The sequence below is a fragment of the Cervus canadensis genome, chromosome 7 (genome assembly GCF_019320065.1).
Source record: "Cervus canadensis isolate Bull #8, Minnesota chromosome 7, ASM1932006v1, whole genome shotgun sequence".
Taxonomy (NCBI): domain Eukaryota; kingdom Metazoa; phylum Chordata; class Mammalia; order Artiodactyla; family Cervidae; genus Cervus; species Cervus canadensis.
The window spans coordinates 41,776,129-41,848,217 of NC_057392.1; the positions used below are offsets into that span (position 1 = coordinate 41,776,129).

The 72,089-nt window shown below is 43.3% G+C and overlaps 1 protein-coding gene across 2 annotated transcripts; it reads right to left on the reverse strand.

The window, feature by feature from the left end:
- Positions 1–3,426: 3,426 nt before the first annotated feature.
- On the reverse strand, positions 3,427–60,273 carry FSTL1 (follistatin like 1). 2 transcript variants are annotated; one of them, XM_043475012.1, is made up of 11 exons: positions 60,122–60,273; positions 59,904–59,960; positions 21,156–21,260; positions 18,858–18,987; positions 17,989–18,021; positions 16,567–16,697; positions 12,878–12,996; positions 10,840–10,952; positions 10,425–10,535; positions 9,309–9,385; positions 3,427–6,064 (listed from the first exon to the last, which is right to left on the reverse strand). In XM_043475012.1, exons 1-11 carry the CDS (start codon positions 60,122–60,124, stop codon positions 6,020–6,022), a joined length of 924 nt encoding a protein of 307 aa, XP_043330947.1. In that variant the 5' UTR covers positions 60,125–60,273; the 3' UTR covers positions 3,427–6,019. The 2 variants fall into 2 exon arrangements, with proteins under 2 accessions (XP_043330947.1, XP_043330949.1); XM_043475014.1 differs by having other exon boundaries at positions 60,111–60,209.
- Between the last annotated feature and the right edge of the window lie 11,816 nt (positions 60,274–72,089).

Below are 72,089 nucleotides of genomic sequence, written 5' to 3' on the forward strand. Positions count from 1 at the left end.
CCGGTCCATCACCAACTCCCAGAGCCCACCCAAACTCATGTCCGTTGAATCGGTGATGCCATCCAGCCATCTCATCCTCTGTCGTCCCCTTCTCCTCCTCCTTTCAATCTTTCCTAGCATCAGGGCCTTTTTCAAATGAATCGGCTCTTCATATCAGGTGGCCAAAGTACTGGAGTTTCAGCTTCAACATCAGTCCTTCCAATGAACACCCAGGACTGATCTGCTTTAGGATGGACTGGTTGGATATCTTTGCAGTCCAAGGGACTCTCAAGAGTCTTCTCCAACACCACAGTTCAAATGCATCAATTCTCTGGTGCTCAGCTTTCTTTATAGTCCAACTCTCACATCCATACATGACCACTGCAAAAACCATAGCCTTGACTAGACGGACCTTTGTCGGCAAAGTAATGTCTCTGCTTTTTAATATGCTATCTAGGTTGGTCATAACTTTCCTTTCAAGGAGTAAGCATCTTTTTATTTCATGGCTGCAATCACCATCTGCAGTGATTTTGGAGCCCCCCCGACCCAAAATAAAGTCTCTCACTGTTTCCATTGTTTCCCCATCTACTTGCCACGAAGTAATGGGACCAAATGCCATGACCTTAGTTTTCTGAATGTTGAGCTTTAAGCCAACTTTTTCCCTCTCCTCCTTCACTTTCATCAAGACGCTCTTTAGTTCTTCTTCTCTTTCTGTCATAAGGTTGGTGTCATCTGCATATCTGAGGTTATTGATATTTCTCCTGGCAATCTTGATTCCAGCTTGTGCTTCCTCCAGCCCAGCGTTTCTCATGATGTACTCTGCATATAAGTTAAATAAGCAGGGGACAATATACAGCCTTGACATACTCCTTTTCCTATTTGGAACCAGCCTGTTGTTCCATGTCCAGTTCTAACTGTTGCTTCCTGACCTGCATACAGGTTTCTCAAGAGGCAGATCGGGTGGTCTGGTATTCCTATCTGTTTCAGAATTTTCCAGTTTACTGTGATCCACACAGTCAAAGGCTTTGGCATAGTCAATAAAGCAGAAATAGATGTTTTTCTGGAACTCTCTTGCTTTTTCGATGATCCAGCAGATGTTGGCAACTTGATCTCTGGTTCCTATGCCTTTTCTAAAACCAGCTTGAACATCTGGAAGTTCATGGTTCACATATTTGCTGAAGCCTGCCTTGGAGAATTTTGAGCATTACTTTACTAGCATGTGAGATGAGTGCAATTGTGCGTTAGTTTGAGCGTTCTTTGACATTGCCTTTCTTTGGGATTGGAATGAAAACTGACCTTTTCCAGTCCTGTGGCCACTGCTGAGTTTTCCAAATTTGCTGGCATATTGAGTGCAGCACTTTCACAGTATCTTCTTTCAGGATTTGAAATAGCTCAACTGGAATTCCATCACCTCCACTAGCTTATAAGTGATGCTTCCTAAGGCCCACTTCACTTCACATTCCAGGATGTCTGGCTCTAAGTGAGTGATCACACCATCGTGATTAACTGGGTCGTGAAGATCGTTTTTGTACAGTTCTTCTGTGTATTCTTGCCACCTCTTCTTAATATCTTCTGCTTCTGTTAAGTCCATACCATTTCTGTCCTTTATTGAGCCTATCTTTGCATGAAATGTTCGCTTGGTATCTCTAATTTTCTTGAAGAGATCTCTAGTCTTTCCCATTCTGTTGCTTTCCTCTATTTCTTTGCATTGATTGCTGAGAAAGGCTTTCTTATCTCTCCTTGCTATTCTTTGGAACTCTACATTCAAACGGGTATATCTTTCCTTTTCTCCTTTGCTTTTTGCTTCTCTTCTTTTCACAGCTGTTTGTAAGGCCCTCCTCAGCCATTTTGCCTTTTTGCATTTGTTTTTCCTGGGGATTGTCTTGATCCCTGTCTCCTGTACAGTGTCACAAACCTCTGTCCATAATTCATCAGGCACTCTATCAGATCTAGCCCCTTAAATCTATTTGCCACTTGCACTGTATAATCATAAGGGATTTGATTTAGGTCATACCTGAATGGTCTAGTGGTTTTCCCCACTTTCTTCAATTTAAGTCTAAATTTGGCAATAAGGAGTTCATGATCTGAGCCACAGTCGGCTCCCGGTCTTGTTTTTGCTGACTGTATAGAGCTTCTCCATCTTTGGCTGCAAAGAAAACTAGCCAATCTGATCACATGGACCACAGTCTTGTCTAACTCAATAACTTTAAGCTGTTAAGACAGCTTAAACCTCACCAACTGTAATGTGCTCTTCTGGAAGACAGAATTAATGGTCATGGGAATGATACCTCTAAGAATCATTTGGACAGGCAGTTGGAAAACAAGTATTGGTCATGTGTCTCCAAGATGGTATTGATCGGACAACATGCAGTCCACTTGGAAATGTTTACTCCATGGGATCATGTGTATCAGGTAAATAGCCACTAAGGTTAGTCAACCAGATCTTCATAAGCTTCCTGTGCCACCTTCCCAGGTTTGACTTCTCATACAAGTTAACCTGTAATCAGCTTTGTCTCATCAGATTCTTGGCAGCTTTAGGAGTCATTTAGTTTAACCTCTTGCCAATACAGGAATGTTCCCAGACTTCTCATCACTTCTTATCCAGACCCACCATCAGTGCTTATTTTAAAAAAATAAAGAACATTACAGCATACTAACACATATATATGGAATTTAGAAAGATGGTAACGACAATCCTATATGCAAAACAGAAAAAGAGACACAGAAGTACAGAACAGACTTTTGAACTCTGTGGGAGAAGGTGAGGGTGGGATGTTGCGAAAGAACAGCATGTATATTATCTATGGTGAAACAGGTCACCAGCCCAGGTGGGATGCATGAGACAAGTGCTCGAGCCTAGTGCACTGGGAAGACCCAGAGGAATCGGGTGGAGAGGGAGGGGGGAGGGGGGATCGGGATGGGGAATACGTGTAAATCTATTGCTGATTCATGTCAATGTATGACAAAACCCACTGAAAAAATAAATAAATTATTAAAAAAAAAAAAAGAAAAATAAAAAAATAAACTTGTTTTATCAGTCCATGAGCAAACCTTCCCCCCTACAGCTTCAGTCCCAAGATTAGGATAAACTTTTCAGGCCTCTTTTAAGCCTCTTGAAACTCAAATTAACTTTTATAAGGTAAATGGTTAATGTTCTTATAACTCTCTCTCTTGCTCCATGCTCAATCATGTCTGACTCTTTGCGATGCTTTGGACTATAGCCCACCAGACTCCTCTGTCCATGGAATTTCTCAGGCAAGAATACTGGAGTGGGTTCTCAGGCAAGAATACTGGAGTGGGTTATCATTTCCTATGTCAGGGGATCTTCCCAACCCAGGGATTGAACTTGCATCTCCTGCACTGCAGATGATTCTTTACCACTGAGCCATTGGGAAGCCCTCTCACAACTTTATTTGGCCTTAATTGAGGGGAGGGAAAATGACACAATTATTGTTTTAATTTCTTTATTTATCAATAGTATCCAAAAAAAGAATCAAGAGTTACAAAACCAAGTTAAATGCAATATGGAAGCCTACTAAATACAAATACATTTCACAAACACACAGGCAACAGAAACCTGTCCAAATTTGCTTCTTGAAGTTTGACTATTTAAAAACATAAATGTAAAGGAAAGACATTCAGACTGGTCCAAATGGGCTTATTAGCAGGTGGAGGAGCCCTGCTTTCCAAAAACAGTGATGGAGTCCAGAGCCATGGCATATGAGAAGGTTTCCATGGACACTGAATCTTAACAGATGCTATAATATGTTTATAAAGACCATAGACACACAGAGAAAGCCCAAGGAAGCTTGCAGTCTAAGCCCTGTGCTTTTAGACAGCTGGAGGAACTGAACCTGATTTAATTGTTTATTTGCTCCATGCAAAGCTCTATGCAAGACTCCCCAAACTAGGCTATTTAGCAGCTTTCTGTGAATGATCATCATCACGTGACTCTATGGTGCCGACAGTAGCTTCCCTATTTACAGGAGGAATGCAGGTTAGGTCTTGGGACTTCAACGTTGCAGGGTAGGGTCATCTTGGATGGCAGCCACTGACCTAAAGGTAACTGGTGAGAAGACATTCTACCTTCTTGCTTTAAACAGACTGGTACTCCCGCCCTCTCTTGTGGTGTCCAAAGCCTGGCAAAACTTGGTCAAGATGTGCTGTTGGGAGCTCTCCAAGGCACTTTGACAGGGAGGTGCATTTCAAACTGTATAAGTTGGGTTGGAAGACAGCTTTTAAGTGGGATGATTTACAAAAACTCAGAATTCTAAACAAAGTGGAATGTTCTTCTTTCAAAGGAAAAAAAGGAAACCTGGTTAGAAGGAATTCCATTTTCAGCATAACTTTCTCAGAGTTGCCTGTGCAATACAGCCCTCATGATTTTCCTCTGGTGGTCTGTAATCTGCTTTCTGAAAATGAGATCTTATGTCAAGTTTTTAATTTTGTTATTCCAAATGAATCTTAAACATGGTATTGAGTGGGGTTAATTATCACAGGGGTCAAAAGACACAGAAATGACTGACTTCTCCCCAATCACACTTTTAGGATTTGATTCCACTTTTTTCCCTGTCTTAAAATGTAAACCTTCTTTTTCCCTCATCTCTAAAGGGAGAGTCATTTCTTTTCCCAAGAAGGTTAAAGATGAACTGCAAAAGTGAAGACAAAGAAGTGGTTCTCTTTCTCACTCTCTTCCTGGGTAGGCTTTACCTGAGGGCTCGACATCATACCACGACCCGTGGGGCCATTCAGTCCGAGGTCAAATTTGGTCATTCTGTTTTTGGTCATCTGATTCTTACATAAAAACAAGGTTTCATCTATCCTAAGGAGGAGAAAAATCACATTTTCTCCTTCTGGACCTATTACCAGAACCACAGAATTTACAGTTCCTCAAATCAATAGTTTAATGCATTCCTACCTGCTCAGTGAGGAAACTAAGGCCCAGAAATAGGAAGAGACGGGCCAGAGTCACTCTCCCACTTAGTGCAGGATCAATGAGCATACTGATAGGCTGGGAACATCTAAGTCTTGCTTAGCTGCGCGTGTCTCCATCCTTTGGAATACTGATTTGCATGATCTATCAGAATAAATGAAAACAAGTTAGCTTTTTAGATCTTAAGGCTTTGTGTGGGGACACTTCTCATGGCTTCTGTCTGAGGCATCCCCTGCTCCTCTGGCAGACCACAGGAGAATTCCAGGCTGCATGTGGCAGGTGAGGGGATGTCTGGGTGATAGCAGTCTCTGCACAAGGAAGAACCCCAAACTCCCCATCTCTGAAATGTAGGACTAATGAAAAATAATTACAAAAGCTTAATTTCTAGTTAAGAAAATAAAATATTAAACAACAACAATAATATAATGATAATAACTGAAGAATGAAATCAACTTGCCAAAAAAAGTTTACAGAAAAATAGCACCTTTGGTAAAAAGTATTTTAAAAATTTGGTTAGGTCCCTAAGGGGCTCAAAGTCTACAAGTATCTGCATCATTTGGGGGCACCCTCTCTCAGACACTGGGGAACTAGCAGGATGGCCGTGTATCTATAGCCAGTGGCTGGGGCCTTGAGGAGAAGCACAGATGTTAGAGGTCTGTTATGATGATGGCGGCACGAAGGGCTGGAAGCAGAATGCAGTCTTCTTCGCCGAGTTTCCCAATTCCCTCCTCTGGGGACAGCCTGCTAAGCTCTCTCTCATTGCCTGCACTCCCTGCAGCATGTTCACAGCTGTGCTATTCTCAGAAGGGTTCCAGATCTGGGTCCACTCTCCCAGCCTGATGCACTTTCCTTACTTGCCTCCGGCCCCTGAGCACCACTGACAGCTTCTCCCAAACACTCCTAGAAATGAAGGCTCTGGCCTTGCCCCTCCTAGCCAGCCACCCCCATTTCCTCTATTGCAAAACAAATAGACAAAATAAAACTCATTGCTATATAAGCAAATACAGGTGATTTGGCGGTGTAGCAGACACTTGCATATACTGGACTCAGCGCTGAAATTGAAGAGAAGGTGCCAGGCTCCAGACACCATTCCCAGATGCCTCCTCATTAGATCTCTTTGGTGCTCACTCTCTTGGACTTTTCAGCTGTTTCCTTTGAGAGGCAAGAGAAAATAATCATTATGAAATATTTTTTAAAATTATTGGCATTTATCTAGTCTTCAAGACCAGCATTGACAGAAACATGCTCATGCCGAATTTTAGTTCTGTTTACTTGTCTATCTCCTCCACAGATGATGAACAACTTGAGGGCAAGGATCATGTCTTACCATGACACAGTTGCATAGGACTGTGGCTGAATTAAGAGCCGACTCTAAACTCCTATGAAACAATAAGGTCAGACATTATTATATTCATTTGAAAAATGAAAAAAAGGATGCTACATGGAAGTGCTACAAGATGCTTTGAATCCAAGTTTACAGAAGCATTGAGAGCGACAGGCTCTGGAGGCAGATTGCCTGAGCTTGAATCATGGTGGTGCAACTTTCTGGGGGACTTTGGGCACTATTATGAAATCTTCTGTGCCTCAATGTCTTCAGCTACAAAATAAAGAGTAATAAAGTAAATACTACCTCTTCTAACAGTGGCACATATCTCCAGAGAAGACATTCTTACAGCCAAAAAGTATATAAGAAGATGCTCGACATCATTAATCATTAGGGAAATGAAAATCAAAACACAATGAGATGTCATCTCACACCCACTAGGATGTCTAATAAAAAATAACCACAATGACAAATGATGGTTAAGTTTGTGGAGAAATTAGAATATGACTGGTTAGGATATAAAATAGTACAGTCACTTTGGAAAACAGTCTGGCAGTTTATCAAAAGATTAAACACAAAGTTACCCTGTGATCCAGCAATCCCCACTCCTTAGGTACATACCCAAGAGAACTGAAAACATATGTCCACACAGAAACTTGCACAAGAATGCTTACAGCAGTCTCATTCATCATAGTCAAAAGTAGAAGCAACCTAAATATATACCAACTGATGAATGGATATACAAAATGTGGTATATTTATCCATGAAATGTTCTTTAGCCATAAAAAGGAATGAAGTCTTGATTCACGGTACAACAAGGATAAACCTTGAAAACATTACGCTAATGAAAAAAGTCAGACAGAAAATGCCATATATTGTATGATTCCAATTATTTGTGTCCATAATAAGCAAATCTATAGAAACACAAAGTATAATAGTGGTTGCCAGGGGCTGGGAGACGAGAGAATATAAGTGACTTCCAATGGGTTTGGGGTTTCTTTTGGGGATGATGAAAATGATCTGGAAATAGACAGTGGTAATGGCTGACAATCTTGTGAATATATTAAAAACCATCTGATTGTATACTTTTAAAAGGCCGAGTTTTATGGTACGTGAATTACATCTCAATAAAAAATTAAATAGGGAATAAAAAACAACAGTGTCTGGCATCTAGTAGGCACTGTCAGTGCCCCATCCATAGCCCTTGTCTTCAACATTTCAGTACACCGGCCTGGCTTCTTACTGCCAGCACCTGCATCTTTTTGCCTGAGGCTTTCTCTGGCTGCTGAAGCCCACTCTGCCCACACATGCTGACAGGCCAGAAATGCCAGGGAGTTCATGTTTGCTGGTGGCGGCTCTCAGCTAGTGGCTGATGGGAGCTCATGCAGGCATAGCCGGGCTCCCTGCCCGCTGTGTACTGTAACTGTTTCCAGAGTTCTCTAACAGGACTAAGCTCCACTTGCCCCCAGTGGTAATGTGCCGGAATACACACTCACTATCATTTCTTCCCTCCTTGGGCTCACTTCCCAACTCCCCTTCTGGTGTTTGCTGAGGACTTCCTCCCAAATAAACTGCTTGTACTCAAGTTCTCACCTTAGCATCTGCTTCTGAGGAAACTGACATAAAACGGACAGACTAAATAATGTTAGCTATTATAATTCACTCCCCACTGTCTACTCTGATCATTTTTCCACCCTAGATGAAAGGAATTCCTATTAAGTGCTTTTTGCTTTTGTGGGTTTATACTAATTCTGGAAGCTCAAGGCTGCTGAAATGTGAAAAAGCCAAGGACTAGGAGCTTCCGCATTTGTTTAAAAAACTGACACGAGATTTCTACACTATCAGTGACAAAATGCACATGAAAAACCATTAATAAATATGAGCAATTACTATTAATACAAATAATTCTTGATTCTCAAGTCACATATTTCATCTCAATAGTTCCTGTGAGCATTACATTACTTAAAAACTTACATGTCAGGGAGAAGGCTTGTATCACCAGACCCAGTTTACAGACAGATGATTCAAGGAGCAATATCCTTTGTTAGGACTACAGGTAAACCAGTGAAAAGACAGTCCTAGGAGTCTAGCTCATCTAGGTTTTCTCTCTAGGCCCTCAGTAACATATGTCAGTGAATCACTAATCTGCTAAGGATCTTCTGGTCAAGAAGGCCTTCAACTTAATGACACAGAACCTGAACAGAATTCTTATTATCCTTTCAGGTCTCTAGGAAACAGAATCTCTAAATTCTTAGGCTATGTTCCAGCCAGCTTGGCATTTAACAAATCCTTTCTGCTACGGTCTAAATCCACTAATTTCATGCTCACTGAGAGCCAATTATACAACAGTGTTCATAAGTTCATAAGTGAAAGTTACTCAGTCAGACTCTTTGTGACCCCATGGACTATATAGTCCATGGAATTTTCCAGACCAGAATATTGGAGTGGGTAGCCTTTCCCTTCTCCAGGGGATCTTCCCAACCCAGGGATCAAACCCAGGTCTCCCTCATTGCAGGCAGATTCTTTACCAGCTGAGTCACCAGGGAAGCCCAAGAATACTGGAGTGGGTAGCCTATCCCTTCTCCAGCAGATCTTCCCGACCCAAGAACTGAACCAGGGTCTCCTGCATTCTTCATCAACTGAGCTACCAGGGAAGCCCATGATACAGCAGGCCCTGTGCTAAATGCAGGGCTACACTGGTGAGCAGGTCAGAGAGCCTGCTCTCAAGGAGCTCACAGTCTTTGCGTCCAGGCACTGGTCATGACAAGAAATAGGATGCTTCTTTAGACTATGCTTATTTGCAAACCACCACCCACCTGATTCTAACTTAGAAAGCAATTTACCAAGTTGTAATCTACATCTGCTGGGGCATATTGGCTCTACAAGGACTCCATCAGGGAACTATCTGTATCATGATCTGCATGGCACAGGTATATAGGTGTGTTGTTCGGGACCTACTGTATTGGACAGAGCACATGTCCTTGGTCACCTGGGGCATTAGGCAGTGTCTGAGTGGAGGACGGGCCTGGTGGTGACAGGACTACCTGAACCAGCATGGAGGCTGCAACTTACCTGGTGCTTTTGGAGCTCCTGGACATATCTGGTCATTTCCTCCTCTGCCTGGGTCTGGGCCCCCTTCTGATTCTTTCCTATAAGAAGAATCAAGGCTCAGAGCAGTGGTGGCTGGGGGAAGCCAGTTAGAAATCCCTCTAGTACCTACTGTTTAGGCTCTCAATTTCATCTCCTATTTTACTTACGGAAGGAGAAATTAAATACCCACATTTCCCAGGACAATCAATGGACACCTCCAAAGTAACATGCTTGGGTAGTAAGTGACTGGGCCAGGGCTCAAATCTAAGCCAAGTGGGGAGGGTGTGAGCTAGAGTTCTAGAAACCTTTTCTGAAAGATCTCTTGGTAAAACGGTGCTAGTGGTGATGCTGGCTTGGGCACTGTTCCCCCCCGCCCAGAAGTCTGATGTCTCCCAACCCGCCCTGCCCATGTCTCAACTATCTCAACTTTCTCTATTTTGGCTTACCAAAATTCTGTTAAATTGGGCTTACCCAATTCTGTTAATTCAAACATGTTTATGAACATGTCACCTCTTCCTGCTGGGCATGGATGGCAAGAAGTCATTCTGCCTTCCAATCACCTAAGTCTTTGACATAGAGGATTTCCTAAGCTGACATAAGGATTAAGTGGGTTAATATGTAACTTGCTTAGAAGAAATGCATGCATGTGTGTGTGTGTGCTCAGTTGCGTCCCACTCTTTGTGACCGCAAGGACTGTAGCCTACGAGGCTCCTCTGTCCATGGCATTTCCCATGCAAGAAAACCGGAGTGGGTTGCCATTTCCTACTCCAAGAAATGCATGTAATTCTCACTAATATGTGTTTGCTTTCCTTACTACTTTTACACTCTAATCTCTTGCCAACACTTGATCTTGCCCTGGGTCTTGAATCTTTCTTATTCCCAATCTCTGGAGTGACTTTCTAACATAGTGCATCTAGCATAAGTGCTGTGCCCTCAAGGCTGCTCTCTGGGAACCCTGACGTTCCAAGCGTGAGCCGGTCTCTTGCCCTATCGTTTCTTTTCTCCCAGCCAATGCACTCTTCTCCATCATCCCCACCCTGACTTCTCTCATGGTGATTCATGAAGACAGCGCTCTCCCTGCCGTCCCTTCTTTCTCACCATCACAGGTCATGGCTGTGCAGACCCAGTTTCCACAGGCACACACACAGCGGTTACAGTCCACCTCGGTCTCGGCTCCATCAGCATACGTTTCATCCTCCAGGGCACACTCTGCGAGACCAGAAATAAGGGGCAAAGGTTTAGGGTAAGGGTGGAAAAGGACGTCCTGGCTACTGTCTGTGCACCTCACCACCTTCCAGACAAGACCTGCTTGTCCCTCAGAGGCACCATAACTGAACAAATGCCTCTATCAACCCAAAGATTTTCAGACCTGAACCTCAGCATAGAGATGATGGGCTGGGGCCCAGTCTAGAATCATGGAAGGGAATTTTCTTAGTAAGCTCTGGAGAGTTCCACAGCCCCCTCCAAATGCCCCCAATTCCCTACAACCTGCTATTTCTTAGATTAAGCATACTCTTCTCTGGAGGGTTGAAGGATGGGTTGAGGCACTTGAGGAACTCTTGGAAGCTGAGTTTCCAGTCAGCATTTTCATCAGACAGTTCAATGAGAGCATCAACACAGAGTCCTCTATAAAGAAAACACAGGAGAAATGTGTCGGCAAGACCTCAGCTTCCCTCCTGAAGGAATTAAGCATCAGGATTACATATACCTAGGCCTCTGAAGGTGGCCAAAGAAACCATTTAAAGAGAAAGTTTCTACACTGACCTTCTACAACCATCATGCGTCCTGGACTCCAGTAAACATCCAATCTTTAGTTTATTATATGGGATGTCAGATCATTCAAGTTGTTCAAATGATATTCCCAAGATGACTGAAGTTTCCTGGACGGTTTTGTCCACTTGGATTGACAAATGTTTCACCATCTGTATATACCTTCCACTAGCAATTGCCTCCCCCGCCCCAGGTGTAATGTATCAAGTCAACCCAACTGGAAAAATCAAATAGAAGTGGTAGGAACAGATGATATGAAAACAATGTGTGATTTGAAAGAATATGAGTTTGAAACCAGCAGCACCACTATCATCCTTTTATTATACAAAGAGATCGTTTAGAAAAGTTTTCTAGAACTCCAGCTCCCTCCCTCTCCCCTTGGCCTGGGTTTGAGCCCTGGCTCAATCACTTACAACCCAAATGGCCTTGAGCTAGTTATCCAACCTTCCTGCACCTGTTTTCTCATCTGTGAAATGGGGACAAGCATCCCTCCTTCACTGCAGTGTTATAAGGATCAAATGTTGAATTTGTAAAATATTATCTTATTTCAGGTCATCAAAATAAGGATTTACAGATATTATACTTCAAGGCCACAAAAAGTAAAAGTTTAAAGCTCAGTCATGTCCAACTCTTTGTGACCCCATGGATTGCAGCCCGCCAGTCTCCTCCATCCATGGGATTTTCCAGGCAAGAATACTGGAATGGGTTGCCATTTCCTTCTCCAGGGGATCTTTCTGACCCAGGGATCAAACCCGGGTCTCCCACACTGCAGGAAGACTCTTTACCATCTGAACCACCAGGGAAGCCTTAAGGCCATGGGTTATCATTAAAAAAGAACCCTAGAGTCTGGGTTTCATGCTTTGCATTCTTCTGAACAAATAGGTGCTTTCCTTTTTTTCCTCATTTGTGTCCAACTCTTTGCGACCCCATGGACTATACAAACCATGGAATTCTTCAGGCCAGAATACTGGAGTGGATGGCCATTTCCTTCTCCAGGGGAATCTTCCCAACCCAGGGATTGAACCCAGGTCTCCCGCATAGCAGGTAGATTCTTTACCAGCTGAGCCACCAGGGAAGCCCTTCCTATTTTTAATTCTTACCAATATACTGGAACCACAGTTAATTTAGGGATTAATTTTTATTAATTCTTAAGGGTTAATTTTTATTAATATTTACTTAGGGGTTAATTTTTATTAATATTTACTCTGGAATAATACCAGAAAAGGAGAGGAACATGCTCCCATTTGTAATAATTAGGGTTCTCTACATGAAATAGCACTTATTATCTTAATATCAGAACTATGGAGAAGGAAATGGCAACCCACTCCAGTATTCTTGCCTGGTAAATCCCATCTGGACAGAGGAGCCTGGTAGGCTACAATCCATGGGGTCGCAAAAAAAAAAAATAAATAAAATAAAAATCAGAACTAAAGCTATTTTAGACTTATCATTAAATAGAACACTGAAGTAATTCCTTAAGAATATGAACCATTAAAACATCACCCACAACACTAAGAAACAACTTTGCTCTGATGTGATCATTAATTTTAAAACTACTTTCTTCTATTCCTTGCAAGTTCTGGCCAAAAACACCAACTACTTGATCAGATATCAGTGGTGCTCAATATATTAGTTCATAATGTCCACGGAAGAGATCTTTTTACTTTTACTTTACATTGACTTTGACACTGGAGGCTCCTTGGCAGGCAGGAAGGGGTTTAAATCCCTTCTTCTACAGCCTCCCCTTGTGGGCCTCTCCCTGACCCCCTCATTCCACTCACCTGAGAAGCTTGTTGTTCTCCTGGTCTGCATAGGTGGTGATGTTGATGGCGGTTTCATTTTGCTCCACAAATTTCAGAAATTCGCTGGAGTCCAAGCGAGAGTCACCATTATCAAAGTTCTAGAAAGGAGATGAAGAGATCTTTCTGGAATGTTTTGTAAAACCCCAATTCTATCATCCCTCCACTCAGTTTGGCCTGTCTCTGGTTCATCTTGTGCTTAACACAGTCCAAACCTGCTCTGCCCTTTGAGCAACAAAGCCTCGAAGCCCTGGGGCACTCAGAGAAGGCACCTGTGCCCCAAGATGAGGGACAAAGTGTCTGGGCAAAGGCTACTGAGGCCCTTTCAATCCCAGACCCTGCTAAGGAGGGCAGCCTGAACCCAGGCCTGTGCTGTCAAGGAGCCTGGGGGTGCTTTGGAGGTCTCTGGAGCCCCATCGCTGGCACTATCCTCCAGACATTCTTGAATTCACTCCATCATACCATGTTCTCAAACCCTAACGATCATGGAACAACAGACTTGTGAATCAGAATCAGTTTCGGAGCCCAGGATGCATATTTCTAACAAGTTGCTTGTGAACAGTGATGTAGGTGACCCTCAGAGCTCACTCTGGGAACCACAGGATCATTTCCTCCTGCTTGATTTCCAGCCTTCCTGGCCGGCTCTCAGTGCTTACCTCTCACACTGGTACCCTTAGCCAACCTCATTAAGGCAAAGGCCCGTGTACATTATCCACATCAACAACCTGCCTTGTGGAGGTGGCGCAAATCCCCCCAACCTGCCGCCCTGTGCTGTGGGCCCCACTGTAGACAGTGCAGCCTGAACCTGTGATCCAGCTCACGTTCCATGAGCATAAGGCAAGGGTAGAGTGAGCTCAACATTATATTCCCTTTGTCAAGATGCTCAGCTGAGACCGTAGCCATCTGGGACCATTCAGGATGCCCAGGAACTTGCTGCAGGTGGAGGTCAGCAACTTCAAGGCTCTGATCAAATTCTAATTTGGATACTGCTGCTCTCCAAAATATTTCTAGTGGAAATAAAAAATTTTTTTCAAAATACTTTCTCTAGGCTGCCTCATTCTGCTACCCTGGGAAATAATCAGCAACCCACGTTACTTTCAAGGTGGCTCTCCAGATGCTGGAAGAGTTTCTGGAAGAAAAGTCTGCATAGGTTTCCACGTAGAAGAGAAAGATACAGCTACTGACTCTGATGCATGACTATCACACATCATGTGTATTCTACTCTAAGATTGTAAATCTTCTAGTGGTATGTATAACAGGTATGTATAAAACAACTCTGGGGGCCCTTGCTTAATGCCTATTTATTATTCTTGTCCTGATTCCTAGGAAAAGATCTCAGATGCTTTCTCGTCATTATACTTTTACCCTGGCTCTAGTCTCAGTCCCGGTCACCAGGAATTCAGGGTGTGTGTATGCGTGTGTGAGAGACAGAGATACACGGTCATAAAAGGCTCTGTGGCTCTGTGTATGTGTGTGACATGGTCATAAAAGCTCTTTCTACCTGAGGCCTTCCCCTCTTCACTCTGTTGGGCTTTTGTCTAAAAAATAATGACTGAATCACCAGTTCAGATGAGAGTCTGATTTTGGTCTTATCCAAATTCCGATTAGATTTGTTTTGCAACTAATTTTGATGTAAGGAATATCACTTGGGCTGGAGGGCAATTCACTGGTTCAGATACAGTCTCTGTGAGATACAGATCGCTTAGCAACAGGCAGCTGTTTGCCTAGTGGGGAGAAGCCTCCCTTTGAAGATTGCACCATATGGTTCTTTGATAATCATCAAGAAGTAGATTGTGAAACCTTATTTTCTCGGAGGACACTTGGAAGAGCGAGCACTGTGTTTGTCAGTTATGAGCAAGCTTTCTTGGTTAGAATGAGAATGCTCTAGAGAAAAGGTACTTTCTCCAGGGGCCTTGCGGTTTTCAGACAGGCACCTATGAGAGAAAGTTATTGCCAGAGAGGGTGGAGATGTGTGAGGCCCTGGTCCTTAGGAATCAAATTAATAGCAGCTGCCAGTGATGCCCAAGGCATGTTCCATCAAAGGGCCACTATGAATGGTTACAAGGTCCCAAGAAGTCTCCTGGAAAGTGTCCTGGGCCCCACGGCTCCCATGCTGTAATGACCAAGCCAAAGTCACTGCTCACGACAGACCCAGCAGGTGCTGTTCACTTGGCTTTCAAAAAATCACTTTTTTTAGTTTAGTTTCTCCTTCTGTCCAAATCTCCTGGCTCAGCAATACGTGTTTTTCTGTAGACAAGTAACTACCCCTGCCCCCCAAGCTCCCTAATATGGGAGTGATTGAGACAGAAGACAGAGTGAGAGGGCTGTGCTTTCTCTTCTCAAATACTTGGAATCCAGAGAGACTGACTTTCTGCCACAGTGAGAAACTTCTACCTAAAGGAAGTCCTAAATGACCAATATCCTATTTCAGTCCTGTTGGGGTCCTTTAATGGACCGGAACCTGGTGGTACGGAGTCGACGATAAGAAAGTAAAAGAGACAAAGAGACAGAGAGACAAAAAAAGACCCGGGGACCTAAGCTCTGATGGAGCAAAGGTGCTTTAATGATTTTTCTATGAGTATATATAGGCTGTGGTACAAGAAACTTCTTTCGGGAATGATAGAGATCAGAAAACCAAATGTACAGCAACTGTTACCAAGGGAACAAGGGGTAACGTTAGTCACAAGGTCAGGAGACAATCCATATCTCAAGAAAGGGGAACAGACTAAGCAGTTTTGTCCTAAAGAGAATGTTTACTAAAGGAGACCCAAGCCTGCCTCACACAATGACCTCAGTCCCTGGGAGCAGCGTGCTGTTCCGCTTGAAGAGGGACAAAGGACTCATGAGAGACAGCACGTAGGAATCCTCCTGTCAAACATTCCCTGACAAGTCCAACACAGTATTTCTCCATCTCTGGGGAGTCCATGATGTCAGTTAACAAGAGGAATCCAGAGATGAGGCTGGTGTTGACCACACTTAGTAGCTACAGAGCTGCCTGGAGTCCCTCATGTGTGGGGGTTGCTTCTGAGTCTGAGCTGGTCGAGCCTAGGACACACCATGGAGGTATGTGAGGGCATCTGAGGATGAGCCTTGGAGGGCCTCTACCCAGAGATGTGACTGTCTGTAAGTGATGGGGGCTTTTGTGGCTATGTGGGAATGCAGGCACCTGAACGTGTGTGTCTGTGTGTAGGACAGTCTCCGTGTGGCATGCACACCTCCGCATGTGGTGTGTGTGTTTCTGTATGTGGTGTTTATCTGAGTGTGATGTACATACGTGTGTATGTTCTTATCAATCAGCTGGAAGAGTGCCCTTAACTGCTTCTTTTAACAACTGTTTCAAGCTCTCTGAAAGATCTCCATGGCATGGCCGCCCTACTTATTGATAAATACTGTTTCCTCCCTCATTTTCCTTTTGGAAAACAGCATCTCTCCTCCCCACAAGTGGAACAATCTGTTACTTCAACCAAACACGATGGGAACATCAGTATCTAGGTTCATGAAGAATCCTGGACCCATGAAATACCAGTCCATTGACTCTCCTCAAACAAAGAGAAACTCTGTAAGCCATGGAGGGTCAAGTTAAAGACTTAGAGAAAAGCCAAACTGGGTGGGAAACAGGCTGAAGTGGCCTGGGTCTGGGAACAGGCAGCCAGCTCTGCGTGCTGGGTTACCTTAAAGTACTTGTCTAGGATTTCACTGTAGTTGCTGCCTTTGGAGAACCAGCCGTCTGGAATGATCTCCGCTTCCAGCCACTGGATGATGCGACGCCGGAGTTCATCACGGTTGGACTGATAGCAAACGACTGCGGGAAAAGGAGTTGGCTGAGCAGTGAGGACCCCAATGTCACCCAGCATCCCCCCTACTGGTGGGCTCAGTGCCTGGGGATCTGCATGTGTCATCTCATTCGGTTTTCACAGCAACCCAGGGAAACAGGATTATTACACACATTTACAAAGAAGTAAACCCAGGGTATTGGATTGTATCTAACCCAGGATTCAAGCTCATGTCTAAAAAATTTAGGAAGTTTGAGATGGTTGAAACAGAGATTATGCTTAGGTGAGAAAAAAGTAGAAAGAAAAATAAAGTATATTTTCATTAACTTTAGGAAGCTGAGAGGGAAAAAAAATCAATCAATCAATCAATAGAACAACTCTTTTGGTTCACAGATGAGCTGACTTAACAATGAATAAGTGAGAACATTACAATTCTTTACGCCACTGGATTTTTGATTCTTTCTATATAGCTTTTCCCTCTCTCCCACTTAAAAACTTCTCCCATTTAAAATTTTATCCGATATTATAAACAATAGAAAATGAGGTTGGGGAAGGGCATGTTGAAGCCCTGCTCTGGACAGCTGTTTGTTGTAAGCCACATGGCAACAACAGGTGAGGCTGAAAGTCTAGTGGACTGGGAGGCAGAGAAGGAAAAGCTTTGGCAAAAGGAAATTCCCAACACATGTTGGGATGTAAAAGCGGCATTGAGCCAGGGAAATAAAACTGTGGGCACTTTTCCCCACTCTGGCACTTTCTGGCTGTGTGACTCAGGGAAATTCACTTAACCTCTCTGAGTCTCAATTTCCTCATCTATAAGGTAATTACAGTAACTGCTTCACAAGGTTATGCGAGGATCTAAGGAAAAGTATATGCTAAAGGAGTCTGTAACTATAAATCGATGAAATTTTATATTTGTATTCATTGAAAACCATGGAAGAAGATCTGCCATTTCCAATTATCCTCTTTCCAAAACAGTTGTGCCTTCTGATTCTGCCTGTCCCGTGACACCCACAGGTCTCACAGAGCCTTGAAGGAGGGACTCAGTAGCTTTTCCATCCTTGCAGTTCAATCATTACTCAGCAAAAATGAAAAACACAGCCAACACTCTGATCCAATCAACTGCTTTCCACGGCAAGTACCAAAAAATGCAGTATTGCAGCTTTTCTGAGCTATGTTGAGGAGCGACCAGTTCTGGGTCACAAGCTCTGACACATTAAAGATCTTGTGAGCTTTGTGGGGAGGGATTGTGGAACATGGAATTTCCATCATGAAAAAAATTCACTCCCTAAATGCACACTGTAGAAAAAAAGAGGTACTCACCTGGGCTGGCAGAAGGACTTACAGATTTCTTCTCTGTAAGACAAAAGGAGAACATGCAGAACGTAAAGTGAAGAAAAAAGAAAATTCTGTGTATTGCTGGGGTTAAAACTGCCTATAATAAGGGGGCCACTTATATCTCTTCCTCATTTTGTCTTGAATCCTGTCTCCTCTCCTTCCAGGTCCCAAGTATGGGGCTCTTTTCTTTCCTGCTTTGTTTGAATTTTGAGGCCACTGAGTTGCCCTCCTGATATCACATCTCCTTTTGTTATTAGATTGAGGGGTGAGGGGCTGCTGGGACTTTGAGAATTCATACAAAATCATTACGGACAAAGAAATGCAGTGGAGACCAACATGTGGAAAACAGCTTCTTCTTTTTCCAGGGAAGTTCAAGGACAGGCAGGAGGGTGGTGTCTAATTAGCAACAAGCTTGGAACCCCTTCACTCTTACTCTGATAGCAGTGGTTTGAGTGTAAATTAGAGGAACTATATCATCAGGGCTGAAAGGTACCCAAATTTAAAAAGCACAAGATATGTGAAATTTACCTGCTTTCTAAAAAGGTACAGAATTCAGCTAAATACTACTGCATTATTGATTGCTGACGTGGTCCCTATCCACTATTCTTCTCCAGACAGTGCGGGAAGCCACCTGGGGAGTCTGAGGCAGGAAGGGCAGGGTAGAAGCAGGGCCACCCAGGGCAAACCCAGCAGGCTCATGAGCACCAAGGGGATGCCTCTCCAAGCAACTGGGTGGTCCTCACAGCTTTGGGCACTGTGTTCAGGGTAGAAAGAACTCCAGGAAGCCAGGCTGTACTGCTCCTTCTCTGGCTCCCTGGCTAGAGCTGTGACATGGTGATGAGAGCATTACTTACCTTTGCAGTGTCCATCATAATCGACCTGGATTTTGGATCCAGTGAGGCAGGCATCTCTATGCAGCTCACAGTGGTTGAGGTAGGTCTTGCCATTGCTGCCACACACAGGTCTCTTGTGAGGTTTGCATTGCTGAAACAGACCATGGAGGATGCTGGTATAGTCAAGGCTGAGTTTGTGTGTGCGCCACACACACACACACACACACACACACACACAGAGCCATCTTGTGAAGAGTCCTCCCCAGCAGAGATGACTTCTACCCTGCCAGGGCACAGGGAGCCTCAGCTCTGGCATCAGTAACCCTACCCTACTCAGTGTTGGAGGAATTACATCACCTTGCAGTCCCTCATGGTGCTCTGTGCTGATCCTGGCCCTGGGTCATCTCTTTTTTTCAGTGAAAAGAAATACCCACTCCTTGACCCCAATCCTATTAAATCAGCAGGAAGGGCATTTTATCAGAAGTCAGGAATCTGGATTAGCTATCACTTTATCACTTTGTAGAAAGTCATTCAATGTCTGGATATCAAAAACCCCTTAAAATTCCAAAATTTTACGACACAAAACAGCCAGAGCTAGGAATTCGGAAACATTGAAAGGAATGTTTCCACAGCCCCTGACCCCCATCACCCCAATTCTTCAATTATTTCAGGGTCTAGCTATAAGAATCTTTGCTCTGTTGCTTTATTTAGCATTTTGTTTTTCTCCTAATCTCACAACGGTTGTTTTGAGGCAGGGGGAGGGGGTGCCAGGTCTTTGTGAAGTGTGACAGAGGATCATTCTGGACCAGGAAATGGACTAAAGTTCACTTGGCAGCTTGATTCTACTTTGGCTATTAAAGTGCCACAGTGACAGGCAAGCTTAGTTTCTTTACACTTCTGTGGTTTTTGAAAGGGGGGAGGGGTAAGCAAGTTCTGCTTAGACCTAATAAAGACATTAAAGCAAAAAAGAGTAGATGTAAAAGAACACAGGACCCTGGAATTGGAAGGCAGGTCAACCTTTCCAATTTATAGACTGGAAAATCAAAGCCCAGAAAGACAAACTTCACTTAACCAATATTTATCATTGGGTTATTAATATAACTCATTGGGCAAAGCAACTTGGGCCCTGAGCAAAGCCAAACATGGTCGGTCTTCATGGTATCCAGCGGCAATTAATTTGCTTAAAATCACACAATGGTATGTGGCCAAGTTGAGGTTAACCTCCAGGTTTCTGGACCCTAAATGGTCAGAGAGTGGCCAGGTACACCACTAGTGAGGACCTCCCAGAATCCTTAACAGATCTGGTATGCAAGTTTTTGAGCTGAGAGACATCCTTTCTGGGACAATGGGTCGGGATCCTTCAACTGGTTACTAAGGTGGGTGAATTAACTTGCAGCAATATGGATGAATCCAGTCTTGGGTTCTTCTGACAGAAACAAGGGAAAAGGGCATATATCCAAGCTGTTTATGTTCACCAAGTGAGAGAATTCTGCCTACAAAAGAAGTATTTCTCAAAAGCTCACTTTGTTTTTTAAATTTCATTAAAAACAAAACCAAACCTGAAAAATCTGCATTCCAGCTAGTATTTTAAAATGTGCATATCCTTGACCTAGCAAGCCTAGGACTCAACCTAACAAAGGGACTCAATCCTACAGAAATAAAGGCAACAACATGTAAGAATATTTGGCCAAAGACATTACTGTTTACAATGGTAAACAACCTGAATGTTCATCTGTGAGAAAATGATTACATGAATCTGGTTCTTTTATATCACTAAATATAACTGAGCTACTAAAAAATGAGAACTATATGTGCTGACCCATAGAGGGTTGTTGTTACATATTAGAGTACAAGATGCAAGTTGCATCTATCTAGCTCTGTTTACATTATGATCTCATTTTTGCATAAAATAGGGGGAAACTATATATATTTACAGTTGCAGAGAAAAAAAAAAACTATGTGGAACAAATTACACAAACTGTTAACACTGATTACCTCAGACTAAGGGGATTTGAAGATTATGGGGGGAGATTATTAACTTTATGTTTGCATAAATGTCTGTACCACTTATAAAAAGCAATTGTTAATTTTGTAATTTGAAAATCTTTTAAAACTAAAGAATTTTTAAAAGGAAAAAAATCCCTACATTCACATCTGATTTTTAACCCCTGAGATAAAAAGTTCACTTCTTTCAGAGAGTCAAGGTGTGCTTTTATAAAGATGACAAAATCACTGGCTCTGCTCTGTAGACGGGCAGCCCCAGTGAAGTAACCACATGGCCTTGGCCACCGTCCTCTGGCTCTCGCCCGCAGTTCTTACCTCGATGCAGAGGCAGGTAGGCTCTCCTTTCTCTGTGACTGCACATTCCCGGCCAGCTCCACAAAACACATTGGCACAGATCTTGGATTTGCTCCTTACTTGCTCCTGAAACACAAAGCCATCAGGGAAACACTCTCCAGGGGAGGAGCCTGTCTCTGGATGAGTCAATGGTGGTGATTATCTCTCAGGCTTCCGTGTGGTCCAGTCGAGGCTCCTGGTGCTGAAGGGTCCTGCACAGCCAGAAGTTCTCCCTGACAGCTGGCATCCGTCTTGCTAGCACTGCTCCTCCCCAGGCCCAGCTGCCTATGAATCCCTAAGACTGTTTCTCAAAGAGCAAGTGCATCTTTCTAGCAAGCTTCCTTTCTTCTGAAAATGTTTACTGAACACCCATTAAATGCTAGTACTAGGCTAAGGACTGGAGATATAAAGGCATAGTCCCGGTCCTCAAGAAGTTCCACGGCTATCCAAGGAAACACAACAAAGAGACGTCTAGAAAGCAGTGGGGAAGTGTAATAGGAGGGCAAGACTCAAACGAGACTTTCTGAAGATAGGATGCCTTCACTGACTCCTAAAGGATGAGAAGAATAAGCCAGGCACAAGTGGAAATGCTTGAGAGAAAATATGGGTATCTGAAGGACCAAAAATCTCACTGAGTGGTGTTCAAGGCACTGCCATTTCAAAAGGCAAAAGAAGGATGGCTAAGCCATAGGAAACATGCATCTGCTATTATTCACATGGTCTCATGCAGCCCCTGCTCAAGTCTGCCTCCAGCTTTAAGATCAAGAGGGCCAGAGAATCACCTGTCAGAGAGAACTGTTCTCAAACCACTTGTGGTCAAACTTTCATGTTCAGACACATGCAGCAGAATGGACAAGGCAGGGAATGGTCCCAGTCTATGCCACTGAGAATGTGGATGTCCATAGGCACTAACCTGTCAGTGACACAGTCCTCCCCTCACATTAATTGGTGGCAGAAAGCCAGGCCCACCTCGTCTGCCGCTCAGGCCAGGGGTAGTGGAGGCTGAACAAAGAAGTACATGATTTCTCTAGCCCTTTTCCTGACTGGCTGGGCAGGCAGTCATTAGGGCCTCCAGGCTCCTGTTCACTGGGGTAGCACTGGCTGTGGAAGAACCAACAAAGATGGCAGAGGTTGGGATGGGGTTGTGGGGCTGGCTATGGTAAAGGTGGGGGATGGAATCTAAGATTCCATCCTTCAGGAATCCATCTGCCACGTCACGCAGAGAACTCACAACCACAAAGCTTATAACTGTAAAATTCTTAGTTGGTAAATGTTCTATATCCAAAGCAATAAACAAAAGTGGATGATGACAGCAGGGAGGCTATGACTAATACAGCTGGTCTGCTGCCACCTGGAGGCTGCTTTGTAAATTCCAGGTTATTTTCTCTCAGCCAGCTTGCCCGTGATGCAGGGCTCCCATTGGTCTAGAAACTCTTGTCATGCTCTCATTTCATTGGTTCACAGGCTGTTGCTAAACCCATTCTTTTTTGGATGTTGCTAAGGAGAATTCAATAAAGCTGGCAGGGAGCAAAGAAAAGAAGTAATTCCCAGAAGGCTGGGAGTACTGGAGAACTGTTATTTCCTAAATCAGGAGTGGAAAATAAAATTGAGTTTATTTGAGTATATTCGGCTAGGGCCCTCTTGGAAATTGTGCCTGGGAATGGCAAGCAGGTAGAAAAATGAAGAGGAAAAAGGCTATCACTGACCAGTGTGAAAAAAAAAAACACCTCCCCCTCTTCATGAAACAACATGCTAACTGAGGAATACAGACAAATATATACCCCAAATGAGTATGTCACATAAGTAAAAGACACACTAATGCATAAAAAAGCACACTCAGACACATGCCTACACTCAAAGGCACACCAGCAGATAGCCTCACAGGGAAACACCCACAAGACTTTACCACTTACTAGCTGTATGTCTGTAATTAGTCACTTTAATTCTTTGAGCCTTGGTTTCCTCATCTGTAAAACAGGAGTAAATACTAGCCCTGCCTTGTGAAAATGAAGAGAGAGAATGTATTTGGAATCACGTCATAAGCTGAAAAGCAAATTTGCCTGTTAAGTATTATTCACAGAGCTTCCTGCAGAATAATCTGTGGCATTTACAGAGCCTCTTTTTATCTTATGTTTGCTTTTAGTGAGTATAAAAAGTAAAAGCTTTTACTGATAGGTCAAATTCAACCCAAGTCATTTTTCAGAAATAATTATCAAAAGTCTGTTTGAAGAAACAGATACTGTTTACTTAAAATATAATGACTAACATTTGAATGTTGTTGTTTAGTCGCTAAGTTGTGTCCAACTCTTGAGACCCCATTGACTTTAGCCCACCAGGCTACTCTGTCAATGGGATTTCCCAGGCAAGAATACCGGAGTGGGTTGCCATTTCCTTCTTCAAGGGATCATCCCAACCCAGGTACCAAACATACATCTCCTGCTTTGGCAGGCAGATTCTTTACCACTTAGCCACCAGAGAAGCCCAATGTTTGAATAGTACTATTAACATTTACAGTGTTTTCATGCATAAAATTTCATCTTACTGTGGACCACCCTACAATAACATGCATATTATTAACCACATTTTATAGAAGAGGAAACTGAAGATGGGAAGGTCGAGTAACTTGCCAAAGGTCCCACAGCTAAAAATGAGGAGCTAGGATTCCAACCCAGATCATCAAACAATAGATGACTAAGCTCCTATTTATAAACGCCTGGCACCCTGCTAAGTGATTTTCATTATACATGATACATTATGACAACATCATAGACACCATAACTATCGCCATTTTACAGATGAGGGAACTGTGCTTTAAGATGTTAAATAAGTAGAAAGTGACACAGCTAGGATTCTAGCCAACCAAAGAGAAAACCATTCTTTAATATTTGATTTATTTTCATACCTAGAAGATTGAAGGTTAAGGAAATTACGATGGGGAATTGATTTGCATAATTAGCAAATGTCAGGAGAAAGTGCTTAAGAGTATGACAGAGAATTAGATTTTACTTCCAACTCCAATCTCTGCTCCTTACTTGTCAAGGTTGTAGGCAAGGTACTCTCTAAACTTCAGTTTCTAGTATGTAAAATGGGAGCACTAATCTCTGTGAGGACTGGGAGGGTTATACAAGACGTGCTGCATACAGCAAAGTGCCTGCCATACATCAGAAAGCATCCATAATTACAGGGGGCAACTGCTGTTTAAACAGTTTTTTCCACCGAGATGCCATCATCACCTTGGGCTGTCAAGTCTCCACCCATCCTTCCTTACAGTGAGTGATAATACTGAGAACAGCACTGACTGAATGGAAAAAGCCAAGGACCTAACAACCCCATTATCCTGTTTGAAGACCACAGAGAAATGCTAGTTACACAAGCATTTCTCTTTGCAGGTGGCACATCTGTCAATAGGTGGCAATCTCTCTCTTTGTCTTGTGGAGCCCGGCACCACTTGGAGCCGCAATGCAGAAGTGCAGCTTTGGTTTTTGGCTTTAGCAGCTCCTTGCAGCTCTGTCCTCCCATGGAGAAGTAGGGAAGGGGGCTGGGAGAATGGGCAGGTACCCCTTGGGCATCAGGACACCATAAACCAGGAATTTGCTGACTTGGGGAAAAACGTCTGACCTGAAGCCCTCATAGCACCCCTGCCCCCTAATTCTGTCCATTCACAGGCATGCTGTAATGCAAGAATCAGTAAGGAAGAAAAACTTTCTTTACAGAAGGGGTCTCTCTGTTATTAAAAGCCTTTCTCCAAGCCCTATCATCTCTGGGAGTAGGGGTGGCAGGACCACCCTCAAGGCTTCTAGAAAGTTCCTGAGACTGGTAGGTAGTCTTGCTCATCTGCTGATTCTGAGTAGTGGGGTGGGGGGAACACCTTGAGAGGGGATAAACGTGGTACGAACAGGCTCATAGCACAGGACAATGGCTGCCTTGTGTGTGAGTGGAGGAGGGCATGGTGAGGAAGAGATGAGTTGGGGTGGCAGGTGGCAAGGGGCTGGTCTTGCCAAGTAGTCTAGGGGGCTCTCCGCTGGATCTGATGCACAAAGAGGATCTTGGGAGGCTTGGGGCAGGTGTCATGATGAAGGTGGTACTTTCAGATATTATTTCTGGTCCCTTCCAGCTTGGAAATACAGACTCAAAGTGCAGGGTAGCTTCTGCCAGGTCAGTTCAGTTCAGCTCAGTCGCTCAGTCGTGTCTGACTCTTTGTGACCCCATGAATCCCAGCACGTCAGGCCTCCCTGTCCATCACAAACTCCCGGAGTCCACCCTAACCCATGTCCATCGAGTTGGTGATGCCATCCAGCCATCTCATCCTCTGTCGTCCCCTTCTCCTCCTGCCCCCAATCCCTCCCAGCATCAGGGTCTTTTCCAATGAGTCAACTCTTCGCATGAGGTGGCCAAAGTATTGGAGTTTCAGCTTCAGCATCAGTCCTTCCAATGAACACTCAGGACTGATCTGCTTTAGGATGGACTGGTTGGATCTCCTTGTAGTCCAAGGGACTCTCAAGAGTCTTCTCCAACAACACAGTTCAAAAAGCATCAATTTTTCAGTGCTCAGCTTTCTTCACAGTCCAACTCTCACATCCATACATGACCATTGGAAAAACCATAGCCTTGACTAGACGGACCTTTGTTGGCAAAGTAATGTCTCTGCTTTTTAATATGCTATCTAGGTTGGTCATAACTTTCCCTCCAAGCAGTAAGTGTCTTTTAATTTCATGGCTGCAATCACCATCTGCAGTGATTTTGCGGCCCAAAAACATAAAGTCTGACACTGTTTCCACTGTTTCCCCATCTATTTCCCATAAAGTGATGGGACCAGATGCCATGATCTTAAGTTTTCGGAATGTTGAGATTTAAGCCAACGTTTTCACTCTCCTCGTTCACTTTCATCAAGAGGCTCTTTAGTTCCTCTTCACTTTCTGCCATAAGGGTGGTGTCATCTGCATATCTGAGGTTATTGATATTTCTCCCCAATCTTGATTTCAGCTTGTGCTTCTTCCAGCCCAGTGTTTCTCATGATGTACTCTGCATATAAGTTAAATAAGCAGGGTGACAATATACAGCCTTGACATACTCCTTTTCCTATTTGGAACCAGTCTGTTGTTCCATGTCCAGTTCTAACTGTTGCTTCCTGACCTGCATATAAGTTTCTCAAGAGGCAGGTCAGGTGGTCTGGTATTCCCATCTGTTTCAGAATTTTCCACGGTTTATTGTGATCCACACAGCCAAAGACTTTGGCATAGTCAATAAAGCAGAAATAGATTTTTTTTGGAACTCTCTTGGTTTTTCGATGATCCAGCAGATGTTGGCAACTTGATCTCTGGTTCCTCTGCCTTTTCTAAAACCAGTTTGAACATCTGGAAGTTCATGGTTCACGTATTGCTGAAGCCTGCCTTGGAGAATTTTGAGCATTACTTTACTAGCATGTGAGATGAGTGCAATTGTGCGTTAGTTTGAGCATTCTTTGGGATTGCCTTTCTTTGGGATTGTAATGAAAACTGACCTTTTCCAGTCCTGTGGCCACTGCTGAGTTTTCCAAATTTGCTGGCATATTGAGTGCAGCACTTTCACAGTATCATCTTTCAGGATTTGAAATAGCTCAACTGGAATTCCATCACCTCCACTAGCTTTGTTTGTAGTGATGCTTTCTAAGGCCCACTTGACTTCACATTCCAGGATGTCTGGCTCTAGGTGAGTGATCATACCATCGTGATTAATTGGGTCGTGAAGATCTTTTTTGTACAGTTCTTCTGTATATTCTTGCCACCTCTTCTTAATATCTTCTGCTTCTGTTAACTCCATACCATTTCTGTCCTTTATAAAGCTCATCTTTGCATGAAATGTTCGCTTGGTATCTCTAAGTTTCTTGAAGAGATCTCTAGTCTTTCCCATTCTGTTGTTTTCCTCTATTACTTTGCATTGATCGCAGAGGACGGCTTTCTTATCTCTCCTTGCTATTCTTTGGAACTCTGCATTCAAGTGGGAATATCTTTCCCTTTCTCCTTTGCTTTTCGCTTCCCTTCTTTTCACAGCTATTTGTAAGGCCTCCTCAGACAACCATTTTGCCTTTTTGCATTTCTTCTCCATGGGGATGGTCTTGATCCCTGTCTCCTGTGCAATGTCATGAACCTTCATCCATAGTTCACCAGGCACTCTGTCTATCAGATCTAGTCCCTTAAATCTATTTCTCACTTCCACTGTACAGTCATAAGGGATTTGATTTAGGTCATACCTGAATGGTCTAGTGGTTTTCCCTACTTTCTTCAATTTCAGTCTGAATTTGGCAATAAGGAGTTCATGATCTGAGCCACAGTCAGCTCCCAGTCTTGTTTTTGCTGACTGTATAGAGCTTCTCCATCTTTGGCTGCAAAGGATATAATCAATCTGATTTCAGTGTTGACCTGGTGATGTCCATGTGTAGAGTCTTCTCTTGTGTTGTTGGAAAAGGGTGTTTGCTATGATCAGTGCGTTCTCTTGGCAAAACTCTATTAGCCTTTGCCCTGCTTCATTCCTTACTCCAAGGCCAAATTTCCCTGTACTCCAGGTATCTTTTGACTTCCTATTTTTGCATTCCAGTCCCCTATAATGAAAAGGACATCTTTTTTGGGTGTTCCTTCTAAAAGGTCAAAGTTCTATGTAGGTCTTCATAGAACCGTTCAACTTCAGCTTCTTCAGCATTACTGGTTGGGGCATAGGCTTGGATTACCATGATACTGAATGGTTTCCCTTGGAAACGAACAGAGATCATTCTGTCATTTTTGAGATTGCATCCAAGTATTGCATTTCAGACTCTTTTGTTGACCGTAATGGCTACTCCATTTCTTCTAAGGGATTCCTGCCCACAGTAGTAGATATAAAGGTCATCTGAGTTAAATTCACCCATTCCAGTCCACTTTAGTTTGCTGATTCCTAGAATGTCAACGTTCACTCTTGCCATCTCCTGTTTGACCACTTCCAATTTGCCTTGATTCATGGACCTAACATTCCAGGTTCCTATGCAATATTGCTCTTTATAGCATCGGACCTTGCTTCTATCACCAGTCACATCCACAACTGGGTATTGTTTTTGCTTTGGCTCCATTCCTTCATTCTTTCTGGAGTTATTTTTCCACTGATCTCCAGTAGCATGTTGGGCACCTACCGACCTGGGGAGTTCCTCTTTCAGTATCCTATCATTTTGCCTTTTCATATGTTCATGGGATTCTCAAGGCAAGAACACTGAAGTGGTTTGCCATTCCCTTCTCCAGTGGACCACATTCTCTCAGACCTCTCCACCATGACCTGTCCATCTTGGGTGGCCCCATATGGCATGGCTTCGTTTCATCGAGTTAGACAAGACTGTGGTCCGTGTGAAATCTTTTAGGAGTGACCAGGGCCTGAGGCTAGTATTAGTCAGAGCACCTGCAACTGAGTGAGGCTCTTCACAGATCTCTCTGTCCTCACGTCTTGTAGGTTTCCATATTTTTAGTCCCATATAACAGAGAAGGGGCTTTTCTTATGGCTCAAATGGTAAAGAATCTGCCTGCAATGTCAGAGACCCAGGTTCAATCCCTGAGTCGGGAAGATCCAGAGGGGAATTTCATATTCAGACAAGCTCTGTGATGTGCAGAGACCACATTAATTAACGAGAGCTAAGTCAGGATTGGAACACAAGTCAGCCTGACCCCAGAGCCTCGACAGTCCCTTATTGGGAACAGTTGAGGACATGAGGACATTCCACCATTCTAAGTTGTCACAGAGTACTGGGTTGAGCTTCCTATATCACACAGCAAATTCCCACTTGCCATTATTTTACATATGGTAATGTATATGTTTCTATGCTATTCTCTCCATTTGTCCCAACCTCTCCTTCCCCCACTGTGTTCATAAGTCTGTTCTCTACGTCTGCATCTCCACTGCTGCCCTGCAAATAGGTTCATCAGTACCATCTTTCTAGATTCCATATGCATGTGTTAATATACAATATTTGTCTTTCTCTTTCTGACTTACTTCACTCTGTACTATAGCCTTCAGGTTCATCCCACCTCATTAGGACTGACTCAAATGGGTTCTTTTTTTTATAGCTGAGTAATATTCTATTATATATATGTACCCCAATTTCTGTATCCATTCATCTGTTGATGGACATCTAGGTTGCTTCCATGTCCTAACTATTTAAAAAAAAAAAAAAAAACTTTCCAGAAAGTAGGCATAACCCAGGTGGTGCTAATGGTAAAGAACCCGCCTGCCAATGCAGGAGACTTGAGACACAGGTTCAATCTCTGGGTTAGGAAGATCCCCTGGAGAAGGAAATGGCAACCCACTTCAGTATTCTTGCCTGGAGAATCCCATGGACAGAGGAGCCTGGTGGGCTACAGTCCCTGGGGTCACACAGTTGGACACGACTGAAGAAACTCAGCACGGCATGGCACCTCAACATAATAAAGGCCACACACAACAAACCCACAGCAAACATTACCCTCAATGGTGAAAAACTGAAATCATTTCCTCTAAGGTCAGGAAAAAGACAAGGGTGCCCACATTCACAACTACTGTTAACATAGTTTTCGAAGTCCTAGCCACAGCAATCAGAGAAGAGAAAGAAATAAAAGGAATCCAGATCAGAAAAGAAGAAGTAAAACTCTCACTATTTGCAGATGACATGATACTACACAGAGAAAACTCTAAAGATTCTACCAGAATATTACTAGAGCTAATCAGTGAATGTAGTAAAGTCACAGGATATGAAATTAACACACAGAAATCCCTTGCATTCCTACACATTAACAATGAAAAATCAAAAAGAGAAGTTAAGGAAACAATCCCATTTACCACTGCAACAAAAATAATAAAATACCAAGAGATAAACCAACCTAAACAGACAAAAGAGCTGTATGCAGAAAACTACAAGACACTGATGAAAGAAATCAAAGATGACACAAACAGATGGAAAGACATACCAAATCCTTGGACTGGAAGAATCAATATAGTGAAAATGACTATACAACCCCAAGTAATCTACAGATTTGATACTATTTGTACAGCAATTTTAACTAGCTTGTAATTTTTACTATTGCCTTTATTCTCAAAACCTCTTAGGATAGGAAGGAAGGGGTTACCTCTAAGGTCGCTCCAGATGTAACATCCTGTGATAAAGAAGAAATGAAGGCTCACAGCTGTACTGACAGGTCCAAGACCTCATGGGTACAGAACTGTGTCCTGAATCAAGGTCTCCAGACTTTAGTTCCAGCCCTCTTTCCAATAAACCACTTTGACTCTTTATAAATCAGAGTTAGAAAAGCTGCTGTCTTGGATCCAAGGTCTAAAAAAAAATCAGCAATTATTTTTGCAATTGAAAAAGATCCTTTGCAAGCAAAGGGAAAACCAAGTTATTTGCAAAACCACCAGTAGAGGTGATAGTGTGTCTGAGTCTCTGGGTCAAACAGCATTAAGTCTGAACATAAAATATGCTTTGAATGTTTAAAAAAGTCTTCTGAAGTAAAACAATTTCTGGAAGAACAGTGTGCTTTGGCAGGGGTTGGAAGCTTATAAGCAAAGCCATAAAACTGTCAGCTTAATATACCATCATTTCACTAATTTGAACTGGGTAGGCTCTGTCCCTCCATCCCTTTCCTCCTTCCCAACTTTCTTTTTGAAAAAAGAAAAAAAAAGCAGCCCTACATATGCCAAGGTGGAATTTGGCTCCCCTTGCCACTATTCTGTGACAGAGCGGCTTTGTTGACATGAGAAAGACTCTCCCTGCATTGCCAGAATTAGTCATGGAAACTTCACAGGAACACCAGGGCCCCTCAGATATGCAGAGCACCACAGAGTTGGGGACAAAGGAATTCACAGAACCGGGGGGTGGGGGCGAGCAGCAGGAGAGCTGGGTGGGGCACAGGGTCAGAGGGCGGTTCTGGAATGGAACCCAGGAGCACAGGCCTGAGAAAGCCGGGGAAAAAAATAAGCCACTTCAGGACCTTGAAATCTGGCTGGGGCATCATGTGACTTTGCTCAATTCTCTGTGATTCTTCTCTGAAAAGTTGTGTTGCTGCATGCTACATATTCTAGGAAAGAGGAGGAAGGAGTGATTTCTAGCAGTTGTTCTGATGTGCTTGGCAGGAGGCACTTTTGTCTGCAGGGACTGCGCCTCCCTTTGTGTGTATTCACAACCAATCCCTCATCTCAAGGTTTAGGCACCAGAGCCAGACCTTGGTTTTGTGGGGCCTGGAGCTTAAATAATTTGATGGGCCCTGCTTATGAAAAAGGATACACACGTAAAACTGCAAAATTGGGCACAGGGCTTTGGAAGGGGCCTTACAAGTAAAAGGACTGAAACTGAAGCTTAATTAGCTTCTCAGTTGATCTGACTCGCTATATATCCTGTATTATCTTCATAAACAAGAAGGCTTTGAGGCCTTCAATCTATTAGTCAGAGCTCTATTTAATATTTTATGCACATATAGCTTATGTCAAGTAGACTAAACGCCTGCACATTGTGGCTTCCCACAGACTCACCACATTGTCTCGCCAGAGAAAATGCTCAATAAATGCTTTTTTTTTTTTTTTACATTAAATGTCATTTGGGGTTTTTCAGGTTGATGTCAGTGTCAGTGGCTGGTGACAATGCACTTGGATGTTTAGGGGAAAGCATGGCTGAGCTTTATGATATCAAAATAAAGGCTGCGTCACCCCCAAGAGGATTAGCCTTAAGATTAAAAAAAAAAAATCTCTATTATGGATCTGTCACTCAAGAATGACCTAATTTTTCATTATATTCATTTTGTTTTAAAAAAATTTATTTATTTATGGCTGTGCTGGGTCTTTCTTGCTGCGTGCAGGTTTTCTCAAGTTGCAGCGAGCAAGGGCTACTCTTCATTGTGGTGTGCAAGCCTCTCATTGCGGTTGCTTCTCTTACTTCAGAGCATGGGCTCAGTAGTTATGGCTTAGTTGCTACACAGCATGTGGGATCATCCTGGATCAAGGATAGAACCGTATCCTCTGCATTGGCAGGCGGAGTCTTAACCACTGGTTATATTCAGCTTCTATCATAGCTTATGGGATAGCACATTTTCTACTCATGATGTGATAATATATTATGTGCCCGGAAATGACTACTTTCAAATTTCAAATGGGACAAGGCTGTTTACCTTAATCACTGTCTTTATTATTTTACAGATTCTGTCACATTCTCTGAATGTTGGCCCTGTCAGACAAGGATCTATACTGCCACCTTCATATCGAAGCCCTCCCACTTTCCCAGCTGCTCTGCGCCATCTCTGGAATTGCTTCCCCCTCCATATGTTTCTCTTGATGTGGCCCAGATACAGCATGGCCGACTGGATGCTTGGTTTCTATATAAGTTCAGTTTCCTGTAATGGTCTTCTCCAGTCAGAGCACAAGTACACAGCAGCACTGAGTAAGCACTTACAGAATTAGAAATACACCAGGCCCTTTCACGAGAGCTGAAAACAACCTCACAAGGATCTACGAGGTTGGGGGTTTCATCCTTGTTGGCTGTGAGTAGACTGACTCTGAGCCGTGACTGAGGTAAGAGTCAACCCAGGTGGCATTTCTGCTCTCATGCCTTCAGGTCATGGTCCGCGCACTTTCTGGGAGTGCCACGCTGTCTCCCCGACTCAGCACATCCAATGACTCCACTCTGACACACAGGGGCTATTAGGCACCCCACTATCTGCCAACAGTCCTCAGAGTGACCCCTGGGGATTCCCAAGATCACGTGTCAGTCTTGCTAAAGAGTGCTTTTTGTAAGTTCCCTAGTTTCACCATTCCATCCTTCGGTTTCTTCAGAATGCTGAGTGGAAACTTTTAAGCCAGACCACTCTCCACCCTGAATTATTAGTCTGTCAGGCTTGAACATGATATTTCTTTTCTGTTTCCCAACCGTCTGCCTGAGACTTTTCCACTTTAAAGGACAAAGCAGAGGGTATGGATAATCTCCTAGTCTTCTTCAGTGAAGATCAAGGCAAGGAGTTTTAAACTCATCAGAAAGAATATCTGACAATGCCTATAACAACAAACAAGGAGAGTGACCTGTGACCAGCATGGCACATGTCGCATGGCATATACTCTAAAAGTGTATAGGATGTGGCCTTTGCCTTCATAGGAATTTCTAACCTAGCCCAGGAGATGAAATTATCACACAGAGACTAACGCAGTCCTGAAATAAAATGGGGCTGACTTTGGGAGATGGGTATTATGAATGAGACGGGACTTGTGCCAAGCCCTGAAGAATGGTGGGATTGAGACAGAAAAAGTTGTTGAGCAGGAAGGTTTTAAGAACAGTTAGGTGGTGGTATATGGGAAGAACTAGGTAAAGAGGAATTGAAGGCACAAGGAAACCAGCTAGAGAAAGTCTGGGGTGATGAGTCTCATGGAAGGTGGTGACATAGACTTAGAGAAAGAAAGGAAGCCAAGAGAAATTTCTAGGGAACAAGGAGATCTGGCAGCATACTGGACAGAGGAGAGGAAGGAGAAAATCCAGGGAGCTGCCAATATCTTTCGCTTTGAGGCCTGGAAGGCTGCCGGTGGAGATGGAGCCCTGGGAAGGGGCTGAGTGGAAGAGGGACAGGCGATGACGAGTCAGTTATGGACATGAGTCTAAAAGGACAGTAAGATAACCCCCTGACAGCTGAAAATAAAGAGCTGGAGGTGCACAGTTGGACATCATCTGTGTAGACAATGAGAACAAATGAGTTCAGGAGGAAAGGGTGGGAGTGGAGGGCTGGGGGGAACTGAGAGAAAGGGACAAAATGAGCACCGAGAGGAGCAGGGAGGAAGGCAGGCTGCCCATGGGGGCCTTGTGCAAATCAGAAATGGTGTCTTCTCCTTTGAGCAGATGCAATACCGGGCCAGGTTACCAGGCTTGGCAAATAGAGTGCAGGTTGGAATTTAGCCCCCCAACTGTATGAGGACTCTATAAAGGTAGACCAGCCAAGCAAGCAAAGTAGACACATTCAGAAAGCTGGGAGCTAAACCAGGAAGTCTAAAGAGCTCCAAGAAATGGATGATGTAAAGTATTTACATGAGAAATACTTTAGCAAACACTGGGAAGAAGTAGCCAAAAAAAAAAAAAAACAACTTTTTTAAACTTCTGCTAAAACCTGAATCAGTAACTCAGGGGGCAGACCAAGCAGAGGCAGTGAGGTCTTATGTAAAGAGAACTGGTGTAAGAGCCTGGAGACAGGTCCTGGATATGTCTCTGCCTCTAACATACTGTGTGATTAAGGCAATGTGCTTGACCTCTCTGGGCCTCAAATTCCCTGTCTATAAAATCAAGTCTCGTTGATGATACCACAGTCCCTTAAATTGTTAGAAGTCTCTTAACTAGTAAGCGCAAGAACTTATCATTTCAGATATTCCTGAATATCAAACTTCAGTCTCCCAAGGAAACTAGCCTAAGTGTCCAAACTAAAGATATTGGTTATGTATAGACTCTCGTGAGGGTTTCAGGGTTTTTGCTGGGCTTTGGTGGGGGAATCAACGTTAGCTTTCATAGTCAAAGGATTTTCATAAGCAATGCTTTTGCATTCCCTCCTGGATCACAGCAGAGGAAATCAGGGGAGCAGTAATGGGACCCCAATTGAGGGGCCTGGTTTCACTCTTAGTTAACTGGTTGGAACCCTCTACTCCCCTAGAATGCCATTAATAATGTTTTTATTCTATTTGTGTTTGCCTTGCAAGAGAAAAAGGGAAGAAAAGAAGGGAGAGAATGGCTAAAGGAAATTCACATGAGATTCACAATTCTTCATTCCTGCCAAGAACCTGTCACTGAAGTATGTCTGGGACTGCCAGGACTCACATTTACTCAGCATTCATGCTCTAATTATTTCCACATGTAGTTCAAGGAAAATGGTTAAAAAAAAAAAAAAAAAAAAAAAAAAAAAAACCCACACACCTAAATCCCAACTCCCTCAACTAAAGAGGGGAGATAGCTCTAGGGCAGCTCAGGGAGAGTTCCGCGAGCCAGTTTCAGAAGTGTCCCCTGCAGTGCTGGCCACATCTGGACCAACATCCCCAAACACATTCCGGGCACTTCATCGCAAGCAAGCCAGCCCTCCACCTCCCCAGGCTTCCCAAGCCCTGAACCACATAGAATTCACATTCTTTGGACTTCTGAGTGGAATATAGGATTTATTCCTCTGCTCTGGTGGAAGGCAGAAGAGATACAGATACAGACTGAGAGCTCTAGCTCTTTTGACCAGGGCTCTTCTGAATTTAGGTAGCTCATGATATCAGGAGGGCTTCCCTCGTAGCAGTCAGTAAAGAATCTGCTTGCAATGCAGGAGACCTGGGTTCAATTCCTGGGTGGGGAAGATCCCCTGGAGAAGGAAACAGCAACCCACTCCAGTATTCTTGCCTGGAGAATCCCATGGACAGAGGAACCTAGCAGGCTACAGTCCATGGGGTCACAAGAGTTGGACACAACTTAGCAACTAAAACACCACCTGATACCAGAACACTCCTAAGAAGGAATCCACTGTGGCAGAGAACTTGGTTACCTTCCCTGAACCGTGTCCCCTTTCCAGCATCCCAAATTGCACACACCTCCCCCTAAAATTGAAAGGTAAGCCACTACTCTCCAAGGTGGTTCACATGACTTGGCACCAGTGCCAACACTGTCATCTACTTGACCACATTTAACCAGATCTCTGGCACATGGCTCAGTTTTCTTCCTCTCTCCTGGGTGACTTCATTGTTTACTTGGCCTTCTCACCTCTAGGAATCCTCATTTTTCAGGTCGTCTGGCTACAGGCACTTCAGGAGGTGTCTGTGAGTAGAGCAGGTGGCCACAGTAGACTAAAATAAAGAGGATGGGGCTTCTGAGGTTCTACATTTTGAAATGAGAACTCATTACTCTTTTAAAATGTCAACACATAAGGCATTGTTAGCTGCTTCTTTAACCTTCAGATGGGTAGAGAATGTCCCATAAGACCAGCTAAAAAAAAAGTAATGTTACCATCTGAGAAGTCTGATTTATTGTCTGAATTGCCCCAATTCTTCTGTTCTTCAAGGCTTAGCTCAAGTCATTATACACCACTCCATCTTCAGTGACTTTTTCCTTTTGGTTGGTATGAATTCCTTCTTCCTTCTCTGAACGTGCATTCCTGTCTTTATGAACTCCTTTTGATTACTTTAAAAAAAACTGATTGTGCAGATTTTATCTTCTTATCTGAACTAAAAGTTCCTAAAGGACAAGGATTATGCTTAAAGTTCTGTCATAGGTCCCGGCATAGTATCCTGTGACACTCAATGAACTTTTGTTGAAAGTAGGAAAGGGGGACTGAACCCCACCTCCCTAAGGACTTGGAACTGGGACAGAAAAGACAGTTCCTATGCCAATTCCTCTCCTAGGACTGCGCCCTTCCAGGACCAGTCTTTTTGGGGAATAGCCTCAAGACCCCACTCTTTTCTCTACCAGGCCACATAAACAGTTAGCTTGGAATTTCACTAACTAGAGATTGCCTTAGACCCACAGAAAGACACTGGGGTGTGTGTGTGTTGACGAAGTGGACAGGAGAACACTATAGGACTGAAATGGCTTTCAGTCATGCCCTTTGTTCACAATTAATGTATAACCTGGCTGACATGCTGAGGGAATGAGAATTTTGGTGGATGGAAGGGGTGTGGAAGATGAGATAATGTGAGAATGTGAGGTCCCTCAGAGGAAGGCAAAATTCGGTGAGACTTCAGAGTATAGGATACATGCCATCCAAGAATAGCCCCACAAGGTGGCAAAAACGGAGAAGAGGAAGAGAAGCACGTGACAGGAGGCCAAGAGAAATTGTGAAAAATGGGCTTATTATCAAGGCAGCTGTTTTGTGTTACCTCTTCTCAGGAACTCCACCCCAACACTGCTCTATGAGGTAGAAGGAAGGCAAGATGGTCAGTCTCTCCCTAGGTGAGAAAGAAATGCCTCTTGCCTTATTCTACCCCTCTTCCAGCCCCAGAATGTCTCCACCCACTCCCCTCAGGCTCATCCACTAGGCTGACCCAGCAATGGGTTGGAAGACACTGAAATGTGAGTTGCCAGAGAAGGGCAAAGGCTTAGCTATGCCCAAGTGATTTATTTCCCCTGGGGCTTGGGCACCTTAAAAGGAACTATGATGTCCAACCAAATGCTGAGACAATCTGACAGAATGGGAGGGGAAATAGGGTGGGGGGAAAGCAAAGAATTCAGGGCTGACTGGAACAAAATAGAACAGAGACCCAGAGACCCAGCATAGCAGAGCAGTGTGAGTTCCCTCTTTATAAAGACATAGACAAAGCCCTGGGAATCTTTTGGGGCAGTGTAACTGAAAAGTACTTGTCAAGTTTCCAGATACTGGCGATTATTCTCAGTCTAAGGAATGAAGAAGGGGTTAAAACCCAGCAAGAAACTCCGGGTTAAATGAAGTCTCCATATGTGTGGCTCAGTATGGTTCCAGAAGAAACAGACAGATGTAATTAGAAGTTCTTAGACATTGTGTTGCTATGGCAACTGCCAGCCCCTGGAGTGGAGGGAGTAGGGGGAAAGCCTGGAGTCCGAGGAATACAGTCTTCCAAGGAAATGCCCGAGGTGGGTGGTAATCACCCTCAGGCTCTACAAGCAGGGTCTGTTTCTCTATCCTGCCCACTCCCAGACTCTTGAGGACCCTTCCCAACCAGTTTCTCCTCATCCTCACTTCCAACTACCCAGATACACACTCAGAGCAATTCCAAATGCCAATGAAGGGTTCCATTCAGATGGCAACCAGAGAAAGTCGATTCTTGGAGGAGAGTTTGTGCAGGTGATAATGTCCTCTGGGCAGTCTCTGGCCCTAGGAGCTTTCTGAATCTTGAGTCTGAGGATCAGAGAAGGAAGCTGCAGGCTTAATTTATATATCACTAAGGAGCCCAGTTCCTCCATGAGGGGGATGCTGGATAAGTGCTGAGAGCAAGTAGGGGTGTGTGAGATTGAGTAAGGAGGGGTACACTTGTTCAGAGTAGGGCAACAGCGTATTTTATCAGTCAAACTGGGACATATCTGAGAGTAGAAAGGGAACTTTCAAACAGATATACTTGTGACACATGGTCACCTTAATTAATAGGCTGCCTAAGTGGAAAATGTTTATTTCCATTTTATGATGTGGGAATTCTTACCTGGTGTCTATGAGACCCTAGAAATCCACCTATAGATTTGGGAACTCAATTTTCCTAGGGCATAATCTAGGAAAGATGAAAAACCAAAAGAAAGTACTGCTTTAGGCATGAACTGCCTCTTGCAGCTTTAATCTCCCTTGATTCAACTGCTACATAAAGCTATTCATGTGAATTCTTTTTAATGGCTGAGTAATAGTGTATATGTACCACAGCTTTCTTATCCATTCGTCTGCTGATGGGCATCTAGGTTGCTTCCATGTCCTGGCTATTATAAACAGTGTTGCAATGAACATTGGGGTACACGTGTCTCTTTCAGATCTGCTTTCCTTGGTGTGTATGCCCAGGAGTGGGATTGCTGGGTCATATGGCAGTTATATTTCCAGTTTTTTAAGGAATCTCCACACTGTTCTCCATAGTGGCTGTACTAGTTTGCATTCCCACCAACAGTGTAAGAGGGTTCCCTTTTCTCCACACCCTATCAGTTCTAATGAGATGGATGAAACTGAAGCCCATTATACAGAGTGAAGTAAGCCAGAAAGATAAAGACCAATACAGTATACTAACGCATATATATGGAATTTAAAAAGATGGTTAACGATAACCCTATATGCAAAATAGAAAAAGAGACACAGATGTACAGAACAGACTTTGGGGCTCTGTGGGAGAAGGCGAGGGTGGGATGTTCAGAGAGAACAGCACTGAAACAAGTATACTATCAAGGGTGAAACAGATCACCAGCCCAGGTTGGATGCATGAGACGGGTGCTCAGGGCTGGTGCACTGGGAAGACCCAGAGGGATGGGATGGAGAGGGAGGCGGGAGGGGGGATCGGGATGGGGAACACATGTAAATCCATGGCTGATTCATGTCAATGTATGGCAAAAACCACTACAATATTGTAAAGTAATTAGCCTCCAACGAATAAAAATAAATGGAAAAAAATAAAATAAAGCTATTCATGGGGGTCTGCTGCTGCAAAGCTGGGGAACCCGGGCAGATGAGACCACTTTTACTTCAGAATCCTTGTCATTACAAATCCTTCTAACTACTTCTCTAAATAGACAGCCATTTAATACATCATTGCCAAAAGGAGATGGTTCTCAATGAATATACGGCAATAATGTGGTCAATGGAGGGGGATCATTCCACAGCAGTGAGACCTAATAAATCTCCCCTGAAGAGAGGTTTCCAGAGGTGCTTTCTTACACATTCCTTAACAACTGAACCAAAAAACAGTGGCTCAGGGACCGTGTGGTCACAAAACCCAGGGAAAGGTCAGACTCGCCCAGGGAACCAGAAAAAAATGACTGTATTTTAGGTACAGTATAGCCAGCCTAGAAATTATGAGCATGTGGTTCAGCCACAACCTCAGTCACAAAATTGTAGGATGTTTAAAGGGTAAGGCCCACCCAGGGTGCATCCTCTGGTATTTTCTCGGGGATGCTGGGAATCAGCCATATAGTCAGAGTTCCTGGCAGTTACTTAGCAACCATGGCTGGTGGTTAGCCCTCTTCTTTCAACTCTGCTTCAGGGCTGGGAGTCACTGGGGCTAATGAGTTTTATTTACCTGGACTTATACCCAGACAGATACTGGAAAATGGGGCACAAATCTCTGAATTCAATGTGGAGCTTCCCCAAGAACTTTGGGTGCCAATTTCCAATCCTTAACCATCAATTAACACTGTTGCTCTCTGCTGGGCCAGAGTGTCAGGAAGTTCCAGCACCTACTGCATGTCTCCTGGGTTTTAACAGTCCAGTTTAGAGGAATGTTAATCTCTCTGGAACAAATTAAGGATTACATAAAATCAATCCTTTTGAAAAAAAGCTACACTCCAAACACAATTTAATCTGCATTTCCTTATCATTGTCCAAAGTGGAATTGGACAAAAACCTACTTTGGAGAAAGTCAGCAAAATATGGGACAATCAAGCAACAAAATACCAAACATCATGCTAGATGCTGGGGACTAAAGAAACAATAAAGCATAGTCCATGTTCCTCAGCTGCTGACAGATTGGATGAGGAGATGGGGCATAAATATGTAAGAGTTTTAAATAACAGAAAAATATAAGCTAACAAGAGCAAACTCAAGACACTGTGTGGCTAAACGCAACATCTGGTGAAGTGACAACTGTCTAGGGCAGTGCTGTCCAATAGACACCAGTCTCACAAATGAGTTAAAATTTTCTAGTAGCCATATTTTAAAAGTCAAAAGAAATAGATAAAATTATTTTAAGAATTTGTTTTATTTAAACCAATATAGCCAAAAGATGACCATTTCAGCACGTAATCAATATTACTGAGACATTTTACACTCTTTTTTCATACTAAGTCTTTGAAATCCAGCATATATTTTATATTTACAGCACATCTTAATGGGACTGGCCACATTCCAAGTGCTCAAGGGGCACTTGTGGCTAGTGGCTTTTTCTGCTGAACAGCACAGCTCTAAACAGTAAGTTCCGAGTTCTGATACATTACTGAGAGCTAAATCAGGGAGGAGAGTTCAGATAGAAAAATTAAGACTTTAACTGGGAATGTTTTAGAACATAACAGAGGTCAACAGATATTATCTGATAACATAGGGAAGGCAGCATGTTGGCTGCCTCTGGGACTAGGAAACTGAAATACCTAGTCCTTTGAAAATGAACAGGCATCACAAGTACTTACGCCTAATTCTGACTCAGCTTTCAGTGCCTGTGGACTAGTCACTTCACCCTTCTGGTCTCCTCTATAAGATAAAATGCTTGCTACCTCCTATTTTAGGACTTTGCATGGCTTATTTCATGAAAAAATAAGGGGCTAATTAAACTACGTATTTTGAGCCTTCTCTTAACTACTTAAAGATACTTTTTGTTTTGGCATAGAAGACCATGGACAAACTTTCACAGTGACGTAGCTATTTCTCAAAACTCTTTCATTTTTTCCGCTTGACTGATAGGCTTACTCTGTTGCTGACAGCTTTCAATAATCTATCTCTCACTCACATTAATACACACACACACTTCTAGTGCCTTGAGATTAAAGTCAATGAAAACATGCACATTCTATTCTTCTTGAGACTTTCCTGCCTTGCATTCTTTCCTTGGAGCAGTTGGGAAGTCACAGCTCATGGGGAAGGAGCGGTAAAGCCTACTTCCGCTGGTCAGGTCTTGGCTGACAGTAGTCCCGCCAATGAGAATCTGCCAGGTATCCTGCTCTACTGTAGTGAAACTCCCTATTTTTGCAGATTAAAATCCTGTGAGAGCTTTAAGTTATACCAGCAATGCACAAAGACCTCCTTTTCTGTTCATTTCCCCCCAAGGACTGTATTAGAAACTCTACCCCAAAACCCACTAGTTTAGTAGCTACACACAGATTATCATTTGCAGTAAAAACATTCCCAAGTATTATGTGGGAGTGTGCTTCTTAAAGCTCTGTTCTCCTTCATTTTTAACTGACTAACCACTAGAGAAATGCCACACATAAAACTGGCTCCATTGAAAAGCAGAGCAAGATGCTGTGGAAGTCAAGAACTTGGTTTGTGGGTCACCTGGAGAGCTTACAGAGAGTAAGACTGCAGATAAGTGGAGGTGGTCTGTTCCCTGGGACTCCACTCACTACTGATGACTGTGCCTCAGCTGGAGCTTTCCCAAGGATATAAGACTTCTCTGAGATTTAATGCGTCCAGAAATATTGTTTTACCCACACTAGGGACATCATAGGTGCCATTCAAATGAAACAGAAGAAAGAACAAAAACTTTAGGATCCCAGAAAGTAAAGGTCTCAGCAAATGGTGAGGTCAGAAGACAGACTGACCAGAGGCTTTGGGGCAAAGCATCACCAATAACAGAAATATAATGCTTTATTTTACATTCCTTTGGGACATTTGCTTACTCTAGGAATGATGTCCAGTTAAATCAGAATTGCTGGTCATGGAGAAAAAGAATAAAAATATTTACTATTCAGCTAGTGTCTGTGTAAATTCCAACTTTTCCTGGAGCTGAGAGAATCAGGTTTCAGATTAAGTAAGCCCAGCATTACTACCAAGTCCAAAGTTAAGCAAAGTATCGATGGGACATGCTATCAACCACCTTCCCAGGTGCACAATATTCTTGCAGAATCTGGCACAGAGATGACTGAGGTAGGCAGAATACCATGCATCTTCTTAGATTGCAGATGACATATTTTGGTGCATTGAGCAATGCATTTAGCCAGTGGATTAATCCCACAAATTACTTACTGAGCACCTACTATATATGCTAAACTCAGTTCTAAGTGCCCAGGATTCACTGGTGAAGGAAAAAGAGAAGGGTTCTATCCTGACGAGTACATATTCTAGAGGGAGGACAGTGAATAAACAAAAATAACAAGATCCTTTTGGACAGTGATGAATGTTTACAAGAACATAGAGCATATCTGACAGAGCAATCTGGAGAAAGGGCACCACTTAGATTGAGTGGTTAGGAACCATTCTCTTGAGCTGAGATCTGAGGATGAATGGAGCAGTTCAGACAGAGAGAAGAAAAGCGTGAAGGTTCTGACGCAGGGTGGAATTGGTCATGTTCCTGGAACAAGAGAAAGCCCAGTGTGGCTGTGACACTGGGCCCAACAGGGAGAGCAGTGAGAAGTGAGTTGGGAAAAGCAAATGAGGGCTGCAGCATGTAGGGCCCTGGAGGTGCTGGCAAGAAGTTGACATTTTCTTCTTAATGAGACGAAGGCTACTAGAGGGTTTTACATAAAAGACTGCTGTGAGTATATGTGCTTTATGAAGATGACTCAGGTTGCTGTGCAGAGAAGCGGATGGAGAAAGCCTAGAGGGCAAAAAGAGCAGCTAGGATATTACTGCAATAGTCCAAGTACAAAATGATGGTAGCATGGACTAAGGTGGTGATGATGGAGACAGAACAGTCAATGGAGAGGTAATACATTCTGACAAAAGAGCTGAGAAAAATCTGCCGATGGACTGACTGGGTATGGATGGGGAAAGTGAAAAATAAAAAAGAAGACACCTGGATACTTCAAGCTGATAAAAAAAAAAAAAAAAAAAAACAACCCAGACGGTTCTAGGTAGGTATAGACATGGCCATGCCAATGGTCCAGTCTAGAGTCAGGCTCAGAAGACTCTGTTGGACTGACCCTAGGATCCAGATGAGCCCCATGCCCTCTTCATAAAACTGAATTAGTTTAGGAAGTGAGTTCAGCAAGCTCACTGAGAGCCTGGGGTCAGATGTAAACAGACTCTGCTTATGGAAATCTGTCTGGAATTGACCCACGTTTCCAAACTGTTCCACTAGTCTTTAAATATTTATGGTATTTTTTGAAATGGCTTTATGTGGTGAAATGTCTGGAAAACATTGCTTACTTTTCTTTTAGAGAGGAAAATAAATAATACATATGAACATTATAAGGCTCTGAAGTCTTGCAACAAAAAACCCTTTTATCCTAGCACATAATATTAACATCACTCAGTACTCAGTTTGAGAAACATGGGTTTAGGCTCTGTATGTCTCTCCCTGTAGTTCTACTCTGCCTTAGAATTCAAGCAAGAGAAAGAAAAATAGCAGCTACTATTTATTGAGCACTTACCTTATGTAAGGTACTTTATATCATTATCTCCCTTGCTATATGCACTATATACAGGTGCTGTTTTAATTTACAGCTTGTGTGTTATCATTTGCTGTTGTGACATCTAGCAAAAACCTTTCTTTTGGGGTCATATGTATCAACAGTGCTTACTCACAGTATTTCCTCACAAAGCATTCATGATAGAAACCAGATATTCTTCCTTTTATCACCTCTTCTTCATTTACTTACCCAACTACAGCTGACAGTAAGAGTTTCCCACCCCCATCACTGCCTCCCTCCTCTTCCTGTAGTCTTCCCCATCACTATTTTCCTTCTTCCTATTTACTCCACCCATTTCTAAACAAGAAACTGTTTTAGGACAGTTCTCATGCTTTCAGCACCCTTGGCTTTAGAATCCTTTGTCTCTCCCTAAAAGAGAATGCCATGACTTTCCAAATATGGCTGTTGTCACATCTAAATCCACAGATTGGTAATCTAGAGCCCATAATAGCCCTCAGCTGCCTGGGAGCAACCCTCACCACCCCCGACCCCCGACACACACTTGTTTGTGTGCACTCATTTCACCAAACCTGAACAGAGGGAAGACTTTCCCAGAATTAAACAACAAATCATTGGGGAATGAGACAGTCTTTGCATTCTAGGCCACTGTAACATGAGTAATTATGGTCACTACATGACAATGCCATTTACACTGGGCAAAATAATGATAACACTACCCAGAAACATAAGCCAATCACCAGCTGAAATATAGCCCCTGGGGAGGAACCCAACTTGCTCTCTAATCCACACAGCAATTCAATGAAGCAACTTAAGCAGGAAATGAAGAGCCTGCTGTTTAATCAAATGTGTAAAAGGAATTTAGAGGGAAAATGCAATTATCTAAGCTGTCAAATGACCAAACAGTGGGGTTAATAAACCTCAAGATTTGGTTTTTCTTACAGGATTTCATATCACCTTCATGGTTTCTTTAATTTTATGTAAAAAAAAAAAAAGAGAGAGAGAGAGAAAGCCTAGATAGGGTATATATAAAAAAAAAAGTTTATTATCATCTAGGTTATATTTAACACGTTTTTCATAGAAGGCAAAGAAAAACACAAAGATTCTTTTCCAACTGTATTTCTCAGAGAGAAAACTGTTAACTTTGAAACTATTATTTAAACAATATGGTCCACAAATAGCTAAGCAAGTTTTATTAAAAAATAGGTCTGCAGTGAGTACTGAATTTATTATACCCGACATTTAGCAAAGACTTGAATGTCTGGCCTCTGCTCAAAACACTTCCCAATCCCATTCTCCCTTCTAGACATCCCCCAGGAAAGGAAATTGAGAAACCCCAAACGAACTCACACCTGAAGTGGATATCCTTGTGCTGGGGTTTTCTTTGATCATTAGCCAGCCCTTGGTGCATGCAGAAAATTACTCTTTTGTTGAACATGATACAGACACCAATTAATGCATAAAGTGAAAGGTTTCACCCTTAAAATAAATAGCTAAACCAGGAAGTCTGCTTCTCGGCATGTGGCTGCTGGCAAGGCCAAGGCCACACAGGCTAAGAAAGGAAAGAAAACAGAAAATGCCAAGGACAGAAGAGGGGTAGGGAGAACAAAGCACAAATGAACAGATTTCCTGAAAGATCCTTAGGACTCCAAGGAGAAGCCAAGTGAACTTCCTGCTTCTGATGTAGACCTCAGTCTGTTCCAATTAATTGTAGCACTGCAATTATATGCACATGGTAAAGACCCACAGATGGGAATGCCCTTGGGAAAGTGAAGGTGAACATTCTGAGCACTTGTGAATTCTGCCTCCATTTCCAAGCAGGTTTTGTGAGCTGGGCCAGGCCACCCAGAAGCCACACCTGGGTCCTCCTGATAGGGACCCTGACAATGAAGGGGACTCTGGTTACGTCTGAGTCTGAGCTCAGTGAGGGCATCTGGAATTCTGCTTCAAAAGTTTTAGCTGCTCTAATAGAAATTCCACACTGGTGTGTCAATTTTTCACTAACATCTACATGAGCCAGGTATGCTGGTGAGTCACCAGGAATTTTAAGTTCTCCATCCATTTTATTTTTCTCTGTTGTAAATGCATAAACTTGGGTCCTTCTCCATAACTGAAAATATGCCTAGTTAGTGTAACCCTGATGGAAACTAGTAGGACATGCTAGCCATAGGATTTGAGAAGAAAAACCTTCTTATTCTTGGCATGAGGTAGGGAATGAATGAAGAACGACATATATTAAGTTAATATTCATTAACAAGCAAACTTCACAACCACAAGTACTGATCTATATCCCTAGGTTCAGAGAGAAATCAGGACAGTATAACAGAAGTTAAATACCCAACTAGAACAAACATAGCAATCAAATTAAGGGAAATTGAGTAATATATATCCTTCTCTTCATTAGTTTCCACAGGAATTTGTTTTTGTGAGGGGAGTGTATTTGAACTATAAGTAGATGGTCACATTCTCCAAGTAGTGAAACTTAAGTCAATTAAGCAGTAAAATTTATGTGTGTGTCTGTGTATATAGTCTACCCTGGAGCACAGCCAATTTCAATTCAATTCTGACACTACAAGTGGCCTTATTAGGAAAGCCACAGACAACACCAGGCTGGTCCCCCCTTCAGAACCAAAAGTCAGCACAATTTAGCATACTGAGATTGTCTAGTGGGATCCAGGAACTAGAGGGCAGTTAAGGCACCAGGCATTAAGCAGGACTGAAATAACTGCACTAGCCTCTGCTTCCTTACTGGGTTCACCCTCTCAAGTCACTCAATGTAACCATGGAGGTCAAGGCCAAAAGAGCAGGGCCCTTAGCTGTAACAAGAGCCCTGAACTGATTTAGAGAGAAGGCATGGGGACCCGGGCAGGAACTTCATCAATTCCTGTTGAGGAAACCCAGGATCTGGTCATGGGCCAGGCAACATGGTGAGAAAGCAAGATGCATTCCAGAAAACAAAATAGGGTCCGTGCAGCACTTTCAGACAATGATTTTTTAAGCCGTGAACATTGACGAAGGTCAGAAGAAAGTTTTGTTTTTGTTTTTTTAGTAAATTCAGCAAAAGCTCAAGTTGCACATTTTGGAATTTTGAGGTCTTTCATTAAAAAACAACAACAAAAAAAGATTCCTTGCTCAACCCCAAGAGGATCCTGCATCCTTCATTTCTTGCCCAGTGTTGTAGAATAGCTACTTTCTCAAGTGGAGTAATCAAGTGATTCCTTTCTGTAGAATAAACAGCAATTGGAATTCCTGGGCATGAAGACTGTTTGGGTGCCACAGGATCTCCTGGTTATATTTCATTCAATGCACACAGGAGGAAGCAAGGGACACAACATGACTTTTGCTTTTACTTGTTCTCTTTTCCCATTCCCGGTCCAGCTTCTCCTTGGGCCATGAGTTAAGAGCTAATCAAATATCCTAACTCCATTAAGTAAATACTCTGACAATCCAACCTAAAACGCCTGCCTCCTTTTATATGGATAGGATTTCAGAGCTGAGTTTGGGAGCTCACCTGCTCTAACCCCCATATTTTATAAATGAGGAGCCCAGTGACTCGCCCAAGTTCACTCCACCAAGGACAGCATGAAGCTCATTACCGGGGTGCCCCTGTCAGTCCTGGGTTCGCTCCAGCCCATCTCTGGCCAATAAATGGAGGCTTGCTGGAAGCTGGCTCACATCAGGGATCACTGTCAACCCAGCCACAGCTGCAGCCAGCGCTGCTGATATTTTCTCAGCTCTGAACCTCTCAAGACCGCTGAATCCTCATGGTCTCACAAGCTCATTCACCTGCTGCTTATATATGCGGCACATGCCAGCACCCTGAGACAGTTTAAGGCTAACTAAGAAAATGGGGTGAGGGTGGGGATGAGTGAACAGAGGCAACTGAAGTCAGAGCTGCAGAACTGTGCAGATTGTGCTGCAAAGGCTCACTGCCAAGCAGACACTGTCTAGACTTTAACTGGCCTCTCCTGGGGGGGCGGGGGGGGGCGGATGGGGAGCAAGGCCGGAAAGCCTGCTTGCTTTTTGTTCAGCTAATGCAAACACATGACACAACCTCTGACGGGTTCCGGGCTGGGAGTTCACTCTGTCTAAGACATTTCTTCCTTGGAGCTGGAATTCAGCTGTGGGCTGAGGGAAGTTGTGCTAATCCAGCAATCAGGGGGAAGCTAGGAATGCTTTTCTCAATTCCTGGGGAATCATAGTTCCCAAACTAGACTGAGTTGGACATGAGCCAAAAGCAGCACATTTTTGGTTGCAAAACAACAGATTTTTAAAAATTTCCATTTGTATCATCTTAGGTAATCCATAAGGAAAATCCACAAAAACAAAGAAGTGGCTTTCGATGGAGGCCAGTTATGAAAACTTTCTAAGACCCTAAAATGATATTGATTTACAAAATGTATGGAGGAGAAATGGCCACCATAGTCCAATAAGCATCAAACATCTGAGAGAAAATGTTGGGTTTGGGGAGCTCTGCACATCAGTTAGAAAAATGGTGACCCTCTGGGTGGTCAGAAAAGCCCCAGGACAGGGCACAGAGACCTGTAAGCAGAGCACAGGATGGGGTCAGCCCAATTTGCCCCCTTGGCCAGCCACTCCTGTGCAATCAACAGTGTGGACAACCATACCCTGACACTTAGCTGGAGATTTATAACTGTCTTGCCATTTGGTCTTATTCAATGTGGAACAGTTGTGAATACATCTGACGAACAAAGACACTGCTATAAAGCATCTCCTGAGTCATTGACCATTATGCAGCAAGCACTCTGACAGGACATCTACACTTCACTGTGGGTCAAATAAGCACCTGGACGTGAACCAAGTCGAGGCTATGTGCATGCTGATGTGGCCAGATGACCATGACTGGCCTGAAACACTGATCCAGGCACTTGTAGCTGATAGAGCATGAGGAGGTAAATGACAGAGCTTGGGCAGCTGTTTTTGAGTTCGAGTTACCTAGAGAAAAGGTCTTTGCTTTGTTTCCAAAGTCACTTTCATAAATAAAACTAAGAGGACCTTAAGGACACTTGAACACAGAGTATTTGCATTGAGAATTGAAGTCCTGGATTTGTATCTTGGCTTTACTATTTATTTACTAGGTGGCTGATTTGGGGTAACTAACTGAATCCTCTGAGCTATGGTTTCTTCACTGATAAATGAAGATTATAGTAACAGCATCATCATGTTGTGAGCATTAGATAAGGCTCTTTGTCTTTCCCTGCTGTTGTCTGGCTAACACCACTCATATTTGGGGCTCAGCTTGGGGACACACCCTCTATGAGGTCTTCCTGCAACCCCCAGTGATGGGTTAGGTTGTCAGCCCTGTCCTAGCACTTACCACGGTGGGTCACCCTGTCAGCCTCCCTTACTGGCCTGCAAGCTCCTTGAGGACAGGTCTGTGTCTTAGTCACCAGCGCTAACTCAGAGCATTATAAAGAACAGGCTTGTGATACTTTCTACTGGCCTTCCTTGAGTTTACTCGGAGAAATGTTACTTGGTCCCAGATGGATGAAGCAAAATAAGGCATCAAGATTTTGTGCAGTTTTCTTTCTGTATGAGATGTGAGCCTGGTGCTCTGTGCATGTTTTGGCAGCTCCTACTGCAAGGAGATCCAACCAGTCCATCCTAAAGGAGATCAGTTCTGGGTATTCATTGGAAGGACTGATGCTGAAGTTGAAACTCCAACACTTTGGCCACCTCATGCGAAGAGTTGACTCACTGGAAAAGACCCTGATGCTCGGAGGGATTGGGGGCAGGAGGAGAAGGGGATGACAGAGGATGAGATGGCTGGATGGCATCACTGACTCGATGGGCATGAGTTTGAGTAAACTCCGGGAGTTTGTGATGGACAGGGAGGCCTGGTGTGCTGCAATTCATGGGGTCGCAATGAGTCGGACACGACTGAGCGACTGAACTGAACTGAACTGAACTGAAGGTAGCCCAAACACTCCATGATGACCTCTCTGTTATGGTGGAGGAAGGAGATGAGAAAGAAGAGGAAAGACAAGAAAGTAGAGGGGAAAAGATGAAGTGAGCAACACAGGGAGCAATAAAGAGACAGGCTCCGGGGCCTGGGAATTGGCAACCACGTGAAGCTGCAGTCAGGGCTGGCTGCCAGACACAGCAGTGCCCAGCAGAGGACTCAAGTTTGTGTGCAAAACACTGCAGCGCTGCCTTGGTTCCCAAACAGACAGATCAGCCTGCTCCAGCAACACTTCCTACCCTGTCTTTGAGAGAAGGTATTTATTTTTCAAACAGTGAAAGCAAAGGGTTCTATTCCTTTGCCTGATCACATTTTCTAAACCCCAAATTTAGCATCTGTGGCCTGGGAACAGGCTGTGCTATGGGGACTACAGCAAGAACATATGTAAATGACAAATCCTACCAAAAACCCAAGATATCTGGCGGCCACCTCCATATGTCAGAAGGTGGGACACAGGAAAACAACTGGATCTGCAAAAATTCCACAGGAGTTTTATTACCTCTCTTTTTACCTCACTCTTCTTCCCTTTCCAGTTCTCTGCCTTATTCACTCAGTCTTCAGAGAGAACCTATGCTGGCTTACACAGCTCACTGCCTGCGCACAGGAGGTTGATGAGTCCTTAACTCTTTTCTCAGAGGAAAGACAGAACTGTGGCTTTACCGAGGACATGCTGGAAGTCTGAAGGCAAGATTGGCTAAGTCTAAGTGGAGGAAGGGTTTTGATATGAATTCTGGGCGACAAAGCATCCACTGAAATAAATACTCTAGTTGTCTTTTAAAAGGTGATCCTTAATCCCTGGAGAGAGTAAAGGAGGCAAGGGGAATTCTGCCAGCCATGAGCATGTGTGAATATGCAAACACACAAACACAACACACATAAACAAGACTTTGAAGTTCTTTCATTAAGTAGAGATGCCACAAGATTGATAATAATAGTTAACATTTACTGCACTCTATGTGCCACACCACTCTTCTACTTGCTTTACAGGGAATAGTTCGATTCTCACAGCTAACTTATGGGGTGAATACACCATATTAAGCCCATTTTATAGATGAGGAAACAGAACCAGAAGGTCAAGTAACTTCCCCAGGTTTACAGAGCTAATAAGGCCTAGGATTTAAACTCAGGTAATATAACTTCAGGGTTTCCCAAGGGGTGCTAGTGGTAAAGAACCCACCTGCCAATGCAGGAGATGGAAGAGAGGTGAGTTCCATCTCTGGGTCTGGAAGATCCCTTGGAGCAGGGCATGGCAACCTACTCCATTATTCTTGCCTAGAGAATCCCCATGGACACAGGAGCCTCGAAGGCTATAGTCCATAAGGTCACAAAGAGTCAGACACGACTGAATCGACTTAGCAGAGCACGGTGCAATATAGCTTCAAAGCCTGAGTGCTAAACCATTATGCTATACTTCCTCCCAAGGATAAATCAGTAAACAGAGCAATAACCTGAGCTAGGGCACAGGCTGTACAAATGCAGACAATACCTTGTGAATGTCAATGTGTAAACTGAGAATTCTCTCATTGAAATCATGAGTCAAAAACATTCTGGGAAGAGGCACTTCATTTCTGCAAATGTTTGGCATTGACTGTGTGCTATGAGGAGAAGCCTTTTCTATTATCTAATTGATTGACTGGCAAGAGAGATGGCCATTATTGATTTTACAAATGAGGAAAGTGAGCTCAGAGAGGTTAAGTAACTTGCTCATGGTTTCACAGCTCAGCAAGGTCAGAATTCAAACCCAGTTCATTACCTCAAAGCACTTGCTCTTAACTGAAGCTGCAAGTCAGAGATATTAATTAGGTGGCTTTAAAATGGTAATATCAGCAAGAAAGGGGAAGAGCAGGACTTCTAAGTCAAAGACTCTTTCATTATTTTATAAGGTTCTTTTCAATCACAAGAAGTTTTGTAACAGGGTCCACGTAAAAGATAAAGCTTGAAAACACCCAGACACAAGAACAAGAGAAGAGAATGAAGAAAGGAACTCAGTGGAAGGCTCAAGTGACAGGAAAATGGGAAATAAAGGAAAAGCACCAGCACTCAAAGAACAGACAATTTCAGATGAAGTTCCACACAAAAAGCTGCCACCTACTGGATAGACTGGTCAAGTGGTCTAGGTGAACAGGCTGAAAATGGCCCCAGCAGCTCTGGTGGAGCCACTTAAATTCTGAGAAGGCATCCATCCCACAGCTGCAATGCAAAGATTTTTGCACCAGCAGCAGAGGTGAGGAAGGAGGTGATGTGGCTCCCTAGTGGCCAGGTCCATTTGAGTTGTACATTAGCTATGGTGGTAGCAGCTATTTCAGAATAGGGACCAATATGGTATTGCTTTTTAGTTCCACACTATTCTTAATAGAAGCATATGTGCAGACTGACTGGCATAATGCCTGGCACTGCTGTAGGAGATCAATGAATTGCATTCATTTACTATCATTGAAGGGCAGAATGACAGACTGTGAGGAAAAAGGCAAATTTTGCCTCAGACTCGGGATTTTAATTGGAGAAGGAAATGGCGACCCACTCCAGTGTTCTGGCCTGGAGAATCCCAGGGATGGTGGAGCCTGGTGGGCTGCCGTCTATGGGGTCGCACAGAGTCGGACACGACTGAATCGACTTAGCAGCAGCAGCAGCAGCAGCAGCAGGATTTTAATCTTGAATACAATAAAAGGTAGAAAACAGAGGCATTTTCCCCACCTCAAGCCAATTCAAGCCAATATCTCATGCCACACACATTATAAACCGCGCGTGCATCATATCAGGCTTTTGCCATGTGTCACATGACTTGTTTTGGCAACAGCTTAGTTGGTCACATATAGTGTCTGGGATTACAGAGAAAACATTTTAAAGGTTATAAATTCAGACAATCCTGGGAACAGCTTACTGGTGATGGCTTCCAAATGAGCATATAAAAAGTCTGTGAAGAGATTACATGGAAATTCTCCAACCACAGCAGAAAATGCAGATTTACTGGATATATTTTGTACTCCAACTACCCAAAGAGCTTTCCATTAGTATGTTCCTGCCAGGCAACTGTTATCTATGACAATAGCAGTTCTTAGAGCCTTAGCAAGAGCAACTATTTATTCCACCAGAAGAGCCAAGAAAACTCATATTTTTGTTGATGGCCAATGTTAAAAAGTTTGCCTTAGGTTTTAAGATGCTCGAATTCATCTAAAGAACTTAGAAGCTTGAGCTAGGAACAAACTACTGTTTTCCTGACATTTCATTTCATTTGCAACCCTAGTTCTATCACCCCATGTTGTCTTTGTTTCACATAGTCCCAACTCTGCCTTCTAAATCATCTTAATTCTGGCTAAAGACATAACCACTATCTGGCTTGACTTCCAAATTGGACTGACTTTTCCAACAGAAAAGGCAAGTATCTTTTTATCTCACACACAGACTAATCGATTGCTAGTGGCTACCTAGAGCACTGGGGCTTCCCTGGTGGCTCGATGGTTAAGAATCTGCCTGCCAAGGCAAGAGACCCAGGAGATGCGAGTTTGATCCCTGGGACAGGAAGATCCTCTGGAGGAGAAAATGGCAACCCACTCCAGTATTCTTGCCTGGAAAAATCCCAGGGACAGAGGAACCTGGCAGGCTACAGTCCATGTAGTCAGAAAGAGTCAGACACAACAGAGAGACTGAGCATGCACACATACACTTCATCCCTGAGAAGGATTTTCTAACTTTCTCTAGTCTCAGAAGGAAGAATACTATGACTGATTAGCAAGGTCTGTCATAGGTAAGGGAGAAGGTAGTGATGACACACACACCATGTTTGTTTCACCTCTGCAGGCCATTTATCCTAGTGTTGATCTGCTTAGTCTCTCAGTCGTGTCCGACTCTTTGCGACCTCATGGACTGTAGTCTGCCAGGCTCCTCTGTCCATGGGTATTCTCCAGGCAAGAATACTGGAGTGGGTTACCATGCCCTCCTCCAGGGGATCTTCCCAACCCAGGGATCGAACCCAGGTCTCCCACACTGCAGGCAGATACTTTACTGTCTGAACTACTAGGGAAGCCCCTTATCCTAGTGTTGGGAGGTACTAACTTTCATTACCTGTAGCATCTAGTAGGCACATCACATACATCTGTTAACTGACTGATAATTTCTCTGAAAGGAGGAATGAAGGTTAGTTTAAGTTTAGGTGGTAGAATTACAGGCAACTTTATTCTTTGCTCTAGTTTTTTCTATATTCCCTGAGCTTCTTAGTAACATATTTCCATATTTTATCAGAAAATAATACTACTTTTTTATTTAAATAAAATAGCATGTATTAGGAGGATAAATTCCTCTTGGAAAATGTGAGATTCATCACAAGAATCCTCATGATGGCTTTTAAGACATTTTGTCATACTTCTCTATAAATTTTTACATAGGTGTGAGGATAGGGCATTGGAGTGGGGAGTGTTCTGCTTTTTAATTTAAATCATAATAATTTGCTAGAGCCTTAAATTTTGTAAATATAACTTTTACTGGCATATATTGCTGTTAACTTTTAACTCTTGTAGTAGGTTTAAAGTTTTTAGCTTTCAGAATTGATGTGATAGGCATCTTATGTAGAGTCCCTTTAAAAATAATACTGACCAGGGCAAAGTGGTCAAAGGGAATTACTTGAGTTTCTATCCTTTATTTAGTTTCTCAATGGAGATTATATTGAGCCCTGGAATATCTATTGGCAAAACAGTCAAGTCAGCTCCCCCAAAGCCTATACAAAGTTTGCTAAAATGAATTCATGTCAATAAAGACTGTATTCAACTGTGTTTGTTATGTTTTTGTAGCTAACAAGGAAAACAGTCTCCTACTGAAAGCACTGTTACCTCTAGGTTAAAATGCTTAAAATAATATCCAAATTGCAAATCTCATATGGAGAGGGTTCGTTTACCTTTTCATTAATTATTAAAGGTTCATTTAATTCATTGTTAAAACATGAATTAAAACTTGCCAAAACTTGCTAGTAGGGCCAGACATTAAGAGATTGGACTAATTAAATGATAATGATCATCAAGTGATGAAATGTAACCTTGATCATATCTATTCCTCACTTTTTTCGTTGTAACTGTTTCTACACACCCCGCGTTTATGGCCTCCTTACTGCATCAATTCCCTCAGTCTTGATGGGGTGGTGGCTACATGGGTATATTCATATGTAAAAGTTCTTCAAGCTATACATTAAAAATTTGTGCACTGTATTAATGTAAAAGAAGTTTAAAAATCAAGGGCCGTCCTCTGTTAATGTAAAAAAAAGCAATAATAATAATAGTGAAGATACTTGTTCATCAGGTAGTTATAATCTTACGTATTTTGGCTGCCACCGTTTAAATCCCACGGCCCACCATTAGATTGTAAGCAACCTAAGGGCAGAGACCATGCCCTGTACTTCACCCACGACTCTGCCCTGTGTGGGGCATGCTCAGCCTGCAGCAGGGAGTACTGCCCGATGGGCATCGGGAAGGCAAGGTCTGTGCTGGTGATGACTCATTCCTAGAGAAAGTATCCCACACCAAAGTCACAGGTGACAGAAGACGGCACCTTAAGAGAGAAGCATGCCTTTGACCTGCAGGACATCAGTCACCTAGCTCATAAAATGAACCCATCCAAAGATAAGTTGTTTTTCAATCCTATAATATCTGGTGTCCTTAAGCTAATATTATTTGTGGCTACTAGAAATCTCTGTCTGGATGTCCATTTATTTAAAAGGAGTAGGAAGAAGACACCATGACATTTTCAATTCTCTGTGTGTGACCACTGGCATTTACAGCTCATCCTTTACTTTCTCTGTTCTCCTGGAAACATGTATCGTCTTGCCTCACTGAATCTGAAGACTTTATTTCCTTCTTCAAGACATTACATTCATAGCAGCCATGCCCCCACCTCACAGCTCCTCCCAAACTCACTCCTCTGAGCTTGAGAATGGACCCCTGCTTTCTGTTTTCCAATCCAGAGACTTCTATGGGAATTGTGACATGCTCCTTCTAAAGATGTTTTCAGTATCCAGGGCTTCAATTTGAAGGGTGCTTGTCCCTCTGTTTTGGCTATTCAGCAGAACCCCTGCTATATTTTAACGTTCCATTTTCTAACAATGACCTCCAGAATCACAGCAAGGAGTCCTCTTTGCCAAAGGATAAACAAACAAGAGACTATTTTAGTGGTCAATATACAAGATAGATATCAAAATCCTAGCTTTTCCTGTAGAAGATGTGGGGAAAATCAAGGGAAAATGGGAAAAAAATCACTCACACCTTGGCCCACCTGAATCCACTATTAGAATAATTCTCAAGAATATAAAGGAGATCCCACATTAGCCAATAATACCCCTAGTAGTTGATTAACTGTATGTTGATAATAGGGTATGAAGGAGGTTAAGAAATCTGGCTTCAGAGGAACAATGCACTAATCTTCTTGCCTATCCGTATAATTGTTGTTATTCTTGTCACTATTATCTTAAAAGCGATGCACTCACAGTTCACGGGTTAAGCACCCCTCCCTGGAATAAGTGTTCTGATTTGTGAATCAGTCTCCTGTACTTGTGACTTATCATGTGACCTGTGAATTTACAGACCTGGAATGTTGGAAATCAGAGTGCCAGCAGACATAACCACCAGCAGAGAGTGGAGTGTGCTTGGGCACTTGCCAAGGCTGCCTTCTGGAAGCAGGCAGTTGAGTCACGGGGTCCCCTCAGCCTATGGTGCTGGACTCAGACCCACCCACCAAGACTCAAGGGCACACGCACCAATCCCTGACTTCTCAACCTTTCCCAGCCTCTACTCTGCACACTTCTCAGTGAACTGCAGTAATTCCCACTGGGAGAGGGGGCGGTGAGGGAGAGTGAGCAGGTCCATACAGCCCCTCCCAAAAGATTCTGAAAAAAAAAAGATTCTGCTCTGTGCGGCCACTCCCCAGTCCTCACCCACAGCAGACACTAATATACCAAGAGACAAGGCTCATCAAGAGACATGTGCCAACACCCCCTTTAGGCAGACTCTAACCAGCACATGGGAGTCAGCTCAGCTGAATGGGATGGAATTTTGATGGAGGCTGCCTGAAGTATTAAGACAGAAAGACAGAGAGGAAGCAATCAAAAAAGCAACTCTGAGGTGCCAATAAGAGACCATGGAAAACATTCAAAACAGAACACTTTCTTTAAGGAGATTTGCTAACAGTTTCTTGAATCCAACCAAACAGGATTTTTACAGACTAGCACTGATAATGACGACAACCACCTTTTTTCAAGCTTGGCACACCCCTGATTCTAGAGGTCTACAGCTATTCCAAAGGCTTGGCTTCTTCAAATATCAACATAATTTGTTGTGCAATCAAATGCTTTAAAAATATGCCAAATTGAATCCTTGTGCTTATATTAAATCAAAAAGTACCAAGAAAACTTTGTTTTTTAAATTTCATTTTAAAAGCTCAACAATATTTGTGTAATTTTAGCCCTAGAGACTACTAAAGTGGATGTCAATAAAGACAGTAAATTATTTGGCTTTGTTTGCTATATGTTATTATAGCTAACAAGGAAAAAAATTTCTACTGCAAGCACCATTAACTACATGATAAAATGCTGAAAGTAGTATCTAAACTGCTAGGGCTAATTTACCTTTTCATTAATAATTAAAGGTATATTATTATTAAAACGTGGATTAAAGACTTGCCAAATGTTACCAGGTCCAGACACCAAGAGATTGTATTCATTAAAAAATAATCCTTAATAATCTGGGGTCATGAAATAAAGCCTACATCATACCTACTCTTCACATACCCTGAGTTCACAGCCTTCTTTCTGCACCACTCCTTTCCTCAGTTTTCATGCCTCAGCACTTCTTGATTTTGCCTCTTTCCCCTCAGATTTTGCCTTGGGAATTCTGTGAGAGTACTTTCTGCTCTTCCACCTCAAGCAGGAAATTGCTGCTGAGGGAACTTCCTATGAGGGCTAAGCTTTTCCCTGCAACGCACTGGGGGAGGGGGTGTAGTACAAACAGCTTCTGAGAATAGATCCCAGACCTTGGGCTACACAGCCTTGAAACGAGTGAACCTATGGCCCCCTCACTCCTCACACTTGCATTCCAGTTCACAGAGCGATTTCACACGCTAGCTGGCAATTCCTAAACCTGCAGTAAAACAAATCAGGGATTCTCCTCAACCATCAATGGACTATAGTTTTTGCCTTTTGAGGTCAACAGCAGGGGTGCAAGGATGTTCCTTAGCTGGGACTGAATCAGCCAGTGAAGAAGGGTCCTCCCTTAAACTCAAACCCTGGAAAACAAAATGCATGAGAAACTGATCTGGAAATCAAGATGAGCTCTGCCAGTGGAAAGAGCTGGGTTCAGATCCTTCTTCAGAACTAACTAGCTATGTGACCTTGAGCAGTTCACCTAATCTCCTGGAACCCGTTACTTCCCTGTAAAATGTGGAAAACAAAAGTGACCCTCCAAGGTTCTGGGAAGCTTTAGAAGAAATGATGTATGCAGCCCAGCCAAGGTCTGCTCTATGCCAAGAAGTACATGGCAAATATGAAGTCCTTGTGGGAGGCAGTGGTTAAGAGCCCGGGGTGTGATGCCAGACTATCTTCAAATCTCACTTCTACCATTTAACAACTTAGGACTGTAGATGAATTATGTGACCTTTCTGACTTAGTATCCCCATCATTCAAATGGAGTTTTATTACAACACAAGTAGATATCCAAAAAAATTAGTCTTTTAATTTAATACAGTATCAGTTGCTCAGTCGTGTCCAGCTCTTTGCGACCCCATGGACTATAGCCTGCCAGGCTTCTTTGTCTACGGGATTCTCCAGGCCAGAAAACTGGAGTGGGTTGCCATTTCCTTCTCCAGGGAATCTTCCCAAACCAGGAATCAAACCCAGGTCTTCTGCACTGTAGGCAGAATCTTCACTGTCTGAGCTTCCAGGGAAGCCTGATTTTTAATTTCATTGTTGAGTAAAAAACAGCTCCTGTTTCCAGATCAATCAACAGTGTAGTAGTGAATTAAATGAGAATTGAGTATAATGTGCATATTTTTTTAAATCGTGAAGACCTTGCAGGCTTTTATGACTTTTCTGGGCAGGAAAGCTGTGATGCTAAGGGTGGGGCTAAACCATAATACGAAGAAAAAAATTCAAAGAGGGAGAATAACCACCCACCAGGGAACTATTTCTTTTGTAATGTACATTCCATTTCTTCTCCCTCATGCTTTTTAATTCCTTCCACATTTCCTGCCATAATTATCAAATGTTTGGTTTCTGACCTCACTTTTCTGGAGACTAGAGCCCAGGGAATTTAGAATTGTTTATTTTCTGTCCATAAACCTTTGAGTTAATGGAGGGGCTTGTGAGTGAAGGGTTTGTTGGTTTGTTTGTAGTGTTTCAGGAAGGTCACTGGAGTTGAAAGAAAACATTACCCCCAAAGCGCTGAAATACTTTGGAAACGCGGAGCCCTCAAAGAGCAGAGCAACGGATTGCTCATACTTGCGCAATGTCCAGTTTAGGAAAAAACTGAGATTTTTTAAAGGCCGTTATTTGGCTCTGATAGTAACACAAAATCCCAGGGCACTTTACAAAGAAAGAAAGAAAAAATCAGAGAATCATAATCTTACTTTATAAAAGAGAAGGAAAAAAAAATATATATATATATATCCCGCCCTAAAAGAAGAATTTCTTGAGCTCCCCGGACCGCCCCCCTCCTCCCCCAGGAGACAGACTCGGAAGGGAGAAGGCTCCAACTACTCTCAGTTTCCTCTCCAGTGAAGGAAAGAACTCAGGCGCCTTTTTGAACTCGGCTCCTGCTCGTGTCGCCGCCTCTGTCCCAACCGGCCCTGCTCGTCCTCACTCCCCCTCCCCACTCTCCCTCCATATTAGCCTTGGTGGGGCTCCAGCTTACGGCCCAAACTACTTTTCCTGATTTTTAAGGTTTAAGTTTCCTAAGTAGCATTTCTGCTCCGAGCGCCCCCTCACCCGGCGGATGGAAACTCCCAGCCCGACCCGGGGAGAGCATCCCCGGGGACGCACGCACCGCACCCAGTGGCCCCGGCGCCCGAGTTCGGACCTGCTCAGAGGCTCACCTACCTCGGCGTGGACCCAGGCGACCGTCACCAGCGCGAGCGCGAGCCAGCGTCTCCACATCTGCGGAAGAGAGAAGAGCCAGCCTGAAGGCTCCGGGCCCCGTGCCGACCCCGGAAACTTCCTCGGGTCCCGGCGGCTCGCGCCCTCCGCCCGGCCCCCCTCGGCTGCTCAGAGGGCTCGCGCCAGTGCGCTCGGCTCCGCGCCACGCACCCCGCTCTCACCATGGTCCCGTCCCGGTCTCCGGAGGGCGCGGGGCAGGCGGCTGCAGCGAGCTCTAAGGGAAGGTGGGAGCTTCGCGGATCGCCAGCCTCAGAGGAAATCCGACCTGGGCTCGCCGCCCCTTAAGACCCCTCCTTCCCCGACAGCCTGCCCCCCAGCTCCTCCCCATTCTCCTCCCCCTTCTGCAGCAGCGGCCCCCGCGGCTCAGGCTCCGCTCCCTCCTCCCAATCCCTAGCTACCTCGAGCCCGCGAGCGTCCGCGCGCCGCTGAGCCCCTTTCCCACCAGGCCCCTAGTTTAGCACCTTTCTGACTCCCGGGACGTGGAGACAGACTGGGGGGTTGCCCTGGGGGGGCCCTGCAACAAAGCGAGTGTGGAAGGGGGAGCCTAAACCCCACCCCCGGGAGGGGCCGGTGGCTTGCGGCAGCTCAGGCTGGCTGCGGGCGCGGGCTGGCTGCGGCGGTGGCCAGGTGGGGCGGTGCTGGGGAGGGCCCCGGCTCTGACCGGCGGCAGGAACCTGGGGGGAAAAAACCCTGCGGCCTGGGGAGCTGAAGTCGCCCCCTACCGCTGATAGAGGGACCCCTGCAGCCCGTGGTCCGGGGCGTCACTGTCGCCAGAGCACGAGGAAGGGGACTCAGGGTCCAGAAGAGACAGGCCAGCCCGAGGAAAGCTGCTTTGGGTCCAGCTGTGGATTTCCTGGGGGGCCGGGACAGGGGGAAGGGAGGTGGAAGCCATCCTCCTCTGCTGACAAGATCCTGATTCCAACTTTTGCCAGCAGCCTCATCCTGTCCTTCCCTTCAGTCCAGGAGTGACCGGTGTCCCCTTGCTCTCCTCCCAGCTTCATCTGTGTCCCTGTTCCCATCCCTGCCATCCCAAGTCCTCTCCATGTTCATGCTTTACATCTTCACCAACTTCTACCCAGAGGCTTTCAAATGTGTGCTACCTCTGTCCATGTTGACGCCCCAAACTGCTCCCAACCCTAACTTCTTTCCTAGCCTGTGCCCGGGGTCCTTGTTTCCAAGAACAAGTCCACTTGACAGATTTAAGGTGCCCAAGGCTGAGACCTGAGTGTTCATTGGAAGGACTGATGCTGAAGCTGAAACTCCAATACTTTGGCCACCTGATGCGAAGAGCTGACTCATTGGAAAAGACCCTGATGCTGGGAAAGATTGAGGGCAGGAGGAGAAGGGGACAACAGAGGATGAGATGGTTGGATGGCATCACTGACTCAATGGACATGGGTTCGGGTGGACTCTGGGAGTTAGTGATGGACAGGGAGGACTGGCGTGCTGCGGTTCATGGGGTCACAAAGAGTAGGACACGACTGAGCGACTGGACTGAACTGAACTGAACTGAAGGCTGAGACCCACTTCCCACAAGCTCTGGGTGTGCTCATCTACGTCTTTCAGAGTGGTGCCTGAAAAAGGTATCTCCACTTCTTGGACCCCGGTTGTAACCATATCCTGGCAGTTTTCCTTTGATATCTCCCTTTCATCCTTTCACTCCAGTTCACATTTCCACTTCCCTAGACCAAACCTTCATCTTCCCTCACTCAGGAATTCTAGAAACCACTTCTGGTTGCCCTTCAGCTCCTGGTTTTCCTCCCCTGGTCTTCACTGCAGCCCGTTGCCATATTATCTCTACATAAACACAGTCTCCCTCATGCTGTTTCCTTGCTCAGAAACTTAAGCACTCTTCCCACATCAGAAACAAAAGTCTTTCTTGTAAGTCATCCATCTAACCTTACAAGCTACTTATGTAGGGCTTCCCAGATGGTGCTAGTGGTAAAGAACCTGACTGCCAATGCAGGAGACACAAGAGACATGGGTTCGATCCCTGGGTCCAGAAGGTCCCCTGGAGGAGGGCATGGCAACCATTCCAGTATTCTTGCCTGGATAATCCCATGAATACTTACAAAAGCTACTTATATGTTCTCTACTCAAATCAGGCTGTCTTCTCATTGTTCTTTGAACTTGTCATATTCACTCTTTTACCATGATTTGTTGAATGCATACTGTTGCAGTCTTAGGAGTCTTCAGATAACACCCACAAAGCCCATGCAAGTTCAAAATCCATCGAGATAGCTGCAGGAGTCACGACTGGTGGAAAACAAAATGTCAGCTTTGTCCCTGGTAAAAACTGGAATGGTAGCCATGGCTTTAGATCTGCAGAGATAAAGACCGGCTTGTACTTCAGCCCAGAACTGAACATATCCCACAATGGAGATGTGGGTTCGATCCCTGGGTTGGAAAGATTCCCCTGGAGAAGGAAATGGCAACCCACTCCAGTATTCTTGCCTGGAAATCCCATTGACAGAGGAACCTGGTGGGCTACAGTCCGTGGGGTTGCAAAGAGTCAGATACGACTTAGTAGACTAAACAACAACAACAACAAACACCAGCAGTCACAAGCAGAGTTGGAAAGTCTACTTGTAAAAGCTGACTGTAGTTTTACAACTTCTGGAAAAGCAGAAAATACATGCTTCCTGGGGCAGGCCTGCTTTCCAAACGAGAGGTTTCAGAAGGACACAAGGCCAGTTCCTCCTTCAAGCTCACTGGTCAGGTAGTGTACTCCTGCTTCCTCGTTATGGAAGTAGAAGTAGGGAATAGACACCCTCCCCACCCACCCCCCAATAGTTACCCTGTCCCCGTCTCTGCGCTTGGACTGAAGGGCACTATGTTGGACAAGTTTTCCTTCTGCCCTCTAATAGCTCACAGTACTTTTCATCCCTGGCACATGCACTGTACTCCCTCAGAATCTGGCAGGGCGTCCTCTCCGCCTTCCTCCTTTTGTCTATTAAAATTTTGTCTTTTTCTTTTCTCTTTTTCTTCAGGATCCAAGTTAAGTTTCATTGCTTTTTCTAGCATCTTTTCTGGCAAAAAATTGACATAGTGGAAAGCACATGAGGTCTAAGGACAAATGAACCTGGCTTTCAATATTACCTGGACAGACCATGGGGTCACTAAGAGTCAGACTTGACAGAGTGTCTAGCACGTTTTCAGTATTGTTGCTACCTTATACCAGCTGTGTGACTTTGTCAAATTATTGAGCTCCCTGAACCTAGATTTCTGACAAATGGCAGCAATAATGCCTTGCAGAGGCTTGTGGAATTTAAATATGGTGACTTAGAGTAAGTGCCAGGCAGGTAGCAGACCTCCATAAATGGTAGCCATTATTATTTTGGTGATGTGCTTTGCTTATGAATTGCAATTATTATATGCCAGATGCCAACTACAAGAACCAGGTCTTACTTTATTTAATTACCACAACAAACTGGAAAATATTTTTTCAATGCTTCCACTTTCCAAGTAAGGAAACTGAAACTCAGAAAAATTTGGGTACTTTTCTGAGGTTAATAGTTGATTATATAGGGGCTTCCCAGGTGGCACAGTGGTAAAGTATCCACCTGTCAATGCAGAAGACTCAAGAGATGAGGGTTATATCCCAGGGTCAGGAAGATCCCCTGGAGGAGGGCATGGCAGCCTACTCCAGTATTCTTGCCTGGAGAATCCCATGGGCGGAGGAGCCTGGCAGGGTTGCAAAGAGCGGGACACAACTGAAGCGACTGAGCATGCACTCATACATACAGTGTCTAACACTTGTTTGTTTGGTTGTTGGTTTTGATTCTTCAGCTAGATTTTAAATTGCTGATGTCATAAACATTGTTTTTCATGTCTTTATTCTTTCCACATTTGGGGCACAACTGATCAAATTGATTATATAAAAACTAAAGATTACTGTTAATGAAGGGCACCACAGAAATGTGATAGATGAAAAGATGTTCAATATCTAAAATGGACATAACTGCAATATGTGACCCCTGAAAATCAATAAGAAAAAGACAACAAACTCAATAGAAAAATGGGCAAAGGGTATGAACAGGAAGTTTCTCAAAAAAGGAATCCTAAATGGCCAATAAATACAGAAAAGATGTTCAAATTAACAGGTACAATTTAAACTATCCAACAACCTTATAAAGTCAGTATTATCTTATTACCTCCATTTTATAGGTAGGGGAACTGAGACACAGAGTTTAAGTAACTTGTCCAAAGTTACATAAGAAATAGTAAATATTACTTTATATTCATTGTAGTGGCAAAAATGAGAGAGTTGGACAATGCCAAATTATAGTATGTGAGTAGTGTAGTCTTTCTGATATACTGTAGTGATTAAGAACACGGTTGGTAGTAAATCTTGGCTTTGTTACTTACTCAGTGACCTTGGGCAAGTTACTTACCTCTGCTCTCAGTCTCCCCTTTTATAAAATGGGGGTAATAATAGAGCTACTAGGGGAATCATTCAATGGAAGGACCTTGCAGGATACTGATGATAATTCTGTGCTACAAAGTATGGTTAACTTGACACACTATCGTAAACACTAAATAAAAAAAATTAATAAAAAATGATAACAAAACAAAAAACCAAAAGAGTTGATAGCTGTATCATGAGGAATTTTTTGGTTGCAGATGATAGAAAAGCCAACTTGACTAAATGGCTTATGCAATTACATAGAATTTATTCACCTACTAGCTAAAAAATCCAGGGGTAAATCTGACTTCAGGAAAGCCTTCAACTGGAGCTCAAATAAGGTCACCAATGATCTAATTTCTTGCCATCTCTCCCCTTTACCTTCAGCAATCTTTTTTTCATCCCTGGATCCACATGGTGGCCCTGGGAGCTCCAGTCTATGCTCTCCCTGTGGTAAACTGGCTGCAGTGCCAGTCTTATCATGCCCTTGGACTGCCCCCACCTAGGTGAGTGAGAGAGGCTCTTTGGGTTCACTTTTTTTTTGGACCGCCTTATTGGATCTTAGTTCCCTGTCCAGAGATCAAACCTGGACTATGGCAGTAAAAGCACTGAGTTGTAACCACTGGACAGCCAGGAAATTCCTAGCATTCACTTTTTTAAAAAGAAAGCCAAAATTGAGTTTCTTGACATCTCCACACCAATCACTTTGATTGGAGGCTGGACTGGGCTGATTGGTTTAAGCCAATGAGGATCTACTCAGAAGAAAATCAGGGTAATGTTGACAGGAAAGGCAGGAATGAATGCTGGGATCAAGTCAACAATGTCCACTGCAGCACTGAATCACCAACCTACACTGTGAAACCCACACTCTCCAAAGTTGGGGTGCCCCTTTTCCCAGAGGGCATGGGAAAAGAATATTGGAATGTCTATTTTTACTCATTTCCAATCTAAAAATAGAAATTAACTTTGCAAGTAGTAGACAGACTCTGTTTCTCATATTTGGTCCCTGTGTCAGACAGTCATGGATTACACCCTATTGCCAAGCAGCATGAGGAGACAGTGGGCGTTCTCCCCACAAAGGGATGGATGCAGCTAGCTCCCTTTAATATATTGTGATATACTGTGGTGTGCCCCCTTACATGGATTTATATAGTATACAATCTAGTTTTAACTAGATTAAAAACATTTTAGCTATGGATCCGTTAATTGAGGATAAACCTTCTTCCTATTAATAAGAAAAGGGTAGAGCTGACATATTTTCTACTTCTGAAAAGAGCTCACTGACTGCCACATTAACAAAGTAAAAACAAATGACTTAATTAGATCTGACGAGTCAAAGTCAAAAATAACAATAAGACTATTTGAGATGTGGATTCATATTCATTATTATTGGTGATATCTTCATCCTTAGTATGTTTTGAGTTACTCAGTAGGAATACTTGGAATTACCGAGAACTTTAGAAACCATGTATCTGGAACATAAAGACATTAAGACAGATACTTGTTTTTGGAGGGTGATATTTGCAATATTCATTTCAGTAATTTAGAAAATTTCACTTAATTTGATATTAAATATTTAGAGACGCTCTTAGGTTTCTTAATAGCAAAGGACATACCTTGAGGGGAAACAATTATCTTCCTGCTCTAATTAAGAATAGTAGAAAAAAAAAAGAATAGTAGAAATAGTACATGGAAAACAATATGATCACAAGCTAAAATACATTTTTGGTCAGCATACACCATTGGAATTGGCAAAAAAACACAAAAATCATATATATATATGTTTTATACATACACACATCTGAAAATTAGCAGGAAAAGCAAGTATTAAAGCAAGTTCAGTTCAGTCACTCAGTCATGTACAACTCTCCACGATCCCATGAACCGCAGCACACCAGGCCTCCCTGTCCATCACAAACTCCCGGAGTTTACTCAAACCCATTTCCATCGAGTTGATGATGCCATCCAACCATCTCATCCTCTGTCGTCCCCTTCTCCTCCTGCCCCCAACCCCTCCCAGCATCAGGGTCTTTTCCAGTGAGTCAGCTCTTCACATCAGGTGGCCAAAGTACTGGAGTTCCAGCTTCAACATCAGTCCCTCCAATGAACACCCAGGACTGATCTCCTCTAGGATGGACTGGTTGGATCTCCCTGCAGTCCAAGGGACTCTCAAGAGTCTTCTCCAACACCACAGTTCAAAAGCATCAATTCTTTGGTGCTCAGCTTTCTTCACAGTCCAACTCTCACATCCATACATGACCACTGCAAAAACCATAGCCTTGACTAGACAGACCTTTGTTGGCAAAGTAATGTCTCTGCTTTTTAATATGCTATCTAGGTTGGTCATAGCTTTCCTTCCAAGGAGTAAGCGTCTTTTAATTTCATGGCTGCAGTCACCATCTGCAGTGATTTTGGAGCCCAGAAAAAATAAAGTCAGCCACTGTTTCCACTGTTTCTCCATCTATCTGCCATGAAGTGATGGGACCAGATGCCATGATTTTTAGTTTTCTGGATGTTGAGCTTTAAGCCAACTTTTTCACTCTCTTCTTTTACTTTCATCAAGAGGCTCTTTAGTTCTTCTTCACTTTCTGCCATAAGGGTGGTGTCATCTGCATATCTGAGGTTATTGATATTTCTCCTGGCAATCTTGATTCCAGCTTGTGCTTCATCCACCCCAGCGTTTCTCATGATGTACTCTGCATATAAGTTAAATAAGCAGGGTGACAATATACAGCCTTGACTACTCCTTTTCCCTATTAAAAGCAATTTACACCATGCGAAGTTACTACATAGGGATGAAAATATGGATGTCTCAATGTTTCTCTTCTTCTTAAAGATTGACTATATTGTTTCAATAGTGAAATCAACAAGGAACTGCTTTTTGTGTGTGAGTAACCACAGAAAACTGTAGTACTAGAAAAGATACATTCTTAATAACAAACGACTTCTTTAATGAACTCGGTATCTTCTGGAAGAACTGTGTAAGTAAAGTCAAGGAGGAGGTCTGCTTTAAACAGAGCAGAAGGACTCAGGGTAACATTCCACAACTACCCTCACAGATGGAATCCTGTGCCCTGCAATTACAGATGAGCTACAAACAAGTTACTGCAGCAAGGATACTGAGGTCAGAGCTGCATAGCATGCTGTAGAAAGTCATTAGTGTGGTTAATTTTATAAATTAACATAGAGCAGGATATTTTAATATCTAGTATTGATATGGGAAGTGATTAAAAATATTTTGTGCCACACGGAGGCTTACAGATTGTCTTGAGACACAGGCCATAAATGTTGTTGAACTTGAAAACACAAATCTTCGCCTGATATAAAGACTGCTGTTCCAAATTTGCTGGCTTTTTATGTGATAACAAATAGAATGCTACCTGTCAGATTAAAAAAAGAACCCACATACAATTTACCACTACATGGAAAATTTATGATACTAATGAGTGAGAAAGTAATTGCTCTTTGAAATAAATGTGCTGTGGAAAAAATATTTTGAAATTGGATATTTTGAAGCGTTTCACTGTTAGGTGATTTTGTTGTCCCAAACAAAAATGGTGTGGCACCCATAAATACTCTCATGTATGCCCATTTTAAAAACTTGAACAAAATTTTCTAACCCTGTTTAAAAAGCTTCCAACAAAGAGACTTAGTAGTTTATTTATGCATTTGTAAAAAGTTAAAGAAGGTAACTTTCAATTAATTTGAAGAGCAAATGATTTCCGGAGAAGATGGAAATTTACTAGCTGTATTTTGACAAAATTTTTTGCATGATTGCTGTGCTGTCTGGAGTAGGAAATGGCAACCCACTTTAGTATTCTTGCCTGGAAAATTCTATGAACAGAGGAGCCTGATGGACTGCGGTCCATGGGGTCACAAAGAGTCGGACATGACTGAGTGACTTAGCACAATCTTGTGACTGGGCCATTGATGCACATCTGCCATCTGGATCTGTGAATGTTTGGAGTGTATTAGTCTGCTTGGGCTGCCATAGTAGAATATCTAGAACACCACAAACTGGTAGCTTACCCAACAGCAATTTATTTTCTCACAGTTCTGGAGGCTGAAAGTGTGAGATCAAGGTGCTGGCAGCACTGGCTTCTGGTGAGGTCTCTCTCCTTGGCTGGGAGATGGGCACCTCCTTGATGTGTTCTCACGTGACCTTTTCTCTGTGTGATTGCATCCCTGGTGTCCTCCTCTTCTTTTAGAGACAGTAGTGCTATTGGATTAGGGTTCCACCCTTCTGACTTCTTTTAACCTTGTGTGTGTGCAAGTCACTAAGTTGTGTCTGACTCTTTGCAACTCCATGGACTGTAGCCCACCCAGCTCCTCTGTTCATGGGATTCTCCAGGCAAGAATACTGGAGTGGGTTGCCATTCCTTCTCCAGGGGATCTTCCCCAACCAGGGATGGAAGCCAGGTCTCCTGCATTGCAGGTGGATTCTTTACCATCTGAGCCACCAGGAAAGACTTTTAACCTTAACTACCTCCTTAAAAGCCCTATTTCCAAATACAGCCACATTGGTGGTTCAACATGTGAGTTTGGGGAAAACACAGTTCTGTCTATAAAAAAAAAAAGTTGTCTTTTTTACCTCTCAGAGTCATCAAGCCAAATATCAAAATAAACTGGACTTAAGATCAGACTTTCAATTTTCTCTGTCACAAGATATTAAGCAAATATTTTTTAAATAAAATAAAAACACCACTCTCACTAAATTTATTATCATTATTTTGCCCAGAAGAGCATAAAGGTTTTTTGACCATGGATAAGTAAAATGATGTGTTTTTTGAATGTTGATTATCTTTAACTTGTCTTCTTATTTCATATTTCCTGTATGTTTTATAATATATTTAGTTGGTTCATTGTTATTGGTGGAGGTATGTCACCAAAAAGTTTGAAGAGCACTGCTACAGAAAACTAAATCTCACACTTAGGCCAAAAGAAGATTTCTACAAATGAATATAGTATTTACACTGTTAATCACATTCATTGTGACATTAATCAAATTCATTGTGACATTTTGTTTAATCATTGAGAGTACCTGTGACAAGATGCTTTCATCAGCAACTTGGGCAAATATTTGGTACATATTTATGTGTTTATTTACATACACAGAACAACATATAATTTATATGTATGCCTATTCTACTAAAGGTGCTAGATCCACACAATCTTCCCCAAGTTAATTTCTGGAAATTCTGTAAATTGGTAGTATAAATTATCATGTTATATTCACAAAACTATGGTTTATGATAACAATCTCTCATGCACTTGGCAAGCCTATTCATTTGAATAAATAAAGGAATTTTTATCATGAAATACTCCAATATTTAGTATACATTTATTCCTTTTGTAGCCAGCGTGCTTTCACCCCACTTCAGGTAACCATGTTGCATTTCCCTCTAGAATACCACTCTTCTTTCACTCTTCATCCTTGTGTTCTACTCTACTCTAGAGGTAAAGCAATGATCACTGCCTTTCATTCCTCTGATTACAGTTTAGCAGCAGGCATCTGGCAGGAGTCAGACCAATTGGGCCAATGAGATCCAATTTCAAGATTTTTGTTCTACCCATCAGGGAAATCCACTTTCTCTTCCACTGGTCAGACATGTCAGTTTAAAACTGCAAGGGGCCACCTCCTGGGACTTGAGATGCTGCCAATCTTAAAGAGACAGAGCCAAGAGATGGAGCCCAATATCATCAGAGCCTCAAGTTGAGAGGTACCTGATTAGCCCCAGACTTTTTAGCTTTGTTGTCTGCTTGGTTTTGCTCAAGCGTCTTATGTTGAGTTTTTTTTATCACAATTGCAGAAAGTCCCAGCTGATCGTCAGCCATAAATATAATTATGCAGTGTTTAAACCAATAAAATACCTAGCATAAGCAAATGCAACAGTCCTTTAAGCCTTATCTTTGTAAGAGTTATGAAACATCAAAGCTGGGAAAAGGAAATGATTTTCTCAAACTCTTGCAAAAGAACAGATGTTCTGTCTATGGTACCAGGCTACCTCCTCCATTTCCCAAGCTTGCTGCAGACATGGACATGTGTATTATTTAAGACACCTTTAATATAAGTGACTAAACTCAACTTATGGCAGCCTAAACCAAGTGTTAGTTACTCAGTTGTGTCTGACTCTTTGTGACCCCGTGGACTATAGCCCATCAGGCTTCCCTGTTCATGGGATTTCCTAGGCAAGAATACTGGAGTGGGTAGCCATTTCCTTTTTCAGGGGATCCTCCCAACCCAGGGATAAAACCCAGGTCTCCTGCATTGCAGGCAGATTCTTTACCATCTGAGCCACCAGGGAAGCCAGGAAGGAACTCATTGACTGGTGATGATATGTGGTGTTGAAAGAAGAGCTGCAAGAAATAAGGTCTTGGGGACTTGAATGAGACATATGTAGGCAAAAAAAAAAAAAAAGGAATTCTCCCCCAACTCCCATCAAGATATACTTACTTCCTAATCTCTGGAACCTGCAAATGTTACCTTTTAATGCAAAAGAGTAAATATTACTTATATGTCAAAGATGTGATTAATCTGAAGATCTTGAGAGGAGGAGTTTATCCTGGATCACAGACATTCTTATAAGAGAGAGGCAAATGGATATTCTATACAGACAAAGGAGGAGAGGAGACACAGAGAGAAGGTGTTATGAAGATGGAAGTAGGGGGAATGGTACTGGCCGTCCCCAGAAGCTGAATGAGGCAAAGGACAGAGTCTTCCCCAGAGTCTGCAGAGGGAGCACTGCCCTGCCCACAGCTTGATTTCAGTCTTCTGGTCTCCAGAATGAGGAGATAATAAATTCCTGTTGTTGTAAGCCACCAAGGTTGTGGTAATATTTTACGGTACCCCAGGAAATGAATACAATATTCAATCCTAGAAGTACTTGCTCTTTCTCTCTCTCTCATCAGTGCACATGCTGAGTCACTTCAGTCGTGTCCTACTCTTTGTGACCCCATGGATCGCAGCCTGCCAGGCCCCTCTGTCCATGGGATCCTCCAGACAAGAATACTGGAGTGGGTTGCCATGCCCTCCTCCAGGGGATCTTCCTGACCCAGGGATCTAACCCACATCCCTTATGTCTCCTGCATTGTCAGGAGGGTTCTTTACCATTAGCGCCACCTGGGAAGACTCTCTGCTTAATCTATAGTTTCAGTTTCTCCATTTGGCTGAATAGATGGCTGGTGCAAGTGCCCAGATTGCATCCTCTCAGCTTTGGTACTGCAACAAGAAGGGAGTGTTTACTGATATTTTCCCAAGGTCCCTACATCCAACCCAGGGAAGGTTTCTGATTGGTTCTGTTTGTATAATGTTCTGCACCCCACCCCCATCACCATGTGTTTGGAAAAAGCATTTTGTCAACTGGGTGATCCTTTTCTGGGCTGTATTTTGGTTGTGATACCATCCCTGTAGCAGGCATCACATGCTGATTAACAGCTTCCTAAACCACATGGGGCTAGAGGTTTTTCCTAAGAAAAGACATGAGGTGGGCTGAAACAACAAGTATCCATAACAAGGCTTTTGGCCAGACTCCTGGATTCTTTCCTAGCTTGGGACACCATGAGGCTGTGTAGGGTTATGGGCAGAGGAACAACAGACTTGTCCCTGGGACATGGGCTATTGGATATTCCTTCCTCTAGTCCAGATGTACGGGCTGCCCTGGTGGTTCAGAAGGTAAAGAATTCGCCTACAATGCAGGAGACCTGAGTTCGATCCCTGGGTTGGG

Excerpts from the sequence above, each read along its gene's own strand:
- FSTL1 (XM_043475012.1), bottom strand. Across the intron at positions 12,997-16,566 it reads TCCTAGACAAGTACTTTAAG|AACTTTGATAATGGTGACTC; the intron begins GTAACCCAGCAC and ends TCTCCTTTCTAG. Across the intron at positions 9,386-10,424 it reads CACAGCCATGACCTGTGATG|GAAAGAATCAGAAGGGGGCC; the intron begins GTGAGAAAGAAG and ends TTCTTCTTATAG.